This window comes from Nicotiana sylvestris, chromosome 11 (assembly GCF_000393655.2).
Source record: "Nicotiana sylvestris chromosome 11, ASM39365v2, whole genome shotgun sequence".
In the NCBI taxonomy this organism is placed as follows: Eukaryota; Viridiplantae; Streptophyta; class Magnoliopsida; order Solanales; family Solanaceae; genus Nicotiana; species Nicotiana sylvestris.
Genome location: NC_091067.1, coordinates 151,201,187 through 151,273,275, shown reverse-complemented (window position 1 = coordinate 151,273,275; position 72,089 = coordinate 151,201,187). Strand labels below are relative to the sequence as shown.

Genomic DNA, 72,089 nt, shown 5'->3' with positions numbered 1-72,089 from the left:
CCTTCCTAAACTTGGGTGTGCATTTCATGTGACCCAAATCCAAATCATAATAACGTTGAATAAAATGTGTTTCGGATTGCGGGTGCATTTCATGTGGCGCGGTCCAAAGACATGTTTTAGACGACGTTAAATCTTCTTTAAAATAAATAAAAGCGGTTTTTAAAGATAAAATGCGCATATGTTCAAAATGTTTTAAAATCAAATAATTATGCCAATATTAATAGTTGAGTGACCGTGCTAGAACTACGGAACTCGGGAATGCCTAACACCTTCTCCCGGGTAAAAAATATTTCTTACCTGAATTTCTGGTTCGCGGACTGTAAAACAGAGTCAATCTTTTCCTCGATTTGGGATTTTAACCGATGACTTGGGACACCATAAATTATCCCAAGTGGCGACTCTGTATTTTGTAATAAAATAAGTCCCGTTTCGATTGTCCTTTAATTGGAAAAACTCCCTTGCACTACCTTCGGGTGGTGTGCAAAAAAGAGGTGTGACAGCTCTGGCGACTCTGTTGGGGATCGAATCCAGAATCTCTGGTTCATGGTTTAGATTTCGAGCTTAGATGAATTTTTATAGTTGACTTTATTAATTATCTAATTTTGTGTGCTAAGTGTTGCTTTTACCGCTTTGATATTCTGTGAACTGTATATAAACTGCTACGAAACCCTTCTTCTCTCTGGGTCTTCTAAATCTTGGAGGAGTGTGCACTTCGTGTGACTTCTCTTCTGTTAGAGTCATATCCCAAATTTTAGAACGAGGTTCGGACAAGTTGCAAAGCCGGTGAAGCTTCTGTATTCCCGGTACGCTGCCCCCTCGGCTCGAGTTGTCCGCTCGGGTAAGCAAGGTCTAGAACAATAAACCCAGGTTTTAAATCTAGTATAACAAGACCTCATGCCAGATCCCTAGTAGGAACGTTTGCTTGCATCACATGCATTTGACTTTGGAGACTCAACACAGGGGTTGGGTCTGTCTAGGACAGGTGTATCAAAAATGAAAAGACCATCCTGATGCATCTTACTTGATACTTGTGCATTTATTTGATTTGGATTTGCATGCTGACCGGCTTTTGAATAATGGGAGAAAGTTGGAAAAAAGAGAATAGCAATGTGAGGGTTAAGTGAGTTAAATCACATGGTTTGGAAAAACCAATGCCCAAATGGTACTGAAACTCTGCCGAATTTTTTGTGAAAATGAAAACAAAAAGAAAGAAAAAAACGGTTTTGTTTTGAAAAATAGTTGGTTTTATTTTATTTGCCCGAACTACGACAGTTTGATTCTCACAGGATGTGAGATACGTAGGCAACCCCCATCGGGTCCAACTTCCTTTTTGCAAAAATAACCCAAAAAGAACATAATTTTAATTTTATTACAAATAAGTAAGGTGATGCCATTCTTGTCTAACATAGCCGAATGTCCCCAAAAGGGCGCCGGAAGGCCGTTTTAGCATGAATAGCCACCTTTAGTCATTTTTAAAGGTTTTGTCTGGTTAGCCGACACAGCCTTAAAATCTTCGTTTTCGAAGTGCTGAAAGGCCGTATTAGCAAAGCCGAATATTTTTGTGTGAATTTTGAAAAAGTGGTCATTTTTCTTGAGTCAAAATGAGTCATAATTTTCTTTTAATGAAAATCACCCTAATAAATGTGCAGGATGAGCACAACTCAAAATGAACCTTTCTCAGTCCGTGAAGAGATCTCTTTGGAGCTACATATGTGGTGGCATGATTTGGGGGAAGACAGCAGAAAAATTGTGACAAAAGCATTAGGCGGTCTTGTCGGGCTCTTGAAAGTTAAGCCGAGAAAGGACATAATTGAGGCCTTGATACTATTTTGGGACCCAACACATAATGTATTCCACTTTGCTGATTTCGAGCTAACTCCTACACTGGAAGAGATAGTAGGCTACGCCGATTTCGATGGGAATCATAGAAATCAATACCCAGTGGCACCTAGGGCAGTAACCCCTCACAAATTTTTGGACCTGTTAAGCATCAGTCAGGCCATCCGAGACGGAAATTTGGCCAAAGGATTCTGTACCTTATACTTTTTGTATCGACATTACGGGAATCCCCGTGGCTTCGAGACGCCAGATACCGGTCTTACTCACGCGGAAAACCAAGACAAGTGGGAAGCTCAGAGAGGATTAGCTTTTATAATGGCGTTCCTGGGTACTTTGATTTGCCCCAGAAAAGACGGGAACATAGAGTTGGGACTCGTGGGGATAGCCGACTTTATGATGAAAAAGGCAAATGGGACCATAGTGCCGATGATTTTGGCAGAAATTTACCGAGCTCTGACCCTTTGTCGAGAAGGGGGAAAGTTCTTTGAAGGGTGCAATATGCTGTTACAATTATGGATGGAGGAACACCTTTGTCACCGTCCTGGATACTTGAATTGTGGAATGACTGGCCACGAGTGCATTGAAAAACATGAGAAGTGGGTAGAGGGTTATGAGTTCCCCGATGATACAGAAGCATGGCATGCTCATTTGAGATCTTTGACTGCAAATAAGATCGAATAGACATTCAGGTGGCTCTCGGTCAGTGAGGTAGTTTATATGTCGGCTGAGGTATGCTTTATGTTGTTAATGGGTCTTCGGAGTATCCAGCCTTATGCTCCGCACTAAGTTCTATGTCAGTTAGGCCAATATCAGGCCATCCCACACAATGAGGATTTAAGTCGGCATGTTATTGAGTTGGAACCAAAAGCCGCTTTTCTAGAAGAAAGAGTGCGTCGAATTTGGCATCAGTGCAGATTCTTAGAGCCTAGAACTCAAGTACGAGATCTATCCAGAGGCGAGGTGGAGCCTGGTTACACTACGTGGTATGGTAAAAGATCCCGAGTTCATCAGGAGCCCGAAAGGCCCGCAAAGAAACCCCATGTCCAACAATTTACCGAAAGACCCAAGTCCAAGCTCAATTGACGGAAAACGCAAAAGGTCGGACACAGTTTGTGCAACAAATGAAAAGAAAGTATGAAGATACAATCACTAGCCTAAAAAGAAAAATAGTTATTCTCGAGAATGAGGCAGCCAAGCAGGCCAAGGACTTTAAAGCTGATAGGGAACACTGTTATGATTTGATGGCTCGGATGGAGGAAGAAATGCAACAGTTGCAAAATCAACATCTCCATGATACTCAGGTGTTAGAATCCCAGAATCAACAGGTCGGGCATTTGCTTCAGGAAAAGGGTAGAATCCGAGAGCGTGTTAGAGCCATTGCCAACTACATTGTTGTGAAATGCCAAGCATGCGAGGATATGACCCGCACCACTTTCTTCGCGGCAGTGATGACGTTTGTCCGACAGATAATGAGTGATTTGGTGAAGCTTCAAAGGGATCTTGCACATAGGCCCGTGGCGAGACCGAATGATGTCCCGCGGGCCCCAGGATCATTTGAGGCATTAATGTATTCATGATTTTCATTAGAGTCTGTTAGTCTATTTGCGAGTCTGTATTTTCTTTTATTGGAGTCTGTTAGTTGGTTTTCGATTTTATTGTTTTCACCTTCTGTCAGAGTCTGTTGGTCTTGTTTTGAGTCAGAGTCTGTTAATTTCCCTTTTTGAGTCTGTTAATTTCCCTTTTTGAGTCTGTTAATTTTATAATGTGGTAGAATGAGTGGTTGTAATCAAAATTGTTTTATTTTATGGAAAAAATTTGAAAATCCCAAAATGTTTTGTTATTTATATTATGCACTTATCTCCAAGAACTATGCTTGGTCCGATTCATGCGGCGTCATGATACATAGACAATCTCCATATGATTTGACCATAACCAAAAGAAAGAAAAAGAGTGATAAAAAAGGGGAAGAATAAGAGAGAGAAGGAAAACAAAAGAGAGAGAAAATAAGAAACAATGAGAAGGAAACAATGATAAGGCAAGAAAGAGTCATGAGAGAATAAAAACAAAGAGAAGACCAAGCAAGGAAAGGCAAGAATGAAAAAGAAAAAAAGAGAAAAGAGAAGTTGCAAATGGAAATAAGGAAAAGCCAGGATGACGCAAGCAACCGATCAAATGCACCATAGAAACAGTTAACTGCTTAGGTGCATTCACTCCTCAAATGTGCGGTTGCTTATCTGTTAAATCCCTAATTGCTAACAAGTTTGTTATTGATGAAATTATAGTCCAGGCATGTGGTTAGTTTGATTGGCATTCTGGCAACTCACTCCTACAACACCTGGTCCAAAAACAAGCTGAACATGGCCAACCAAGAACTTGAGGCAAGTATTGTCGATCCGTCAAAAGAGGGGGAAGAATTGGAGGTTAATTTGAAAGATGAGTTGTATAAGCTGAAGCAGCATATGATTGAAATGTACCAAGCATGGGCAAAAGGGCACCCACCGCCAGTTTACCCCGCCAACCCTGCTTTTATCCCGCCATTGCCTCAGACCCAGGAACCTCCCACTTTAAACTCATCTACGACCTTTCCCCTCTACCAACAATGCTACGACACCACTTCCCATACATCACAAGCTCCACCACCCAAACAAGTCCCGTACCCTCCCCCACCAGCCACTCCTATTTTTGTGGCACCCCCACCTACTGCATTACACTGATCCTCCAGTGAGCCTCTGTTCCAGACTCATGACAACCAATATTACCCCCCTGAGCCCACTTTCAAGGTTCTCGAACCCTATTCCTACACTCCTCATTTTGACCTCCCTGTGAAAACTGAAAAACCATCTAAAAATCCCAAATAGGAGGAGATGTTCAGGAAAGTTAAAAGCCTAGAACAATCATTCAGAGACATGCGAGGGTTGGGAGGTCAAGTAAGTGTGGCCTACAAAGACCTATGTCTGTTTCCAGATGTGCAATTACCAGCATGGTTTAAGATGCCCAAGTTCGATTTGTATAATGGGCACGGTGATCCAGTAGCACATTTGAGAGGTTTCTGTATCAAAATGAGGGGAGCTGGCAGGAAAGATGAGTTGCTAATGGCATATTTCAGTCAAAGTCTGAGTGGTTCGGCGCTGGAGTGGTACACTCGGCAGGATCATGGAAGATGGTACACATGGGATGATCTAGCCCAGGCATTTGCTTTCCATTTACAGTACAATCTCGAGATTATTCTGGATCGTCTGTCTTTGACGAAACTTGAGAAAAAACACAATGAGAGTTTCAGTGAGTATGGTTTTAGGTGGAGAGAACAGGCAGCAAGGGTCGACTCTCCAATGAAAGAAAGTGAAATGGTGGATTATTTTTTGCAGGCCTTAGAACCTACTTATTATGGTCATCTGGTATCAGCTATAGGCAAGTCCTTCAATGAAGTGGTAAAGATGGGCGGTATGGTAGAAGAAGGGCTCAAGACAAACAAAATCATGAGTTATTCGGCTATTAAGGCAACCACACAGGCCATTCAAAGTGGAACTGGGGGAGTAATTGGAAAGAAGAAGAAAAAGGATGTAACAACGATTGATTCAGGAGCTCGGTTCGGACCTAGGGGTCCATCACATTACTATAACCAGCCTTGACCTTACCACCAAACCTACCCTCATACTCCATATAGCCACCACAACACTACTACTCATCACCAGACCCTCATTTTTCTATCCACCATGCCCAACCATACAGCCAACCTCCGGCCCATGCACAATGGCGTGCACCAGTCCCACAAAATACGTACCTAGCTCCACAAAATTCCTATCCACCCCCAAGAGCCTACCAAAACCCTCCTAGATCAGGTTTCCGGCCCAACAAAGCATTTAAGAACGAGAGGTTGTAAAAGAAGAAAACCTTCACTCCATTGGGAGAATCCTATACCAGTTTGTTCCACAGGTTGCGACAATTAGGTATGTTGAGTCTGATTGAGCCAAAACTGCCAAATCCTCCCCCGAGGAATCTTGATCACTCTGTGAGTTGCGAATATTGTTCTGGTGCTCCAAGGAACGACACAGAAAAGTGCTGGCAATTGAAAACAGCTATTCAAGAGCTCATTGATACTAATCGGATTGAGGTCCAAGCTCCGGAGGCACCCAATATAAACCAGAATCCATTGTCGGCCCATCCTAAGACAAATATGATCGAGATAGTGCATAGGGGAGGGGAGCCCAAGAGGCCTTCGTAGACCGTTATGATGATTCGGTCCAGTGAAGTCAGGACGGTTGAAAACAGTGAACCATTTTCAGTAGCCAAGAAGGGGACCCCAAGTGATGTGGAAATAAAACAAGAAAGAGCAAAAGTGATTGTGCCAGGAGTGGCGAACAAGCCTATTGTAATTATGGAGGGTGCCCATATAGACCATGTCATTATCAAGCCGGTAACTCAATTACCAATAGTCAAAAGCAAGGCGGTCCCGTAGAATTATAAACGAGTGACAATGACTTACAAGGGGAAAGAGGTTAAAGAAGAAGTTTGTGAGACACATGGGTTGACTCGATCGGGGAGATGCTTTGCCCCCGAAGAGTTGAGAAAAGCTAAGAGCTCCAAAGACAACCCGGTGCTAGTGAAGAAAGTTGTGGCCGAGGAAGAAGCAGAGGAATTCTTGAGAAAGATGAAAGTGCAGGACTATTCCATTGTGGAGCAGTTGAGGAAGACACCAGCTCAGATTTCACTATTGACATTATTGATCCATTCAGACGAGCACCGTCGAGCTTTGATGAAGATCTTGAGTGAGGCCCACGTCCCTGACAAAATCTCAGTAAACCACTTTGAAAAGATAGCTAACAAGATATTTGAGGTAAACAGAGTCACTTTTTCTGATAATGAGTTGCCCGTGGAGGGTACTGAGCACAATAGAGCCCTCTATCTCACGGTGAAATGCGAAGATTCTGTGGTTACCCGGGTACTGGTCAATAATGGTTTCAGTGCGAACATTTGACCTCTCTCCACTCTGAACAAATTGAAGGTGGATGATGAAAGAATTCACAAGAACAGTATCTGCGTTCGGGGATGCGACGGTGGTGGGAAAGATTCAGTCGGGGACATAGTGCTTGAGCTTACAATAGGGCCAGTTGAATTTACCATGGAGTTCCAGGTGCTCGATGTGGCTGTTTCTTACAATCTGCTGTTAGGTCGACCCTGGATTCATGCTGCAAAAGCGGTCCCATCTACTCTGCATCAAATGGTCAAGTTTGAATGGGATATACAGGAAATTGTTGTGCACGACGAGGAAAATTTGTGTGCCCACAGTGATGCCATTGTTCCGTTCATAGAGTTTGAAGATGACAAGGGGCCATGGGTTTATCAGGTTTTTGACACGGTATCGGTAGAGAAAATTCCAGAAGGGAAGTGCGTTCCAACGCCGAGGGTAGCTGCTACATCAGTCATGGTAGCCGTTGAAATGTTGAAAAATGGTTTTGTACCAGGCAAGGGTTTGGGTGCATCTCTGCAAGGTATCGTACAACCGGTGTCTCTCCCCAAAAACTTGGATATATTTGGTTTGGGGTTCAAGCCCACAGTTGCGGACATAAAAAGAGCCAGAAAGTTGAAACAGAGGGCATGGGTCCTCCCAAAGCCCATCCCACGTCTCTCCAGATCATTTGTCAGGCCCGACACCAAGAAACGCCCAGCAACAACAGTTCCCAGTTCTGCGGTTGGTCCTGATAAGGAGTTGCTTGAAAGGTTTGAGAAATTATTCGACGAGGTGAACATGGTGGAAGCTGGAGAGGGTTCCAGCAAGGCGGATGTGCAATTTGTTGGGCCCAGTGCAAAGATTAACAATTGGGAAGCTACTCCTCTCCCCACCAGGAAGGAGTTTTGGTAGTTTGCTTTGATGTTCTTTCAGTTTATCTGGATTATTCCAGGGTTGTAATTCAGATTCTATGTTCCGTCCGTTTGGATGTATAAACCTTGTTATCTTTCAATTTCAATGAAATGCAATTTCCCTTTTTCCTCATTCCTGACAGTTTTATTTTTGTTTTCTTTTCTTTCTTGTACAATTTTTTTTATGCTGGTTTCAATAACATGACATGCATGAGGAATCTTCGGCCCAGTCTTAAAAGCCAATCTAATTCTGAAATAGTAATTCAAGAAATAGAGTGTGATGATGTATCAGAATATGATGAGGATGAGGCCTTTGAAGAGATTAGTAAAGAACTAAGCCATTTTGAAGAAAAACCCAAGCCTAACCTGAGTGATATAGAAACAATCAATTTAGGGGACCCAGATAATATTAGAGAAACTAAGATAAGTGTCCATCTTGAACCTCAACTCAGGGAGGAGATAATTAAAGCGTTACTTGAGTACAAAGACTTCTTTGCATGGTCATATGACGACATGCTGGGTCTAAGCACTGACTTGGTGGTTCACAAATTGCCCACTAACCCAGCATTCCCTCCTATCAAGCAAAAGCTGAGGAAATTTAAGACTGATATGAGTGTGAAGATCAAAGAAGAGGTTACCAAGCAGTTTGATGCAAAACTCATTCGGGTCACTCGGTATCCCACTTGGTTAGACAATGTAGTACCTGTGCTAAAGAAGGATGGCAAGACTAGGGTGTGTGTTGATTACCGTGATCTCAACAAGGCGAGCCCTAAGGACAACTTTCCACTGCCAAATATCCACATTCTGATTGACAATTGCACCAAACATGATTTTGGGTCTTTTGTGGACTGTTATGCGGGTTATCATCAGATCTTAATGGATGAGGAAGATGCGGAGAAGACAACATTCATCACACCATGGGGAACATACTGCTACAGGGTCATGCCTTTCGGTTTGAAAATTACTGGGGCAACTTACATGAGGGCAATGACAACCATATTCCATGACATGATACACAAGGAGATCGAGGTTTATGTGGATGATGTAATCATAAAGTCTAGAAAGCAGTCTGATCATGTCAAAGATTTGAGAAAGTTCTTCCAAAGGCTTCGCAGGTACAATCTTAAGCTCAATCCTGCAAAAATGCGCATTTGATGTGCCATTTGGAAAAATTTTAGGATTCATAGTTCGCCATCGAGTTATTGAATTAGACCCGTCAAAGATCTAAGCTATCCAAGAATTGCCACCCCCAAGGAACAAAACTGAGGTGATGAGTTTGTTAGGGAAGTTGAATTACATCAGCAAGTTTATTGCTCAGCTTACGACAACCTGTGAGCCTATCTTCAAACTGTTGAAGAAAGATGATGCAGTCAAGTGGACAGATGAGTGTCAAGAAGCATTTGATAAGATAAAGGGGTATTTGTCAAACCCACATGTGTTGGTGCCACCAGAACCGGGGAAACTGTTAATTCTATATTTGATGGTTTTGGATAATTCGTTTGGTTATGTGTTGGGTCAACATGACATCACTGGCAGGAAAGAGCAGGCCATCTATTATCTCAGCAAGAAGTTCACATATTACGAGTTTAAGTACACTCACCTGGAACAGATATGTTGTGCCCTAACTTGGGTGGCACAAAAGCTGAAGCATTATTTGTCATCTTACACTACTTACCTCATCTCTCGTTTGGATTCGTTAAAGTATATCTTTCAGAAGCCTATGCCTACAGGGAAGCTCGCAAAGTGGAAGATCTTGCTCACAGAATTTGACATCGTCTATATGACCAGGACCGCGATGAAAGCCCAGGTATTGGCCGATCACTTGGCTGAGAACCCAGTGGATGAAGAATATGAGCCTTTGAAGACTTACTTCCCTAATGAAGAGGTAATGCATATTGATGAGTTGGAACAAGTTGGAGAGCCAGGTTGAAAACTCTTCTTTGATGGAGCTACTAACATGAAAGGCGTTGGGATAGGAGCGGTGTTGATTTCTGAAACATGACATCACTGCCCTGTTACGGCTCAGCTTCGCTTCTACTGTACTAACAACATGGATGAGTACGAGGCATGCATTTTGGGCTTGAGGTTAGCTGCAGACATGGGTGTCTAGGAGGTTTTGGTCTTGGGGGACTCGAACCTTCTGGTACACCAGATTCAAGGGGAATGGGAAACACGAGATTTGAAACTCATACCGTACCGGCAATGTTTGCATGATCTTTGTTATATTTTCGATCAGTAGAGTTCAGGCATATTCCAAGGATCCATAACGAAGTTGCTGATGCTTTGGCTACCTTGGCGTCAATGCTACATCATCCGGATAAGGCTTATGTTGACCCGTTGCATATTCAGGTCCATGATCAACATGCTTATTGTAATGTGGTAGAAGAAGAACTTGATGGTGAGCCCTGGTTTCATGATATCAAGGAATATATCAGGATGGGGGTGTATCCGGTACAAGCCACATGTGATAAAAAGAGAGCAATTCGGCGGTTAGCGAGCGGATATTTCTTCAACATAGGGGTTTTGTACAAAAGGACTCCAGATCTTGGATTGTTGAGATGCGTAGATTCTAGACAAGCCACAACTATCATGACCGAAGTACATTCTGGAGTCTGTGGACCACACATGAGTGGGTATGTGCTGGCAAAGAAGATTCTCCGAGCAGGTTATTATTGGCTCACTATGGAGCGATATTGTATCAATTTTGTGCGCAAGTGTCATCAATGTCAGGTGCATGGAGATTTGATTCATTCTCCACCATCTGAATTGCACACAATGTCTGCACCATAGCCTTTTGTTGCATGGGGAATGGATGTCATTGGACCAATTGAGCCAGCAGCGTCCAATGGGCACAGGTTCATTCTGGTGGCCATTGATTATTTCACCAAGTAGGTCGAAGCTAAAACTTTCAAGTCCGTGACCAAGAAAGCGGTGGTCGATTTTGTGCACTCAAATATCATCTATCGGTTCGGGATCCCGAAGGTAATTATCACAGATAATGGTGCTAATCTCAATAGTCATCTGATGAAAGAGGTATGTCAGCAGTTTAAGATTACACATCGCAATTCCACCCCATACCGCCCCAAGGCGAATAGAGCAGTCGAGGCAACTAACAAGAACATAAAGAAGATACTTCGGAAAATGGTGGAGGGTTCTAGACAGTGGCATGAAAAGATTCCTTTTGCATTGATAGGTTATCGCACTACTGTTCATACTTCAGTAGGGGAAACTCCTTATTTGTTGGTATATGGCACTAAGGCGGTGATACCTGCAAAAGTTGAAATCTCATCCCTTCGGATTGTCGCTGAGGCTGAAATGGATGACAATGAATGGGTCAAAACTTGCTTGGAACAGTTGAGTTTAATTGATGAGAAGAGATTGGCAGCAATTTGTCATGGTCAGTTGTATCAACAGAGAATGGCAAGAGCATACAACAAGAAGGTGCGTCCACGGAAGTTTGAATTGGGTCAGTTAGTATTGAAGCATATCCTTCCTCATCAAGCTGAAGCAAAATGTAAGTTCGCCCCAAACTGGTAGGGGTCGTTCGTCGTGACAAGAGTGTTGTCCAATGGTGCTTTGTATTTAACAGATATAGAAGGCAAATGTGTAGAAATGGCCATCAATTCCGATGCGATCAAGAGATATTATGTATGATTTCCTTTGGTTAAATTGTGTTTGTTTGTACTTGGCATGTTTTGAAGATTAGAATGACGAAGGCATTTTGTTCTTCTATCTAAACACTTTATCCTTGGTTATCCCTTTGAGCCTTGTTTATTTCCTTTCATACCCCTCTTTTGGAATCAGTAGCAAAGATTAGAAATGCAAGCGTGAAATATAAATAAAGGAAAAGAGAGAAAGGAAAAGAATGAAAAGAGAAAGAAAAGAAGAAAAAAGAAGAAGAGAAAAACAAGAAGAAAAGAAGATAACAAAACAACAAAAGAGAAAAAGAAAGCAAAAAGAGAAAGAAAAGAAAGAGAAAATCACAACAACAAAGCAGTTTCTATGACATGAACTACGTTCGACCTGATTTCTTTTAAGGATACGTAGGCAGCCTCATGGTTCGGTCCCATCAAAATAAAATCCCAAAAGTCCCCAAGCAAAGAAACTGGGGCAGAAGTTGTGGTTGTTGCAAGAAATCTGATTCCAAAAGTTGTAATTTTGAACCCATTTGAATTGTTTTGAGCCTTTGACACCCTTTCTTTCTAACCCTATCCAAAAGCCCACATTATGGTCCAAAGAAAGACCTTCCGATCGGTCTTCGAGAGATGCCAAGTCGAGCAAGTAAAGGTAATTCATATCAGGGGCAACACTCTGGTTCAAGCAGAAAAATGAAAAATGAGAGAGCCTTATTGGTGAAAACTCTTGCGGGCACCGTAAGGCGACGAGAGCTGAGAGAAATAAAAAATGAGAGAGTCTTATTGGTGAAAACCCTCACGGCACCGTAAGGCGAAAGTGAGTTGAGAGATGAACAAATGAGAGAGGCTTGTTGGTGAAAACCCTTCAAGGCACCGCAGGCCGAACAAGGTCAAGGTTTTGGCAAAGAAGTCAGGTTATGGAAACTCCTGGGCAACAAAGTATGGCAACTGAAAGTTGATTGGTTGGACAAATTGGGCCGATTAATCCGAAATGCATGTCATGACCATTGGTACCAGTTGTTCCACTCAGATAAGTCTCTTTTCTTTTTCCCTTTCAGATAGTCTTCCAGTTTTGGATTTTTCATATCCTTATCTCTGCGAGTCATTGCATTTCATTTCATTTGGGTTTATTTCTCTAAGATGTTCCCAATGTCAGTTCTGTTTAAGCAAATAAGAAGGAATTTCAAAGCTTACTCCCAACTTCCAAAGTTGCACAAGGCACAGGGCGGCCAAGGCATTGCTAGAGATAGTATGATGTGAAATGGGGTATAAAGGTCAGAGGAAGTTTCATCGGTGAAATGATTTGGTAATTTTGTGGGAAATGCAGAATTTCAAACAGATGGGGTAGAGATGTAACACAACGGTTTGGGTATAGAACACTCAGGTCGTCCAATGTCATGGGGTTTGAAAGTCAGTCGGAAAGTCAAGCGGTTCTTGGCCAGTTCAGGAGAAGTCAGTCAAAACAAAGCACGACAGCGGGGAGGTCATTTTTAGCAAGAATGCCATAAACTAACCACCATATTTTAAACTGACAAGATTTTTCTTTGATTGAAATAGGGGCAGGAAATTTCGATTGTTTCGGAGAAACCTACCGTAAGGAAAGGCAAGCACCAGACAAGTTTGACTGTAAATTTTTAGGACCCTCCTGGAAAATGGGACCTAGTTTAAAATTCAAAACAATCATGAGTAGCAAAATCTAGCATGAATATACCCCAAGGAATATAAGATGGTTTTAAAGTTCTCATGTTGGAGATAGGATTCAATTAGGAGTTGTCAGGACCCTTCTAAGTAATGGGACCTAGCTTTAAGATTTCCATTAGATAACAAGATTTAGGGTAAGATCTGTTATAGGGAAGTATAATTCAGCCGTAAAAGTTGTCACTCTTAAGATAAGACTTGAGTTTTGATTTTCAGGACCCTCATGGATAATGGGATGTAATTATAAGACCTTCTTAGATAATAAGATTTAGCGGAAGTCATACCTTTGGAAAACATAATTCAACTTTTTAAAAACTGTCATTTAATTAGGAGTTTTCAGGACCCTCCTGGATAATGGGATGTAGTTTTAAAACTTGTTTGGATAACAAGACTTAGCATAAGACATACCTTCAGAAGACATAATTTAGCTTTAAAATTGTCATTTAAATAGGAGTTGTTAGGACCCTCTTGGATAATGAGATCTAGCTTTCAAATTTTTAGTAATATTTGGTAACATCATTCAGTTTAACACTCATAGATGTGCCCAGCTACCAAACCGGAGCAGAAAATTTTCTTTGTTTTGTCTATTTTTGTTGAAATAAGGTACCCACTTGGAGAACAGGGAGAATACAATTCAAATTCAGCAGTCAGGCGCCCACCTGGAGAGCACGGGAATACAATTCAAGTTCAGCAGTCAGGCGTCCACCTGGAGAGTACAGGAATACAATTCAAGTTTAGCAATCAGGCGCCCACCTGTAGAGCACGGGAATAAATTCAAGTTCAGCAGTCAGGCGCCCACCTGGAGAGCACGGGAATATAATTCAAGTTCAGCAGTCAGGCTCCCACCTGGAGAACATGGGAATACAAGTCAAGTTCAGAAGTCAGGCACCCACCTGGAGAGCACGGGAATACAATTCAAGTTCAGCAGTCAGGCGCCCACCTGGAGAGCACGGGAATACAATTCAAGTTCAGCAGTCAGGTGCCCACCTGGAGAGTACGAGAATACAAATCAATTTCAGCAGTCAGGAGCCCACCTGGACAGCACGGGAATACAATTCAAGTTCAGCAGTCAGGCACCCACCTGGAGAGCACGTGAATACAATTCAAGTTCAGCAGTCAGGCGCCCACCTGGAGAGCATGGGAATACAATTCAAGTTCAGCAGTCGGGCGCCCACCTAGAGAGCTTGGGAATATAATTCAAGTTCAGCAGTCAGGCGCCCACCTGGAGAACATGGGAATACAGTTCAAGTTCAACAATCAGGCGTACACCTAAAGAAAGGGAAAACATCTCAGATTACAATTCAAGCCGGCAACAAATCAACATGGCAACAAGAGTTGCAAGATCAAGTTTGAAGATTAGATAGGATTTCTTGTAATTCATAGATCATAGTTTAGTCTAGCATCTTTTATTTTGATATGGTGTAATAAGGAGTTCAGTAAGCAGTAGTAGTAGCAACAACAATAGTGGAATCACATCTTCATGGTAGTCCCAGCTATCAAAACTTCCCGAACTACACTAACCTAATTCCTTTATAGCCAGAGATATGTAGGTAACCTTAGAAGTAGGGTGCGGTCAAATCTTTCAAAAATTGTTTCACACAGAGTATTCAAACGGGCAAAAATCGCTCGTATTCGCTCACTTTATATTTGCACGAAAACTCTTCGTGTTTCCGAGCAAATAGGGGCAGCTATGAGCACGTTATTTTTTCCCTATATGAACTACTCCCACAAATTCAAAACAAAATAATTTTCCCATTATTTACAAATTCGTAGATTTTTTGTAGCATTTTTGATGAATTATTTGCAATTTGTCTGTGCGTGTTCATTTTATTTAATTAATGAACAATACAAAATATGTGCATTTGCATTTAGGATTTAATTTAATATTTTAGGATTAATTAATTAATTAGTTGTTTTATAAAAATGAAAAAATATCACAAAAATAGTTTAGTTTGCATTTTTTTTAATTTTAATTTTGATTTTTGGTAGTCTTTCCTTTAATTTGGTTTTTTAATTAATTGTGGTAATTATTAGTTGGAGTCAATTAATTCAATGTGGCAGGATTAACTTGATTTAGGATTTAGTTTAGGTTTTATTTTAATTTTGAGAAAAAGAAAAAGAATTTTGAAATAATTAGAAAGGGAAAGGAAGTGGAAAATTCAGATTTTGGGCCTTCTTAATTATAAATACCATAATCCCAATTCAATTCTCCAATACCCGTCCAAAACCAGCCCATTCCGACCCAGACCCAGTCTGATTTCCCCCTATTTATCCAAATGACCCCGTTTTAATGACCCTGCGATCTTGGCCGTTGATTGCATTTGATCTAACGGTCCATAAGTGTGTTCTGATTAGTATAATGTTGTCTGAATCCTTCCCCCATCTCATTTCCCAGACCTTATCGACCCCAACCGAAACCCTAGCGACGCCGCCCTAATTTCCACCGTTTGTCGCTGGTGGTGCTGTTTCAACCCGCCCCAAACTAACACCCTACAACCCCCATGATCCCCTCATACCAAATCCACAACTACTTTCCTTCAAATCTGCCCGGAGCTCCGCAAATCTTGAATCCGAGTTCAACCCCCAAAAAGTTCAAAGTCATTTTTCATCGAGTCTGGTAGCATGCACGTTCGAGGAGCACTATTCTTTCAAACTCTGAGGTTTGGACTCGGCGAAACTGATGTCATTCAATTGTTCTTGGCAAAGAACAAGGGATCGACATAAGTTTGGCTAAGTTCTTTGTCCCCGTCCGGTTTTGAGGTTCGATTTGGTGAGTCCCTTTCCCTCTCCGGTTTCCTTTCTATCATCCTCATCTTTCCCTTTCTTAAAACTAGTTTTCTTATAATAATTTGGTTGAAAATTCAATTCATCTTCTGAGTCCAAGTTTGTTCTTCCGTTCGTTATTTTTCTCTTTTCTCTCTTTTTCTTCGTAAATTTCGTTTTTGTGACATTTTTAGTTTGTTAAACAAGTTAAGTTTCTGGTTCATTAAATTACTTAATTAGGTCTTAATTTAGTCGATTTTCTGTTAATTAGCTCATTCATCTTTGTCTTTGCTTGATTGCATTTTAAAGAAGGGGTTCCGGGTTTTCTTGTAGGGAAATTTTGGTCAGACTTTCGAGTTGGGAAGCCCTGATGGATTTTAATTGGACTCCGAAAATCAGAAAGCCCAAGTGGAGATTTAATTTGGGTTTGTAGACCCCTATCAATTTGAGTCGGGTCAGTGTGACCTATACTTGGGTTGGAGGGGTAGTTTTCAGAGGTTTAAAGGGTATTTTGGGGAATCTTATGCAAATAACTGCCTAAGGAAGCTTCTAGGAAGCTGGGGTAGGGATTAATCTGAAATTTTGAATTTTACACTAAGGAGGTCTAAGCAAAAAAGAGGATTTCAAAAGGGGTAAGGTGCAAAAACTGAATACTTTAGGTTGCCCTAATGCCTTGCCTTTAAAGGCACCTCTAACTTGGCATTCAAGGCAGATGGGAGAGAGAAAAAAGGTCCTGAAAACAAAACAGTTGGTTTTTAGAAATCTGAAATAATCTCAAATCTTCTTCAATTTCTTTGGAAAACTATGGAAATTCTGCTTGATTTTGTTCCTCTAATCCTCAAATTTTAGTTCAAAACAACTGAAATTTTACAGTTTATATTCTGGTTAGAAAATGGATTGAATGGTGAATGCTTAAAAATCTGGGTTTAGATTTTGCTGGGGAAACATTGTTCCATTGCTGGTTTCTTTCAACTGACTCTGCTGTTGCTCCCTTTTGATTGAGCTAGCTGCTGATCTATACTGCTCCCTCACTTCTTTTTCCTTTCAATTTCCAGGTACCTGCTCGAGAAACTTGTATAATGTGATGCTTGATTTGAAGAGTGAAATGGGAAGTGGAATTTTGAAGTTCATCATTAATTTGTCGTTCATAGTTTAGCTCAATTTTCTTCTCCTTTTTCTCTGAATCCTTTGATTTTTCTGAAAATCTTCTATTGTTTCTGCTATCAATCAAATATCTAGTGCCAAAGTTTGTATTACATTTTCTTTGATAACCATGTATTGTGAAAGTCGAAGCCGAATTCCTGAAAGTTGGACATCATGCTAGATTTGGGTGGTAGAGAAAGTCATGCAGCAATTATATGTTTATCTTCAGTTTTCCCTTCCTGTTTTCATTTGTTGAAGGAATTAATCCATGTGGTTGAGAGTTTGAATGTGGTTTTGAAGTCTTAGTAATGTGTATGCCAGTTTTTTTATTCTGGAAATGTTGAGAATAACTTGATTAAGTTTAAGACTGTAAAGTAGTAGCTAGTGTGAAGTTCATGTAAAAAAAAGAATGGTCAGTATTGTTTCTAAGCATGAAGGCAGGTTGATGATTTAACATTGGTTATGCATGAATATGACATTTAACTTGCAGAATGGTCAGTTAGTTAATATGTGCTTGAATGATTAAAATTCAGAAGTGAAGATGTTAATTCGATGGCATGTTTCGTTTGGATCTGCATTTGCGCTAATACTAACAATAGATTTCTGAAATCTGGGCTTAAGTTGGCCCAGCCAGAACGACCCTCTTCGGACTCGTGTTGTGCGTCTTGAGTCCTTGATTTTGTTCTTTGAGGATTGGGCTCACCTTGGGCCCAAGTTGGAAAAGACTTGTAAGAACTGGTTATGTGTGGGTTTGTTTTGCTCTGTCGGCCCAGGCTCCTTCATCTGATTAGCTGTTGAGGAAGTAACATTTCTTTAGATAATTGCTCGTTAAATAAAACACATAGGGGTAACTAATTAAGTTGAGCTTTAGCATAAAGGCATTTCGAGTTCTTTTAGGTTTTTCTCTAAGCAACTAGTTTCCTTAAAATTGGAATCGAGGTGCGCCGCGCCAAATAAAATCTCAAATGCGTGGCCCTCATTTAATTATTTCTTTTAAATCCTTAGAACTCGAGGTGTGCCATTTAGCAAATTCTCCATGGCCCTCGCAAAGTTAAAAACACGTAGTTGCTTTAGGCGCGTTATTTTAATAATATTACCTTCCTAAACTTGGGTATGTATTTTATGTGACCCAAATCTAAATCTTAATAATGTTGAATAAAATGTGTTTCGGATTGCGGGTGCATTTCATGTGGCGCGGTTCAAAGACATGTTTTAGACGATGTTAAATCTTCTTTAAAATAAATAAAAGTGGTTTTTAAAGATAAAATGCGCATAGGTTCAAAATATTTTAAAATCAGATAATTATGCCAATAATAACAGTTGAGCGACCATGCTAGAACCACAGAACTCAGGAATGCCTAACACCTTCTCCCGAGTTAACCGAATACCCGAATTTCTGATTCGCGGACTGTAAAACAGAGTCAATCTTTTCCTCGATTCGGGATTTGAAACGGTGACTTGAGACACCATAAATTATCCCAAGTGGCGACTCTGAAATTTGTAATAAAATAAGTCCCGTTTCGATTGTCCTTTAATTAGAAAAACTCTCTTGCACTACCTTCGGGTGGTGTGCGAAAAGGAGGTGTGACAGCATACCATAGTCCATTTGATGAATTTGGAAGGAAAGTTCAATGCATATAACATTTCTTCCACAAATCCCCACTCCACAGAGTTATATGCTTTTTTTAGATCAATTTTAATCAAATAGTTGCTTGTTGATTTCTTCCTGTTATACACTTTCACCAGGTCTTGACATAACAGGATATTTAGAACTATACTTCTGCCTTTCACAAATGCATTTTGATTCTCTGTTATTATTGAAGGCAATACACCTTTTATCCTGTTATACAACACCTTTGATATTATCTTATAGACAGTATTGCAACATGCAATAGGTCTATAGTCCCCTGCTTCAGCTGCATGGTTGTTTGTTGGGATAAGAGTTAGAGTAGTTCTATTAATAATCCTGAGCATTTTTGTAGTGTCAAAGAACTCCATTACACTTCCAATGACATCTTGCCTTACCATTGGCCAACAATCCTTTAATAATCGAGATCTATAGCCATCAGGTCCTGGGGATTTGTCTCCTGCAATTGACCACAAAGCTGCCTTGATTTCATTTTCTGTAACTGGAGCTTCCAGTTGTTCTCTTTGCCCCTGTTGAACCACTTGCCCTTTCCTTACTAGATTGCTGCACACATGTTGCCTGTCTCCTTTTCTTTCCCCAACAACTTCTTGTAGAATTTTATAAATGCATTTGTTATCCCTTCAACATCTGTTGACTCCTTCCCTTCAGCATCTTTTATAGAGAAAATCCTGTTAGCATTCCTTCTAGTTTTTAACACACTATGGAAGTATTTTGTGTTTTGACCCCCCTGCCTCACCCATAGTATCTTACTTTTTTGTCTCAGAAATTGCTCTTTAGCAGCCTTCCATTTGATGCTTTCTTTCATCAATCTGATTTTCTCTTCAATTAACTCAGCATTTCTAGGATCTTTTTGGATCTTTTCTTGGCATTCTGTCAAGTTTACCATTGCTGTTTCAGCCTTTTTTTCTAAAATCTGAAAATCTTTCCTTGTTCAATCTTTTTAGTACACTTTTGGTTATGTTCATCTTTCCTACCAGTTTGTACATCTATGTGCCTTGTATCTTCTTCTCCCATACTTTTTGTACTCTTGTTTGAAATTCTGTTATCACACTCCACATATTGAAGTATCTGAACTGCATTTTTCCCCTGCATTCCCTCCTTCCCAGTTTATGATTGCTGGGTAGTGATCATAGATGCCCTCATTCATGAAGTGCACCTATGATGCAGGTAATTCAGTCATCCTTTCAGTATTAACCAGCACTCGATCAATCCTGCTGTACACTCGACTGTCTCTTCCTTGTTTATTGTTCCATGTGAAGAAAGATCCTGAGGATCTAAGCTCCTTCAGACCACACACTTCAATATATTGTCTAAAATATCTTGTTTCAGCCATAGTTACTTTGCTTCCAATTCTTTCCTCCCTATTAAGAACACAGTTAAAGTCTCACATCACAGCCCATGGTCCATCCATTTTGACCCATATCTGATTGATGTCATCCCATAGTTTCTTCATAGCTTCTTGTTCATTAAAGCCATATACAAGAGTAACATTAAGACTCAGACTATTCCCCCTGTGCTTTACTGCGCTATGAATTATTTGTCCAGTAACTTCCTTTATATCAACCTCATATAATTGAGGTTTTCACAATATCCATATCCTACCTCCTAGATGTTTGTCTAGATTTGTTATAAACGACCAACCATAACAAAGATAAAAAGAAGCTTTCTGTGCCTTAGCTCTTTTTATATTTGTTTCAGAAACCCAAACAAACCAACTCTCAAGTTGTGGATAAACAGGTTCATTTCTTTCTGTTTATCTGGCTTGTTTAGACCTCTGGTATTCCAAAAACCAATGCTATCCATTAGGGTTGGGGTTTCCCCTACCCTTCCCATGTCTAGAGCCCTCCTCAGCTTCACCTCCTCCAGGGCAGGAAGGTTTAGCTATTCCTTCATTTCTGTTGTTCTGTTCACCTAAAGCTGCAAATGAATTTTCAGTATTAATTTGTGGTTCTCTAATCACTATCTCTCTCCTTGCAGTACCTCTCCTATAGTAGAAGTTATCCTGTCTTTGTCTCACCATCACGTGTTTCCCTACCCTTCGTTGGAGCTTCTCTTCTATGCCTGCTTCCTTGTCTACTTCTTTACTGGTTTCTGTTTGTTCACCTTTGCTAGTGTTCTCTTTCCCTTGTTGTACTACTTCCTTCCTTTCTTGTGCTTTACTATTTATCTCTTCCATAATATACTTCCTGCATTCCTTCAACTCATGCCCATAATTTTTGCATTTAGTACATAATATTGGCTTCCATTCAAAATCCACCTCTTGTTCCACAGTGTCCATGCTCATTTTCAAACATTACAGTGTCTGGGAATACCTTATTGATTGGTACTTCCACCAACACTCTAGCATATGTCATTCTCTCCTTCATAGTAGTGGCTTTGTCTGCTTTCAAAGGATTCCCTACCAGCCCTGCTATTTTTGCTAACGCCTGCTTTCCCCAATACTTCACATTCAGTCCTGGTAGTCTAATCCACACTGGTATATTATCTATTATCTCATTCTTCATTTTTATATCTGGCTGCCATGATTTGACTATTACTGGCTTTCTATCAAACATCTGGACTCCTTCTTCTACTACTTTAGTTCTGCTTTCAGCTGTATGGAATCTGACTAGGAACACACCTCTTTGAACTTGTGCTACTATATCAATACCCAACTTTCCCCAAATTCTATTAAAATACCCTTCCATGACATTTTGTGGTGGATTAGATCCCAACACATAGCATACAACTCCAATTTTCCAATATTCTACCTCCTCATGAATGTCTTCTAGTGTTATTTTCACATTACTGTTAATAGGTGATTCTCGTTTCAAGTCCTCACCTTCCTCCAATGGAACAATAGCTACAATTTTACTCCACGATGTTCTTGATCCTTGAACTTGTGTCTGGCTTTGTGAATTGAGTGCAATTGCTTCCTCCTCCACTTTATCAGCCCATGTTCGTCTACATGCATTACTCCCCTGCACATTTTCAGACTGTGTCCTCACTGGTGTTGCAATTGGTGTTGACATAGCTGATACTCGCTCCATATCTAATGGTACTATTCTAGTAATTGCATTAAAATTCCTTACTTTATTCGAATCTTCTGTCCTCGAAAAAACTTTTCCTCCATGATTTTGATTTGGATTTGTCATTGATTGTTTTGCCCTCTCGCTCCAGCCTTCGATTTCCTTCCCATAATCAGCATTAGCTGAGAGGAAATTTTATTCTAGAGAGAGAAAAAGATGGCAGTACATAGTTTCAGAATCAAACTTTAATCAATTTTAAAGGTAAATTTCCTTATTTTACTTAGATTTCACATAAAAGCTTTCCAGAAATGCCCGGACTGTGCCCGCAAATTGTGATGAAATAAAAAGAGGTTTTTAAGGCCTCGGAACAGATAATTTACTTTCAAAACGAGTAGGTCATCACATTCTCCACCTCTAAAACAATCATTCATCCTCGAACGGACATAAGAAAAGTACCTGAGTCGGAGAAAAGATGGGGATATCGGCTCCGCATATCGGACTCGGACTCCCAGGTCACTGCCTTAACATGCTGACCTCTCTATTGGACACGAACTAAAGGGAAATTCTTCGATCTCAACTGACGAACCTGTCGGTTTAGAATAGCTACCGGCTCCTCCTCATAAGTCAAGTCCTTGTCCAACTGGACAATGCTGAAGTCTAACACGTGGGATGGATCGTCGTGATACTTTCGAAACATGGACACATGAAACACTAGGTGCACAACTGATAAACTCGGCAGCAACGCAAGTCTGTAAGCCACCTCTCTCACTTGATCAAGAATCTCAAAAGGACCAATGAATCTAGGGCTTAGCTTGCCCTTCTTCCCAAATCTCATCACGCCCTTCATGGGCGATACCCAAAGCAATACCCGCTCTACGACCATGAATGCCACATCATGAACCTTACGGTCGGCATAACTCTTTTGCCTGGACTGAGCTATACGAAACCTATACTGAATGATCTTAACCTTGTCCAAGGCATCCTGTACTAGATCTGTACCCAACAACCGAGCCTCTCCAGACTCAAACCATCCAACTGGCGACCGACATTGCCTACCATATAAAGCCTCATAGGGAGCCATCTGGATGCTTGACTGGTAACTATTGTTGTAGGCAAACTCTACTAATGGCAAGAACTGATCCCGCGAACTTGCAAAGTCAATAAGACATGCTCGGAGCATATACTCCAAAATCTGAATGGTATGCTCAGCCTTTTCATCTGTTTGAGGATGAAATGTTGTGCTCAACTCGACCCGTATGCCCAACTCATGCTGAATTGCTCTCCAGAAATGCAAGGTAAACTTTGTACCTCGGTAAGAAATGATAGATATGGGCACACCATGAAGACGAATGATCTCCCGGACATAAATTTCTGCCAACCGCTCAGAAGAATAGGAAACTGCCACAGGAATGAAATGCGTTGACTTAGTCAGCCTATTAACAATAACCTACACTGCGTCGAACTTCCGCCGAGTTAGTAGGAGTCCAACAACGAAGTCTATAGTGATACACTCCCACTTCCACTTAGGAATACCAATCTTCTGGAACAAACCACCAGGTCTCTAATGCTCGTACTTTACCTGCTGACAATTCAAACACCGAGCTACATAGGCAACTATGTCCTTCTTCATTATCCTCCACCAATAATGTTGCCGCAAGTCCTGATACATCTTAGCGACGCCCAGATGAATAGAATATCGGGAACTATGTGCCTCCTCTAGAATCAACTCACGAAGTCCATACATATTAGGCACACAAACTCGACCCTGCATCCTCAAAACTCCATCATCTCTGACTATAACCTGCTTGGAACCTCTGTGCCGTATTGTGTCCCTAAGGATAAGCAAATAAGGATCATCATACTGCTGATCTCGGATATTCTCAAATAATGAAGAATGAGCGACTGTGCAAGTTACCACATGGCTGGGCTCAGAAACATCCAACCTCACAAACAAATTGGCTAAAGCCTGAACATCCAAAGCAAGAGATCTCTCACCGACCGGAATATATGCAAAACTGCCCATACTGGCTGACTTCCTACTCAAAGCATCGACCACCATATTAGATTTTTCCAGATGATACAAGATGGTGATATCATAGTCCTTCAATAGCTCCAACCACCTCCTCTAGCTCAAATTTAGCTCCTTCTGCTTAAACAAGTATTGCAAACTCTTGTGATCTGTGAACACCTCACACGACACGCCATATAAATAATGCCTCCAAATTATCAGCGTGTGAACAATGACTACTAGCTCCAAATCATGAACTAGATAATTCTTCTCGTGGATCTTCAACTGTCGTGAAGCATATGCAATAACTTTGCCATTCTGTATCAACACCACACCAAGTCCAATATAAGATGCATCACAATACACTGTATATGGCCCTAAACCTGTAGGCAATACCAAAACCGGCACCGTAGTCAAAACTGTCTTGAGCTTATGAAAGCTCGCCTCACACTCGTCCGACCTTCTAAATTGGGTACCCTTCTAGGTCAACCTGGTCATCGGGGTTGCAATAGCTGAAAACCCCTCCACAAACTGACGGTAATAGCCTGCCAAACCCAAGAAACTCTGGATCTCTGTAGTTGATGCGGGTCTAGGCCAGTCCTTGACTGCCATAATCTTCTTAGGATCCACCTGAATACCCTCTACTGATACAACATGACCCAGGAATGCAACTGAATTCAACCAAAACTCACATTTCGAAAACTTAGCATATAACTAACTGTCCCTCAAAGTCTGGGGAACGACTCGAAGATGCTGCTCATGCTCCTCCCGGCTGTGGTAATAGATCAAAATATAATCAATGAAGACTATCATGAAGGAATCCAAGTAAGGCTTGAACACTTGGTTCATCAAGTCCATGAAAGCTGTTGGGGCATTTGTCAACCCGAATGACATCACTAAGAACTCATAATGCCCGTACCGAGTGCAAAAAGCTATCTTAGGGACATCAGATGCCCTAATCTTTAACTGATGGTAGCCAGATCTCAAATCAATCTTAGAAAACACTTGGGCACCCTGAAGCTGGTCAAACAAATCATCAATCCTTGGCAATGGATACTTATTCTTGATTGTGACCTTGTTCAACTACCGATAATCTATACACAACCTCATTGATCTGTCCCTCTTCTTAACGAACAACACCGGCGCACCCCAAGGTGAGACACTAGGTCTAATATAGCCTTTATCAAGTAGGTCTTGCAACTGTTCTTTCAATTCTTTCAACTCTGGCGGGGCCACACGATATGGCGAGATAGAAATGGGCTGGGTGCCCGTAGCCAAATCAATGCAAAAGTCAATATCTCTGTCGGGTGGCATCCCCGGTAGGTCTGAAGGGAATACCTCTGGAAACTCACGAACAACAGGCACATAATCCATAGAAGGAACCTCGGCACTAAAATCACGAACATACGCCAAATAGGCCAAACATCCCTTCTCAACCATACGCCGAGCCTTCATATATGAGATAACCCTATGGGTGGAATAACCAGGAGTCCCTCTCCACTCTAAACGAGGTAAACCCGGCAAGGCTAAGATCACAGTCTTGGCATGACAGTCCAAGCTAGCGTGGTAAGGTGATAACCAGTCCGTCCCCAATATGACATCAAAATCAACCATATCCAAAAGTAACAGATCTACTTGGGTCTCAAGACCCCCAATCACAACTATACATGAATGATGGACATGATCCACCACAATAGAATCACCCACCGATATAGACACATATACATGAGCACTCAAAGAATCACTAGGCATGACCAAATAGAGGTCAAAATAAGATGACATATAGGAGTATGTAGACCTTGGATCTAATAAAAATGAAGCATCTCTACTACAAACCAGAACAGTACTTGTGATAACTGCATCGGAGGCCTCAGCCTCGAGCCTGGCTGGAATAGCATAACATCAAGGCTGGGCCCCACCACTCTGAACTACATCCCTTGTATGACCTCTTGCTGGCTAGCCTCCACCTCTAGTGGCCTGACCTCCACCTCTAATACCTTTACCTCCACCTCTAGAACCTCTACCTCCACCTCTAGTTGGCTGAGTGGGTGGTAGAACACCCGGTGCCTGAACTATGGCACGGGAACCCTGATGCTACGACTGAACACCCACTAATCTTGGACAAGCCCTCCGGATATGACCATACTCACCGCACTCAAAGCATCTACTTGAGTGTTGCAGCTAAGAAAACTGATACTAACCCTGATGGACCGGCTGACCATGAGAATAGCTCTGAAGAGGAGGTGCTCTGATAGGAGCTGGCTATCCTAAAGGAGGTACATAAGAACCACGCCCCCCTAAAGCTCCATGAGATGCCTGTAGTGCTGAATGAAATGACCTAGAAGGATGGCCCCTACCAAAAGAATCCCTGCCTCCAAACGAGGCACCACTGAAACTGCTAGAATGACAGGGCCTCTTGTCAAACCCCTGACCACTCCCCTGTGATAAAACCATCTCAACTCTCCTAGCTATATTGGTCGCATCCTGAAAAGAAATCTCGCTTCCCATCTCCTTAGCCATCTATAATCGAATATGTTGAACGAGTCCCTCAATGAACCTCCTCACTCTCTCTCTCTTGGTGGGAAGTATAAGAAGAGCATGACAGGCCAAGTCAATAAATCTGGTCTCATACTGAGTGACGGTCATAAAACCTTGCTGGAGACGCTCAAACTGCCTCCGATAGTTCTCCCTCTGAGTGACACGAAGAAACTTCTCAAGAAAGAGCTAAGAGAGCTGATCCCAAGTCAAAGCCAGTGACCCAGCTAGTATAGCCAAACAAAAATCTCTCCACCAAGTCTTGGCGGAACCTGACAGACAAAAAGCAGCAAAGTCGACCTCATTGGTCTCCACTATCCCTATGTTCCGTAGAACCTCATGACATCTGTCCAAATAATCCTGGGGATCCTCAGAAGATGTACCGCCAAAAGTGGTAGTAAAAAGCTTGGTGAACCTGTCCAACCTCCACAAGGCATCAGCGGACATATCTGGCCCCTCATCGATCAGTGCCACAACACCCGACTGAACTACTCCAACTGGCTGAGCTGCTGGAGTCTGATACTGGGGAGTCATCTGATCCGGAGTGCGAGTAGCAGGAGTCTGGGCTCCTCTTCCATCATGAGAGATAGTTGGTTCTACAAGAAATATGCCTGCCTGAGTGACGCTCTCCATAAGGCCCACTAGACAGACCAAAGCATCCTGAAGTACCGGGTTGGCGATGAACCCCTCTGGGACCTGAGCTGGCCATGCTGGAACGGTCTGGGATGGAGCCTCCTCCTCAAACTCTATCTAAGGCTCCGCTGCTGGTGATGCTGATCTAGGCTGAGCCCTGCCCCTACCTAGGCCTCTAGCACGGCCTCGGCCTCATCCTCTGCCTCTCGTAGGAACTGCCACTAGGGGCTTGGGCTGCTGATCAGCGGATGAAGTAGCACGTGTTCTCGCCATCTACAAAAGAACAGAGTAGAAGTTCAATTAGCATTAAGAAATCAAGTCGCACAATAGAGAAGAATATATGTGAAGTTTTCCTAAAATTTGTAAGCCTCTAGGGGATAAACATATAAGTCTCCGTACCGATCCCTCAGACTCTACTAAGCTTGTTCGTGAATTGTGAGACCTAAGCAACCTAGAGCTCTGATACCAACTTGTCACGACCCGGATTTCCCACCCTCGGGAGTCGTGATGGCGCCTACTATTGAAAGTTAGGCAAGCCGACAATTACAAATTTTATTACCCTTTTTTCCCTTATATTTTAACAATATCACAAGTTAACATATGATCAACAGAAGACGAAATTCAACAATTTAACTAAATACTGGTATGAAATCCAAAATACAACTCCACCCAAAACTGGTGTCACAATATCACGGACTATCTAAAAATACTACAAATAGGGTCTGAATAAAGAAAATTACATGTATGTCTCTGAAATAAGTAAGAACATAAGGAAATATGATAGAAGGGGACGTCAAGGCCTGCAGACGTCTGCAAGACTACCTCGGGTCTCCGCTGGACTGAAGGTAACAACCTCACTGTGGTCCAAATGCTTCAGCACTAGGATCTACACACAGTGCAGAGTGTAGTATCAGCACAACCGACCCCATGTGCTGGTAAGTGTCGAGCCTAACCTCAGCGAAGTAGTGACGAGGCTAGGACAAGACTACCAAATAAACCTGTGCAGTTAAATCATATACGACAAATAATGATAACAGAAACTAGCAGTTAAAGATGGGAAGGGGAAACATGTTGCGGGGAATAGCAAGTACTAACAGAATTTCAGTAGAGAAGCATAACGGACACCATAATTTCATATCAGCAAGAATAAGGAAACAGTAACAAGTGCACGGCATCACCCTTCGTGATTTTACTCTCGTTCTCACCATAAGAATCAATATTCACTTTTATTTTTTCTTGTTGCGGCGTGCAACCCGATCCCAATAATATAATACTATTGCGGTGTGCAACCCAATCCCAATCATATAATAATGTTGCGGCGTGCAACCCGATCCCAATCATATAATAATGTTGCGACGTGCAACTCGACCCTGCATGTCCACCCTTATTACTACTTGTTGCGGCGTGCAACCCGATCCTATATAATATTGTTGCGGCATGCAACCCGATCCCAATATACAAATCAACACCAACCACAAAGAATCCCAGTAAGGGAACAATAGTATAACAACAATATCCCGGCAAGGAAAACAATATCATAAGCAATAACATCCCGGCAAGGGAAATAATATCATAAACGATAACATCCCGACAAGGGAAACAATATCGTAACAATAACATCCGGGCAAAGGAATCAACAATATATCTCATCTCGTTTCCACCATCCCTTCACAACATAAGTCTCAACTTGAGCCAATGCTCAAGTTACCAAGAATTCTTGGTCAATTACCAAGAATACTTTCATAAGTCTTGTTCAACATTTATAATCATCATATTAAGCATGGACAATACATAACAGAGTCACAACAATCATAGTATAAGACTTACGAGCATGCTTGACATCAACGTATAGATACTCGTCACCACACCTATACGTCGTACTCAACCCTTAACACATAGCAAATAAGACTACAACTCATATTCCCCCAAGCTAAGGTTAGGCCAAATACTTACCTCGATTATACGAACAAATTAAGCCTTAACTACTGCTTTACCCCTCGGTTCTACTTCCAATTCGCTTGAATCTAGTCACAATGTACTTAATAACATTAACATATGCTAAATAAATCAATTCTAATGCATGAAAATAGGTTTCCCATTGTTTCCCCAAAAAAGTCAAAAATCGACCCCGGGCCTGCTTGGTCAAAATCCGAAGTTCAAACCAAAAACTCGATCACCCATTCACTCACGAACTCAAATATGTAATTAGTTTTAAAATCGGACCTCAAATCGAGGTCCAAATCCCCAAAATTTAAAAATCCTAATTTTTCCCAAAAAACACCCAATTTCCCATGAAAACCCCTCGATTTTGAAATGAAATCATGTAAAAAAATGTTTTAGACTGAAGAAAACAAGTTAAAAATTACTTACTAATGATTTGGAGAAGAATCTTTCTTTGAAAAATTGCCCAAGAGAGTTTAGGGTTTGAAAGAGTTTGAAAAATGGATGAAATCCCATCAAAAATCACATTTAGCAAGTCTCAGATGTCGCAATTGCGACCAGGGTTCGTAATTGCGAACCCCTTTTGAATCCTGTCATCTCTGGAATTGTGAAGGAAAACATCGCATTTGCGATGGGCATGCTTTGCAATTCCCACCCAATGCTCGCATTTGCGAAGAGGGCCTGCCCAGGCTTGGTTCGCATTTGCGACGCCTGGGTCGCATTTCCCAAGCCTGAGAACTTCGCATTTGCGAAGTCTGAGAACTTCGCATTTGCGAAGCCTGAGAACTTCGCATTTGCGAAGCCTGATCTCGCAATTGCGAGACCAGAGGCCCAGGCAAAAATACCAGATACGAGCTAAAATTTCCTAAGTCCCATTCACCGGTAGCCTATCCAAAACTCATCCGAGCCCTCGAGGATCCAAACCAAACATGCACGCAAGTCTAAAAATATCATACGGACTTTCTCGTGCAATTAAATCATTAAAATAACATCAACAACTACGAATTAAACCTTAGATTCATGTAATTCCTTAAGAACATCAAAATTTCCATATTTCTCAAATAAAAGTCCGATTTATACCAAACGAACTCTGATTCTTACCAAACTTCACAGATTTTCGACTAAATTATTATTTTAAACTTGTATTAGGCTCAGAAACCAAAATATGGGTCCGATACCATCAAGAAAATGCATTATTTCATTTCTAAACGCCTTTATATTTTCCAGCAAATAATTTTCTTTAAAAAATTCTTTTAGCGTGCTTGGGACCTTGGAATTCAATTCCGGGCATATGCCCAAGTCCCATATTTTACTATGGACCCTAGGGGATCGTCCGATTACGGGTCCGGATCCGTTTACCAAGAATGTTGACCAAAGTCCACTTTAATCAATATTAAAATCCAATTTCCTTATTTTACTTAGATTTCACATAAAAGCTTTCCGGAAATGTGCCCGGACTGCGCACGCAAATCTTGGTAAGACAAAAAGAGGCTTTTAAGGCCTCGGAACACATAATTTACTTTCAAAATGAGTGCACATGATAGCTTAACTTCGGCCGCAGCAGAGATCTCTTTTGCCCGAGTGTTAGCTGCTTCAGTGTCAGCTCGGTACAAAGATATAAACGCCTCTGCTTCATATTTAGCCTTGGCAAGCTCAATAGCGGATTTAGCCTAGAGCTCTTCAATTTTGCGGTTTCGAGCCAGGCTTTCCTCCTTTACGCTTTGAAGCTGGCGTTCGATTGAAGCCAGCTGCTCCCAAAGAGTATCTTTCTCTGAGGCGAGACAGTCCATACCTTGTCTCCACCCAAGGGTTTCGGCCTCCTTCATATGAGGCGAAATTAAAGTATTAGTCATCAAAAAAAGCAAGTGCATAGCAGACCCTCAAAGGCTATATTACCTTTTCAATGAGCTCGGTCTGTTCTTGACAAGCCTTCGTCAATTCAACTCGGGGATTGCTGATCTCCCCCTCTTTTTTGACATAGAGGATCTTAAGGATGTCCCTCTCATCTACGAGCTTCTTTAGTTCGGCTTCGCATCGGGAAAGCTCAGTCCGAGATTTGGCAAATGCTCGTCGGTGAAGTGACACGGCATTCTCACAAGGAAAAGAAATCAGACTTAGAAAGATGAAGATTAAACTTGAAGTAACGAAAGACAAAACTTACTTGTTTGAGAAGCTTTTCGGCCTCCTAAAAAATAAATGAGGCATCAGGATCAGGACCTTGTTCGATCCCCGCAAGACACTCTCAAAAATATCATTCCTTTCATGGGTCGTTCCCACAATGGAGTCCCCATGGCATGGGCATCTCGAAATTTCCCTTCGGAGAAGACCGGGCCCTGCGGCGAGTCGTCTATGTTGATTACCCCAAGTGGTTCTGTTGGGATATTATCTTGTCTTTGAAGAGCCTCGAAGTTAGGCTCTTCGAGCTCATCCACCATGCCCCCCCCCCGAGGCAAGGCATGCCTTTTCCACTTAATGACTCGGGGACTTTGCTCGAGCTCCCCTCTAAAATTTCTTCGGTTCGAACCGCCTCTGTCGCCATCGGTTCAGCGGCCTTCGAAGCATCAGATCCTCAACAGGCAGTCGTCATCTTCTCCCTCTTCTTCCTGATCCTGAAGACGTTGGGCCGTATCCGGAGATAAGGCCACGGTGTCAGCCTTGGGCTTTCGAGCTTTGCTTTTCTTTGGCTTTGGGGAATTTGCAGGCGAACTCCTCTTTCTTTTCTTTTCCTTGGGAGGCTTTGGCGTCTCTTCTTCACCAGGTGGGGGAGGTCGCATGTCAATGACGTCTCTGAGGCCTGCATAAAGATGAAGTCACACCAGTTGTGCTCCGCGTACAAAGAAGTAGAGGCCAATTTTCGGACCCAACCTTCGAGATCTAGGACCGCACTAGGAAACCAAGCAACAACTACACTAGCGGAAAGGGGTCAGACCGAGAAAAAGATAAGGTCGAGGAAGAGAAGGGAAAATTGGGTATAAAAGTCACTATCAATAAACATGTACGTACACTTCATGTTCCATTCCTCGGGGAATGGCATCCTCTCAGCAGGAATCAGGTTAGAGGTCCTGACTCAGACAAACTGGCTCATCCATCCTCGGTCTTTGTCCTCATCGATACTGGAGAAGAAAGATTTTGAGGATCGGTGTTGCAGCTTTATCAGGCCACCTCGAGAAAGGCGAGGGCTATACAGCCTGATCAGATGGTCGAGCGTAAAAGGCATCCCCTCGACCTGGCTCAATAAGTATCGAATCAGATTGACGATTCGCCAGAATGAGGGGTAGATTTGGGCAAGCGTCACTTGGTATTGCTAGCCAAAATCAAGGATAACTAGATCTATGGGACCCAAAGTTAGGTCAGCAGGATCCAGCGTGAATGATTAAGTATACACGCTTAAGTACCCCACTTTGTGAGTAGTGATGTCCTCTTCCGGGGAAGGGATGACCACATCCTTGTTCTCCCAGTTGCAGTCCTTTTTCACTTGCTCGAGCTCATCTTTGGTTATCAAACAGATGTATCGAGACATGGGCTCGCACCGTCCTGGTATCGACACAGGTTTATCAATCTTGAAATCGGATGTTATTTCTCACGGTGGGGGAATGCACTCCTCGATGCGAGGTGGCATCACCGGTTTACTTCTGGACGGCCGCGATGACGAAGAGACTTTTTCTTGTTGGGGAACAGTCTTAGATGTTTTAACCATTATGGTGTAGAAATTCAAAGAGAAAGGGTTGATGATGAAAGCAAAGGCAAACTAAAGAGAATGATGGAGCTAATGAGATTTTGAAAATGATTAAAGAAGTAAAGTTTGTAAAATGGTGAAGCTGGTCTATTTATAAGGGCCACTTAAGCGTGTTAGAGAAGTCGAATAGTCGACCTTCAGTCGCCTCCAATTAATGGCCATGGAAAACTGTGCAGACGCGACCCTTCAGTCACTTCAGCTGCTGACGTCACGAGATGGACATCATGATCGCGACGTTGAAGGATCGAGAATCAAGTCGTTTCTTCTCATTTTTATTCTAAGAAATGCGGGGACTATCTGTATACGATCGAAATCAGGTATGCCCGATTTCCCAGGCTCGGGGGGTTGCTTTAAGCAAGGTTTCAGGTAAGGTCGAGTTCGAGCTCGATGGGCAAGACTCCAGCTCGAAGACAGAATGCAATGCCCTAGGATCGAAGTACACGAGAAATATCAGGGCCAATCATGTCCGACTCCGAGATAGTGCCATTGTAAGTTTGTTACAGAAGGACAAGATTCTCGCCATGTCCCCAAGATCATGGCGCAAATCCCGGAATACGATTGTACTATTCCGTACTAGGCAGTTAGACAGTAGTACCAGTGATATTCCTTACTATAAAAAAATGTACCTTATTTAGGGATCCCATATTATATAAAGGGGACCCCATATTTGTAACATCATCTAATCATTGACAAAAGAATATACTCTCTACTTTTTGCTCTTAGCTCATCTGAATTGTCCCTTTTATCTTTCCCGTTCTTGCTTTATTGTTCTTGGTTCACCTCGAGGTCACTACTGCCTACTAGTTTATCTACTGGTTTGGTCTTGCTTACTTTCCTTCATCTATACCTTATATTTCTTGATTATTAATTGGTATTGAACTAAATCATGTATCTTTAAAATCACAAATTAAATTTAATTGTTACTCGTATTTTTTAGGTAAAGAAGCATCTCACTATAGTAGCCAAAAAATATCGGAACAAATAAATCTGTTGTAGAGAGGTTGGACTATATTAAGTTTATAAGGAAGTTTTTTTACTCATAAAAAAAATTGACTTGAAGTTGAAGCCTTTTAAAGTTCTTGCAGCTAGCGACGGCCTTTTTAAGTTGAGGTTTCGGTCTGACTTTGCTTAAGTCAGAAATACGTGTTGGACCAAAATTAAATTAGTTCACATAGGTCAAGCTAGAATTACATTTTTTATATCATTTTCTTCGATACTAGAGTAGTTGTTTAGTTCAAGCTAGGGTAGTTGTTTTGTCAAATTAAATTAGTATCGAAACATTTTGACGTGTTACAAAAATAAAAAGTCATTTATTATTATTTTTGAAATCTATGATTTGTTGTCCTAACTAGCGCAATTTCATTAAGTGAAACATGCAAGGAGAAACACAAATGGTTAGATAAATAGCACGGTCTAGTCATTTTTCGGACTGATAATCAAAAAATATCCAGCGTTTGCAAAGTCATTGAAAAATAGCCACTATTTTGCCGAAACACGGAAAGTTCCAGCATAATATGCCGGATTATGAAGCTCATACGTATAAACTTCCAGCATATTATGTTGGAACTCCAGCACAAGGAAAGTTCCAGTATAATTTACTACTCCCTCCTGTCCAAAATAAGTGATTTTTTGGCCTTTTTTTGCGGTCCAAAATAAGTGATTTTTTCAGATTTCAAGAATGAATTAATTATTTTTTTCCTACATTCCCCTTGGAGTTAATAGTGTTGGAGTATGTGCTAGGAGTGTTTATGTGAAGAGATAGTAAAGGTTAATATGGTCAATTTTATTGCTAATTAATGTTAAAAGGTGAATTTCTTAATCTGTGTGAAAACAGCTAAAAAAGCACTTATTTTGGACCGAAGGGAGTAGATTATGGAGCTCCTGCTTTTAAACTTCCAGCATATTATGCTGGAACTCCAATACATTTTTTTGGAATCTCATATGTAAAAAATTCGAATTCCAGCATATTATGCTGGAATATTTCTGGATTTTAAGAGTGTTTTTGTTCATATTTTATCTTTACATGAAAAACTGGCTAAATTTTGATTACTTTTAAAACTGTGGCTATTTTTCAATTACCAGTTGTAAATCTGGATATTTTTAATAAAGCCCAGATAAATACTTTTATGATGAAGATTGTTAAATTTCTTTCTTAAAAAACATGCAAGGAGAAATACAAATTGGTTAGATAAATACTTTTATGATTAAGATTGTTAAATTTCTTTTGAAAAAACACGCAAAAACCTTAAGAAGTAAGTAATAAAAATATAAGAGGAAGCATCATTTTCTCTTCCTTTTCTTTTTTTCTTTTCTGATTCTACTTATAATAATGAAGGTTAATAAGGGTACACATATTAATCATTAAAGAAATATCAACAAAATGTATTGTATTATAACATGAAAAAGGTATTTCTAGATCCACCGAAATGACACGTGCCATCTTTTTCATCAGTCATTGGCAGCATTTATATTTCATTTAAAATTGTAGTTGCAAGCACACATCACGGAAAATAATGGACCAATAAATGGACAAGTAATAAAACAATCTCAAAAATCATAGACTCAAAAGAAAACTAAATAATACTCTAAATAGTACTCCTCAAATTATCTGTCGTGATTTTTAAAAATAGTTATCTCAAATTATTTGTTATTTTAAAAGTTCAAAACAAACTTAATTAGTTTTTCTCATTTTACTCTTAGTACTTAGTAGTAATTGTTCCTTAAAGATGAAATGACACGTAAATAGAATAAATATTCAATAAAGATAGATTATATCCAGGGGCGTATCCAGTGCATTAGTTACGGATTTTCGTGAACCCAATAACTTTTGTTTAGATCCGGTAATTGTATAGAAAAATTCATTAAATATATAAGAATATTTAGCTTGGAACCCCGTCCGTTAATTCAATTATTATTGTATATTAACTTAAGATTTATATAGGAACTCATAAACTTAAAATTCTGAATTTACCTCTGATTATTATATTTTAAGAAATAAATAAATAAGGATAAAATAGTCAAAAGTTCCTTCTAATTAATATTTCTTAAATGTCGTGTAAAAGAGAAATATAACACATAATTTAAGACGGAGGAAGTAATGATAAAGTCATAGCCTAGGCGGCAACAATATCTTTATTGCAACCGTAACCTGCATGCATTGTAGTAGTAGTAGTAGTAAATTGGACCCCATCACATTTAATTCCCTTACCTCCCACCTATCTTTTTGACATAAACCTTTGCAATAATGTCCATTATCTAACTCCAAAAATATATTCAAAATCATATATACACAGAGATGCAAAAATATTAGAGTTGCACTTTTTTGGAAAGTTTAACTGAAAAAAAAATATGTACTGATTAGAGTCATCATTTCATAGCAAAGCAATCTTGTCCATATATAGTCCAAAGGGTACTGTTTTTTTTTTTTTTTTTTGTTGTTGTTTTTTACAGATGGATGGGATGGAGATAGAAGTGACAAATGGACGTGGAGATATTGAGAAAGGAGTAATGCATAAACAAGGAGTTGCATATTTAGTATGGGAAGATTTAACAGTAATGTTACCAAATTTTGGACATGGACCAACAAAGAAGTTGCTACATGGTTTAAGTGGTTATGCTGAACCTGGTAGAATTATGGCTATTATGGGTCCTTCTGGTTCTGGAAAATCTACACTTCTTGATACTTTAGCAGGTTTTTACTCTACTTCTTAAACTTTTTATAATAATGATGGTGTCCGATCCAGAAGGGGGCCTTGGCAAACTGGTAAAGTTGTTGCCATGTGACCAGGAGATCATGGCAGAAATATAGAGTAAGGCTGCGTACGATAAATTCTTGTTGTCCGGTCCTTCTTCAGAACTTAGTGCGCCGGACTATCTTTTGATGGTGTCCGATCCAATCGATTATTTTACTTGATACTTGTTGTTTTTCACTAATATATATTTAGGCAACTCCGCCTACCAAGACTTGAGGAGGGAGGACGAAATCTGTTTTTTAGGCCACAGACTTGAGTTCCTCCACTTTTCTTGAACATGTTTGGTATTTTTTGTTTTTGTTTGCATTTTTTTAATTTTTAATTTTCCTATTTTGTTTTCTATTTTCTTGCTTACTTGACTGTCCATGTCTTGTTCAAGAAAAGGGCAGGGCAGCCCGGTGGACAAGGCATCCCGTATTCAAGGGCGAAAGGGGGTTCACTCGAACCTTCTTCGCTTAAAAATTACACTGTGTATATAAGGCAAAATCTGTTTTTTAACTCTATATATTAAGTTTTGGACCCCTTTAACACAACCTAAAAGTGTGGATTAGTGCTTAAGGGGGTTCAAAACCTTTCTAAGGTCATAGGTTCAATTCCCAAGAGCTACAATTTTTTTTTGAACCCCCTTCGTGGAGATTCTGCCTCTGCCACTGCCCGTATTTATGTAAGGTCCGGGGAAGATCCCAACCTCAAGAAATGTGATGTAGACATCCTATCTTAATGCAAGCATTAGTGACTGCTTTCACAGCTCGAACCCGTGATCTATAGGACTCACGAACGCAATTTTATCCTTGTTCGAGAATGTGAAAAATTTGGAATAAACCTATCTATTATTGGGTTATTATGGCAGATATGTATGTAAATAATGTATTGACTAAAGTAAATGATAGCTTTAATTAAGGCCCCGTTTGGCCGTGAGTTTTGTCAAAATAAATTTGGAATTTATTTTTAAAACTCATGTTTGGCCATAGAGTTTTCCCAATTGGCAAAATCCCAAATCCCAAACCCCAAATTCCAAAATCACCCCAATTGCTGATTTTGGGTCAAAATCCCAAAACTCGGGAATTATATACATGTTTTTCCAAAATAAAGTTGGAAAATATATTTTGAAAACGTATGTCCAAACATATTTTCATCTTCAAATCAAACTTAACCCAAATCAAATTTTTCAAAACAAATTTAAAATCTATTGCCAAACGCTAGCTAAATGTCGGCAAGGGTAGTTAGATAGAGAGGGACAGTTCATTAAACTTTGTCTCTCGCTAGCCCATACCTATAACTCTGTTTTATACTTAAAAATTGACAAAATTCTAAATAAATGGGTCTAATATTCATATTATCTGGAAAATAAGAACAATGGAAACCTGTATTTTTCACATTTAATGATGTTGTTTGTGTTAGGTTTAGTCATGTTAGATAAAAATGGATCCATTGCTGGAAAACTGTTAGTCTGTTCATTCTCAAAATAAGCCTTGGCCGAACTCATACCCAAAAGTTAGCTCGAAAGTACGAGGATTGCCCAAGGCTTATACGGGCATTCTCTGTCGGGGTTCCACTGTCCGGTCTGGAACGTGCAAAATCATGGACCGGGAGTATTTCCACCCCCCCCCCCCAACCCCAACAATTGGTCCGGGGGCATTCCGCCTCCTCTTTGGCGGAACATACCGACCCCGGGCCTGACTATGATATCATGTCAAAATAAGCCTTGGGCATAATTCAATCCCAAAAAGCTAGCTCTAACGGAGTAGGATTGCCCAAGCCTTATAAGGAGACGAGGATCTCATCCCGGTCCGATGTAAGATTCATTCCATTCATCATTGTGAGTTACATTTAACAAAATAGAACTTTGAATTGCGAGGTTTTCAATCGGCTTGGTGGTCCAGTGAAAATAAAGTATTGATTATGTTTATCAATTAAAACCTGAAGTTGGTTGGAATTTGACAATCTCAACAAGTAATCTATGACCTTTGCTGAAATACGGAGGATACAATTAGTACTGGTGTGAATTTAGATGGTTTTGATGATAGAAAGGTAAAACCAGAGTACGAACATAAACTTAGCATGAACTTATAAATATTGGTGTTCATGGTCTAGACAACTAATGTTTGCAAAAGTTCTTGTCTTGAGAATGCTTTCTGTAAACCTGTTCCTATAACAGGCGAATTCGAGCATTGGTTTTGGTTGCTTATTCAAGCCTTTAAGGTCAAGGGATCAAATCCCACTTAAATGCTTTCCTGAGCCGAGGGTTTATTGGAAACAACCTCTCTATCTCCACAAGGTAGGGGTAAGGTCTGCCTATACACTACCCTCCCCAGACCCCACATGTAAGATTATACAGCACATGTTGTTGTTGTTCCTATAACGGCTTGAAATAATCTCAAAATAATAGACTATGTATTTTTTGAGGGACGCGCATTGCTAGTTCTGTGTCAAAAGGCTACTGCAGCTAAGTTAACCTCCTTGGTTCTGAATAATAGGTATAGTTGCTTTTGGTCATGTCTTGATATCTATACTCTTAGCCTTATATACCTTTTGGACGTTCATCTCCGTTTTCACTAATTCCTTCTTCGACTTCTACTTTTCATTGTCATACCAATGTGATTCAAGATAGTTACAAATTAAAGATGTTTCTCGTAGAATTGTTTTGCATGCTAGTCAGGTAGTCATGTGCTGCGTAAATTGTCAACCAAATCTTAATTTGATATCATCGCCAACGCATATACTTAGTTTAGTGCTGAGTGTAAAAAGAGGGGGGAAATTGAGAATGAAAATTCACTTCTTGTGATTATAACATCTGCACTTTGCTAAATCATGCTTGGTTTGGACTGCAGGTAGACTATCGACAAATGTGGTGATGACTGGAAATATCCTTCTCAATGGAAAGAAGAGGAGGTTGGACTATGGTGTTGTTGTAAGTTACTCTGACTGAGCCTTTAATTTGTCCACACCACATTTTAGGCACTAACATTTGCGCGTTTGAACTTCGCCAGAGTTCCTTTTTCACTTAAGCAGGACATATAGAAGTTTGTGCTATTTCCTATATATGCACTTACTTCCTTTTGCTCCAAAATAGATGGAAACTTCTTACCATCCAAAACAGATGTCAAAGCTAGCATGTCGTTTTCTCAAGATTCTCAGAGATTTGTTATTCTATGGCATTTTCTAGAAAAGAAAAACATAATTCTTTCTATCAGTTTGTCTCGAGTGAGACTTAATAAACATGTCAATGTTACAGAAATCTCCAAAATGCTCAACAAACATAAGAATATTACATAAACCTTCGGATTGTTTCTTTCTAAAACCACATTTTCGTTATCAGAACCATTTTCTAGATAACGGATTTGAATGTGATAAGAACACCATCGTCTGAGAAAACAATGTTTACATAGTTGAATGCAGAAGTTATACTTATTTATTTTCTTTTGATGAGCTGCCTGAATATTACAGGCTTATGTTACTCAAGAGGATACACTGTTGGGAACTCTATCTCCTAGAGAAACAATTACGTATTCAGCCCATCTGCGCCTTCCAACTAGCATGACGAAAGAAGAGGTAAACGACATTGTAGAGGGAACAATAATGGAAATGGGGTTAGGGGATTGTGCTGATCGGCTGGTAGGAAATTGGCAGTTAAGAGGAATAAGTGGCGGAGAGAAAAAGAGACTAAGCATTGCACTTGAAATCCTTGTACGACCTCGTATACTTTTTCTTGATGAGCCTACTACTGGTCTCGACAGTGCCTCAGCATTCTTTGTTGTTCAAGCTCTTAAAAATATTTCCCGTGATGGAAGAACGGTTATTTCGTCTATACATCAGCCTAGTAGTGAAGTTTTCGCATTGTTTGATGACCTCTTTCTGTTGTCTGGTGGAGAGGCTGTATATTTTGGTGAAGCAAAATCTGCAGTACAGGTATGGAGTGATAAAATTTGTATAACTACAAGATGTTTTACAAAGTCTTTTGTTTTCTATCTAATGAGATTGAATTTAATCTATACATATTGATATTTCAGTTCTTTGCTGAATCGGGGTTTCCGTGTCCAAGTAGGAGAAATCCATCCGATCATTTCTTACGCTGTGTTAATTCGGACTTTGACGTCGTGACAGCCACACTGAAAGGCTCACAACGACTCCGGGTATGATACTACTATAGCTATGCTTTCTCCTTTTGAAATCACTCTTATTAATCCTTTTCCTGTGTCTGATGGATGTTATTTGTATGTCAATTTTTACTTCAAATAAGAAAATGGCTGTTTCTGTTAGGTATCAGGATTTAGATTTTGTAACCGTAGTCTTGTACTAGCTCAATCCACTAGTGATACTGTCCGCTTGTAGCCTAGACCCGCATGACTTTAAAACGCATCTCTAGAGTCTAAGACATGTTTACTTATATACCCAGCATCTCTCCCGTGTTTTGTCGATGTGAGATTTGCCTAGGGTGTCACATACACTCCCCTTAGGGACTCACCGTCCTCGCTGAGGTTTGCACCACCATCGTTCAAGGTTACATGCGGAGTGGCTCTAATACCATAGGTAACAGCCCAGACCACTAGTGATATTGTTCGCTTTGGGCCTAGGCTCGCACGGCTTTAGAACGCGTCACTAGGGCCTAAGGATCGTTGAATATATACCCTGCATCTCTCCTGTGTTTTGTCGATGTGAGATTCGCCTAGGATGTCACAAGTTTTCTGATGAACTGAAGCACTGGCACATAAAGCCTTCACCTTGTGTTTTCCACATCATCAAACTAGTTCATTGTCATATAACTGGAAAATTTTAAGTTAAAACTTCTGGTATTGTAATTTCAGAACTTTGACAGTACTGTCCATGTTTTGGATCATATAGATTGTGTATACTTTTCTCAACAGCTTATACTCCAGATAATCTTTGTTTCTGATGCAGGAAACACATAAGAGTGACTATTTAATGAATATGGCAACAGCAGAAATTAAAGAACTGCTTGCGAGCAAATATAAGCACTCAGCATATGCTACAAGGGCCAGGTCACGGATGCGAGAACTCTTGGCCACGGTTAGTTCCTCGACCCACTCTTCATCTGTATTTTTTTCCCCTTAGTTTAACTGCTGTTTTTAACTGAAATTTAGGCTACACTATCAGGAAAGTGAGATAAAGTGCTGTATTTTGATTTGATTTCCTTATAAACCAATTTTATTTGTTCACCTCATTGAATAATGTGCTGTAGGATTCTATCAACAAGTATGTATAGTTTTTGATTGTAAAAATTTACATGCTTCTAAATGATTGCCATTCTAATATAGGCTACTAAACTTGCAAAGCGACATCAAAAGCTGAATTTGGATTTATATTTGCCTAGAATTTCCATATCAGTCCTATTTTGTTGACAGACTACAAAAAATCATTAAAAATGCCCTGTAGAATGCTTTCATCAGGGATGCCTATTCTATCGTTCTAACAGCATTGACATATTTGTAGACAATGACCGTTCTATTAATGATGATAAACATCAATTTAAAGAGCTCCTGCTGTTCAGAGATGCAAGTATAGGTAAACCAGTAGGATGCAAATCATCGTGCATAACATGCTGGTCGTTGGTGGCGGGTCAAGGTCAGGGATGGGGGGAGGGGGGGGGGTCAGCGTCTACAGGGTGGGGTGGCTGGGTCAGGTTCGTTGTCGGGGGTTGGTGGGTTCGTGATAAAGGGTTGAGGTTCAGGTAGCGTTACGGTCTGGAGAGGGGGTGGGGTGGGGTTGGGGTTGAGGTCTAGGGGGTGGCCTGGCCGCGTCACGGTCAGGGGTCTGGTGTCAAGTGGGGGTGCGGTCAGGGTTGGGGGTGGGGGTCGAACTGCCTTAGACTTGTCTGATCAGTGTTTTTTGTGTGCAAAAACCTCTCTGCTCTAAATGTAATTTGCTTTTCATGTTGACTACTTTTCTCTTCTAAACTACTGAAATCTTGGCTACTCAACTTGCAAGGTGACAGTGAGTGTTGCATTTCGACTTACACTTGCCCATAAATGGCGAAGAAAATCTATTTGTTGACAAGCTGCAAGATCTAATAGAAATATGTGATGGACCAGTTTCCATAATGTATAGGTTGTTGTTCTTGAAACATTAACATTTTGTGCTGTCTAAACTATGAACATTTTACTAATGTTGATGAGTATCAAATAGAAGAGTTCGAGTTAGAAGTACAAAAACTTTATATTAGTAGCTCCATGCTTTAAAACTGTTCCATTTTAAAGCCACTCTAATTCATCCTTTGCTCGCAGCAAGGAGTTGAGATTGAAACAGTAAAAGGAAGTCAAGCTGGTTGGGGAAAGCAACTTTCAACATTGACGCGGAGATCATTTGTAAACATGTCAAGAGACAAGGGATATTATTGGTCTCGCATAGTAATTTACATCATTGTATCTATTGCTGTTGGTACCCTCTTCTATGATGTCGGCACCAGTTACACAGCAATCTTGGCTCGAGGAGCTTGTGGTGGTTTTGTCACCGGCTACATGACTTTCATGTCCATTGGAGGCTTTCCGTCCTTCATAGAAGAATTGAAGGTAAACAATCATTTACTACTATCTTAAGTCTTAACCCCTTAACATGAAGGAGAGCCTTGGCGTAACTGGTAAAGTTGCTGCCATGTGAGCACGAGGTCACGAGTTCGAACCGTGGAAACAACCTCTTGCAGAAATGCAAGGTAAGACTGCGTACAATAGACCTTTGTGGTCTGGTTCTTCCTTGGACCACACGCATAGCAGGAGTTTAGTGCAGCGACTGCCCTTTAACTACTTAACATCCTATTTGATTACCAAGTAAAAAATAGGTCAGCTATTTCGTGCCTGCAGGGCAATTAGTTTTTTTTGGGACTGTGTTAAGAATTTTGAAATAATTTAGGACTGAATTATGTCTCATTTTGCAGGTTTTTACCAAAGAAAGGCTTAACGGGCACTATGGTGTTGGAGCTTTCATAATAGCAAACTTCCTCTCTTCATTTCCATTCTTAGTTGCAGTTTCACTCATCACCGGGACCATAACCTATTACATGGTGTTTCGGGCTAGATTCTTTCGTTATGTGTTTTTCGTCCTAAATCTTTTTGGTTGTATCGCTGTTGTTGAGAGCTGCATGATGATTGTAGCTTCACTTGTTCCAAACTTCTTAATGGGAATCATAACAGGAGCCGGCGTGCTTGTATGTACAAACTGCTTAATACTACTTCTCATCTTATTTTATCATACTATAGCTGTCGAGTAATTACACTCATCACCATATTTCTGTATACAGGGAATCATGATGATGACTGCTGGATTTTTCCGTTTGCTGCCAGATCTTCCCAAGCCAATTTGGCGCTATCCGATTTCATTTCTTGGTTACGGGGCATGGGGTTTACAGGTAACAAATAAAGATGCATTTGTTACTGCTCTTTTCTCATTTTTCCTCGTGTTGAGGGTTTACTGGAAACAGTCTCTCTACATTCACTGTAGGGGTAAGGTCCGCGTACTATCTACCCTCCCCAGACCCCACTTGTGGGACTATACTGGATTTGTTGTTGTAGTAGTACTATAGAGGTTTTGATCAATTATATCGCTATGTCCATATTGGAGACTAGTAGCATATTCTACGCGTATTAAAGAATATTTTTGACAAGTACATTGATGATGATATATTGATACAATTGCAGGGAGCATATAAGAATGACATGATTGGACTTGTATTTGATCCACTAATCCCTGGTGGAGAGAAACTAAAAGGGGAAGATGTTATCACAAATATGTTCAAATTGTCATTGGATCATTCCAAGTGGTGGGATTTACTCGCATTATACGCCCTCATTCTGATGTATCGGCTTCTATTCTTTATTATTCTCAAGTTAAAGGAGCGAGCAACGCCATTTTTCCGATCAATGTACGCCAAGAGAACTATGCATCAACTCAAAAAGCGGCCGTCATTCAAGAGGAAACCATCTTTATCTTATTCAAGAAGACAACATACTCTCAGGTCATTGTCTTCTCAAGAGGGTCTTAGCTCTCCAATCCCATAGGAACGATAAATCTCAAATTCTGGCACCAGAGGCGAGTTCAGGATTTAGAGTCAATGGGTTCAGAATCGATGTAATGTCTTTTATGTAAGAATTAGTGACTCAAGCTGAAAGTTGTGGGTTCAATTGAACCTGCTTTAGATCCACCTCGATCTTGCCGTTACCCGATTCTCAACATATAATACTGTTAATATCTCATAAGATCATAGAATTCTGGTCAATTACATTGTCATTGAGTTTTCATTTGTTGAACAATGCAATAAATTTGCTTCTATTAAAGAGCCAGACAAATTGCTGTATTATCAAATATATATACAAAAGAAGTGTCCTTTCTTTTGCTGTTAACTAAATTGAAGTGACTACTGCTTAACTAAGCATGTTTTGTTGTCTTGATGTATTTTGATATATAGGAGTATAGTGGCATGATTGAAATTCTTAATGGGTTTATCCTACGTATATTTAAATTAGTTAGACCACTAGGATTTGGATAGCAAACGGGTTGGTCTCGGGGGTGTACGCAGGAATTTTCGTAAGCGGTGTCGAAATTTATAGAAGAACTGGAATATAATTTTGATTATCATACTTTTAGACAAGAAATAGCATTAATTAGTCTATTGGTTTAATATTTGCAAAAGAAAAATGTGTCACTTAAGGTTAGAACCTTTGACTTCTTAGAGCAAAATTAAGCACATAACCAACACACTAAGACCTAATTTATGTCAAGTGATGTTATTTTTTCCTACTTATGCGTTTTCATACAGTATAAATACATATATTTAGTAAAATTTTCCGACGAAGGGTATCGCGTAACACTGCTTCGGTAAGCGTGCATCTGCCCCTGATTGGTCTAACCCAGAAATCGGCCCGAACTTGCCCATTAAACGGGACCGGCCTTAATTCCTGGTTAGTGGTTAACATGCTGGGTTTTGCCCAGCCCGAGGATATCGGAACCTTGTCCTTCCATAGCTTAATTTTAAGGGAACAAATGCTACTATCAGTGGCGAAGCCAGAAATTTTTCCAAGGGTGTTCAAACTTGAAAGAAAAAAAAAAAATTCCGACAAAGGGTGTTCAATATATGTTATATGTCTTTAATAAAATTTAATATTTTACCTATATATACAATATAACTTTTTGACAAATGATGGTCAATTGACCACCCTTAGAAGAGCATAGTTTCGCCCCTTGCTGCTATCCTCCCATTTAGAATTTCGCTATATGTGTTTAACAATTTTTAAGATTTAGTATATATGTCGAGAAAATAATATTAGATCTATATGCACATTATAATTTTCATAATGTCAATTGACTAGTTTTGAGCTTATGTAGCCCCGAGACTGCTTAAAGTGCAAAACTATAAACCCCGTCAATTTTTTTTCCTTATTATTTACAAAACAAACTCAACATTCTCTTCGTCAAGAAAAGATGTTTCTAAAATAGAATGAAGAAAAGCCAACTCCTTTTACCTTATCTCTGGTTGAAAGGGTCTCGACTGAAGTGATAGAGACTTATGTGTTGTTTAGAATGGAAAAAATTGAACGGGAATAAAACGCTGAGCTTTTACTCCAACAAAAAAAGGGAGCAGCATTATTTGTCTCCTTATAGCTTTATTCCCCCTTTACTCTCAAATGATCCTTTCAACCATACGTAGCTAAACAGAAAATAAAAGAGAGGGGCATAGCCCCCGAGGCGTAGCCAATGAAAAAGTTACGGGTTCATCTGAACCCAGCAACTTTGGCTTAGGCCTTGCATATGTGTTGAAAATCCAGCTAAAAAAGTACAAAAATATATTGTGAACCCAAGCGATGTGATAGAATTACGAACTTTCATATTCACACAGGATCCGGGGAAGGATTGCACTTTACAGGTTATGTTGTAGATAGCTTACCCTAATGCAAACATTCACGCTCGAACCCATGATTTATAGGTCACACGAAAATAACTTTACCGTTGCTTGAGAGCTCCTCTTCACATGCAAGCAAGAAAGACAGCCAAAAAAAATTTAAAAACCCAAATTGTTTGAAACAATCAGGTTATCCAAATCTCAGTACTTCTCAACTCCCTCATAGCAACTGCATTAAAAGCTAGTTTGGTGATAACTTTTTAAACCACCCAAAACTCAGAATATGTCTTCAATTATAGAGCTCTGGTTAAAGTTTTTCTTTTTAAGGGTAGTGTATATTATTTACTAACATTATAAGTATTAAGTAAAGAGGACAATTATATGTTAGCATTCATGTACATATCAAATTTATAATGTGATAGCAGGCTAAGTTACTATTTTTGTCAGGTTACTAGTAGCTACACTTATCGCAGAGATTTACGTGTAACCTATGTTGCTCGGATTCTCTAAAACAGCTACCGCATCCATGTCGGATCCTCCAAAAATACACTACTTTTGGAGAATCCAGCACGCACTCATCGATATTTTTGGAGAGTCCGAGCAACATAGCCTGTAACTACATCATAATTGATCTGATTATGTAAAAAGAATTTGCACTGACATTTTACACCGTCAGTGCATAAAATGTAGACGGTAATTTAATTTAAATGCATTCGATCGTGACTATTCATCAAGCTGGTTTTTATCATCCACAGTATGTACGTCCCTATCAACTGTACATATCTTCTGCTATATATACAACAATGAATTACCATCTTCTTGAATAAGATATTTCAGAAATACTGTCTTGATCTGACTTCTGCCACACAAAACTCTATTAGGACAATATTCTCTTTTCCTTATAAAGAGTTTTAACAAAGAATATGGAGATAGAGGTAGCAAGTGGTGGAAATTGTCTTGATCTTGAAAAGGGGGTGGCATTATCAGAAAATACTGTATTATCTGGAATTCAAAATGCAGCATATTTAGTTTGGGAAGATGTAACAGTAATGTTGCCAAAATTTGGGAATGGACCAACAAAAAGATTACTAAACGGGATTACTGGTTATGCTGAACCAAGTAGAATCATGGCTATTATGGGTCCTTCTGGTTCTGGCAAATCCACTCTTCTTGATTCTTTAGCAGGTCATCTCTCTCTCATCTCTCTCTTTTACTAGTTGAGTTTACTACATTGCTATGTTGTGTGAACTCTCCAAAAACTCCAAAATGATGCCGTATTTGTATCGGGTCCTCTAAAAATACACTATTTTGGAGGATTCGACATACACCGAGCGACATTTTCGGAAAGTCCGAGCAACACAACTAAATTATCAATTAAAAGAAAATTTTACACTATTAAATCACCTAAAATATAATTATATGTAATAATCTATAAAAAGTAAGATTAGTATGCTGAAAAATAAGGTATATTACCTATTACAACTGGTTACACTATATAATGATATTATATATAAAAAAAAGGCGCTTTAATGTATGTAGGTTAAATTCTTAACAGTACACCCATTTCTAGGGTAGAGCTAGACGAATTTCGTAACTTCAGTCCAAATTTTATATTTATATTAAAAGGTTTACTAAATATTTACAAAAGTTAAATTCATAATCCAATTACTGAGACCTGATAACATTATCTTAGAATTTAATTAGAAGTCATAAAGTTCAAATCGCACATTTCATTTGCATGAGAAAGGAGAAATGATTGTTTTGATGGTCACTAGAGATAAACAGCAATATCTATAGTTACTAAGTACTGATTTATAAGGAAATAAAGCAAGGTATGGTGTTTCAAGCATAACATCATCATTACCTAGGAAATAAAGCAAGGTTATGGTGTTTGAAGCATAACATAAGTTTGCCTCAATTGTTTCAGCATGCATAATGTCAATGATTATGAATCTGTGTGTACTATTTTCTTCTTCTTCACAAACACTTCCTTTTGTTAGAGAAGACCTGTCCAGAAGGTTGATCTAGGATTTCTAGAAGACGGGTGCACCATTGAAAAAGTAGGAAAAAAGTATCTTGAATAAATAACTTAGCATTCAACCAGGTGTACCATTCAACCTTTTTGGAGCATGTGCGCCAACATATTATATTGGTCAATTTTACGAAATATATATATATAATATCTAATTTGGCAAAAAACTATGTGTTCACGTGCCCCCTAGAAACGGCCTGAATCGCCCCCTAGTCAGTGTTGGCTCTAATGCACAAGCCACTAAGGCAAGTGCTTTAGGCCCCCAATTTTGGGGAGCCTCATTTTTCAATAATAGTTACTAATTGAAGGACTTCTTCGAGCCGATATATATCGACATATTTCGAGCCGATACACATCCAGAGATTTAAGTAATATACACCGTTAATGTAAAATTTTAACATTATTAGTGCGATTTAACTGAACAATATTATTTACTAAAAAGCAGTAGACCAGTTCTATATAGACTAGACCTACTAATAGAGCAAGTCCGACTTCTGGAAACACGTCTTCCTATATATTCCATCTTTTCTCAAAAGCAATCCCTATTTCGCATAGCCCTTTATTGAACCTTTTTTCTCGACTAATGAAAAAAAAATCCTTCTTTTTACCCTGCCTGGGGCCATATCTCCAAATAGTAAACGCGGCTAAGCTCTTCATGTGAAATTGTCTCTGTCCTTCGCTTTCCCTTCCTTTCTTAAGGTAACTTTCAATCCTCCAATCCACTCTCGTGCTAACATGCTAACAACGGTTTAGGTAACCAGGAGCTCCTTGTTTGGGAAAGAAGAAAATACCGAATTAAGTAGGCAATTATACTTTTTAGGTTATTCTCATCTCTTTATGAATAGTTTACGATAATTTAACTTAATGGTGTAACAAATTGCACACTGTCAGTGTAGAAATCAAAATCCATATAGTAACTCTTGTCGTTGGAAATTTAATGAATTAGCACAATGTGTATATGTCACTTTCTTTTAGTACAATTCATTGTACACTTTGAAAGTCAAAAATGGGAGATTGAAAAGTAAGTGTAAGCAGTGCATTAATATGTGTAGCAGTGAGTTTTATTGTTTCCTCTGACTAGTAATAATATTATAGGACAAGAGGTAGATAGAAAGAGATAAATAAGGCGTGGGTGCAGTTGGTCACCTAATTAATATTATAAATGCCTAATAGTCTAGCTATTATTCAATCCTGTGCGTATTTATAATCCCTCTAGGTATAATAGTAATTTTTGTTGTTTCTCGGTCGATGTTCGGTACTCGCATTAAGATACGACTAAATCCAGATTCGTGCTAGAAAATCTTACTTTGGAGGTAAAGAGCTTCCTAACAAAGGCGACTTTATATCCGGGACTCGAATTCAGGGGCGAAGCTATACTTTGGTTAGGGTGGTCAATTGAATACCCTTGGTTGGAAAATTACGCTCCGTATATTAGTAAAATATCATGTTTTTAGAGCGTATTGAACACAGGATTTTTTTTACTTCTTTCAAGTTTGAAACCCTTGAGAAATTCTTGGTTTCGCCACTGCTCAAATCCGAGACCTCTAATTAAGGATGAAGTAATACACTTACCACTGCACCACAATCCTCGTCGGTAAAGTAATACAATATTAAATTGATAGTATTTCCACTTGTCTAGTTATCTACAGCTATAGTACGTAGAGTAAATTACACAGTTTTTCTATTTGGAATCATGTTATGAAAGCTCTTTTTTTTTTTTTGGTGTTTGTATGTTATTCATATTATATATAGAGTTATGCAAAATTCTAATAGCCATTTTGCCAAGGGTTTTCTAGGATGGCTAAGTAATAGGACGAGTAATTAATTGTGTAATATTGAATTGAATTTTTGAAAATAAGATGGAGAAATATTTACTGAGCTTGGTTTTACTTAGCAGGTAGACTCTCAACAAATCTTGTAATGAATGGAAATATTCTTCTCAATGGAAAGAAGAAAAGGCTTGACCATGGTGTTGTCGTAAGTGCTATATCCAAATCAACTTAATATTATGAAAATTTGGTAAAAGTTATTCTACTACCTACTTTGAATTATTTAATTAAGCAATTATGTATTTGCACCATAAAATATTTCTATCCATAAATACGTTTTAAAGCAAATTTTGGTACTTTCTTAAGTGGCGCAGATCAAATGGTGATATTTTAATGTTAATAAGGGTGTGTTTGGTATGAATGAAAATATTTTTCATGGAAAATATTATCTTGGAATCACTTATTTGGTGTATGAAAAAAAAAATTCCACGAAATATTTTCTAATATTTAGTTAGAGAGTAGAAATTATTTTCCTTCATAACAAACACATCCTAAATCGCAATACAATTTGATCTAAGCCAGTACATTTGCTCGAACCTTATATATATTTGTATGTTTGTGAAAAATAAATGAAAATTTATAAATAAAATAGTTTCAAAACCCAACATCGTCTAAGTTTTGAATCTGTCACTGATTACTTCATGTTATTGTGGCTGCTATGTTGCACGGACTCTCCAAAATGTCGCCGCACCCGTGTCAGTCCTCCAAATATACAATTTTTGGAGAATCCGATACGCATCCGGTGACATTTTCGGAAAGCTCGAGCAACATAGATCATGTGATAATTTTATCAGGCTTATGTGACACAAGAAGATATACTAATGGGAACTCTAACAGTGAAAGAAACAATCCAATACTCAGCTCAATTGAGGCTCTCAAGCAACATGACCAAACAAGAACTAAACAAGATTGTGGACAACGTAATATCAGAGATGGGGTTAGAAGATTGTGCAGAAAATTTAATTGGAAATTGGCATTTGAGAGGAATAAGTGGTGGTGAAAAAAAGAGATTAAGTATTGCACTTGAAATTATCACAAAACCTCAATTATTGTTTCTTGATGAGCCAACAAGTGGACTTGACAGTGCTTCAGCTTATTTTGTTGTTCAAGTTCTTAAAAATATTGCATTATGTGGTGGAAGGACAATAATATGCTCAATTCATCAGCCAAGTAGTGAAGTTTTTGCACTATTTGATGATCTTTCCTTGCTATCTTCTGGGGAAATGATATATTTTGGAGAAGCTAAAATGGCAGTTGAGGTACGACAAGCTGGCTTTACTCTTATATGTTTTTTTCATTACTGTACTTCTTTTCAATGATGTTGTGGCTATGCGTTTACTGAGCCGAGGATCTATCGGAGAAAAAATCAAAATTATTGGAAACAATCTTTCTACTTTCACGAGGGAGAAATAAGGTCTGCATACACACTACCACTGCCAAAAAAAAACCTAGGAATTTCTTTGCTAATCTGCCGTTAAATTGCTCGTAACTAACACAATTTCTTGATATTCTATCGCTAATTTGTCGCTAAATTGATTTAGCGGCGAATTTTTTTGTTTAGCTACAGAATTTGTTCGTTGTTAATTTCTTTTTTTAGCAGCGTACCCTTCCAAACCTCACTTGTATGATTACACTAAGTTTGTTGTTGTTGTTAATTATACACCGTCATTATACTTTAACTGATTGTAGCAAGTTGCTTACCGTTTTTCTACACAATTTTTTATAGCTAGGGTTTATATATAGTTGTCCTTTAAGTGACATGATTTGTAATACGTATATTTTAAGCGGTCAATGTATAGAACTTAAAACGCGTTAAAATTAGACACGATCAATATTTTATAACGTAAATGCAAATAAATTTCTCTAAAATTGCACTGACGATTGAAAGAATCTTTGATGCATATAACTTAAATCTGAAAAGTAAATGTGGTGAGCAACATAGAAGAAGAGTAAGATCAAGAATAAACTGTATATAGGTGAAAGTTGTAATGTTTGTTTGATTTTATATGTGCAGTTCTATGCTGATTCAGGATTTCCATGTCCAACAAGAAGAAATCCAGCTGACCATTTTCTTCGATGCATTAATTCGGACTTTGACGATGTTACCGCCACTTTAATTGGGTCACAGAGAATAAATGTACGTATGGAGTCAAACCTTAAAATGCGTAAAACCTTCAATATAATTAAATACAATGAAAAAGCTTCTAGGACAATCATTTTGGTATCGTGTATAATTACTGTATAATATATGCATATTGGCTAGAAAAGTACTCCCCGGTTCACAATAAGTGATCAATTTGCTTTTTTATTTTGGTCCAAAATAAGTGTCCATTTATATAATCAAAAAAAAATTCAATTTGTTTTTACAAAATTACCCTTATGTATATATCCCTAAAAAGTTTTCTTACTCCTCACATTAAATATTTAATTAAGGGTAGTTTAGTCATACTAGGTATTTTTGTATAGAATTTAGTATTTTCTTAATGGGCGTGTCAAAAACAAATTGATTCTTATTGTGGACCGGAGGGAGTAAACAATATTTTAACTGGCTAGATCATATATATATATACACACACACTTTCAGTAAGTTTCTGTATATTACATCCAGTAGAAACTTGAGTACGTTTTGGTTTTTGCCTTCCAATGTAGTAATTTCCTACACTGAAATAACTTTTTAGCATGATTTTAATATTCTACGACGTAATTTATTTTTCAAAGAATATGTCATCTTAAAATATAGGTCAAAACCTTAAAGCAAAAAATGATAATTGTGGAAATTAAATATGTTATTCTTTCTATTCAGGATATCAAAGAGTCCTCAGGTTCACTGGTTTATCTTCCAACAGCAGAGTGTAGAGTAAGGCTTATTCAAAAATACAAATGTTCTAAGCATAGGTTGAGGGCAAAAGCTAGAGTTCTCGAACTCACAAATATTGTAAGTTTTCACAAGCTTCTCTTTCTTTTCTTTAATATTAGTATACAAAATAGTATTCAGACTCAAAAAATAAATTTAAAAGGGAAGCCGGTGCACTAAGGTGCCGCTATGCGCGGGGTCCGGGGAAGGGGCGGACCACAAGGGTCTATCAGGATGACTCCTTATACTTGGATAGCTTCACGATGACTCCTTAAATATATTCTTGAGCAGTTTTAATCACCTTAAATATGTCAAAAGTGAGCTTTTTGGTCTTCATCAAATATTTAACAAATTCTGATTGTTAAATTTAATGTGCACCGTAAAAAAAAGTAGAATTTAACACGTCGTATTTGGTAGGTGCAATTTTAGGTCACGAGTTCGAGCCGTGGAAACAACCTCTTGCAGAAATGCAGGATGAGGTTGTGTAAAATAGACCCTTGCGGTTCGGTCCGGCGTGTTCCTGTACCCACGCATAGCGGAAGCTTAGTGCACCGAACTGCCCTACTATTTTTAGTCTGTTTCTGGAGTCTGATGCAGCTATTTTCTCACTTTTGACGGACCAAAACTGCTCGGGAATATAGTTAAGGGACCATCTTGAACCTTCCCCCAAACTTAAGGGACCATTTTCGTTATTTTCTCAACAAATTATATTAATCTTTAAGCCTCAAGTTGTAGAATATAGCATTAATCCTTAACTAGTGAATTTCTATTTTGGGCAGAAGGATGTTGTGATTAAAGAAAGTGGAGGAAGCCAAGCAACATGGTTAAAGCAACTATGGACATTGATAAAGAGATCATTGAAAAACATGAGTAGAGATTTTGGGTATTATTGGTTGAGGATTATAGTGTATATAATACTATCTTTTTGTGTTGGTACTGTGTTTTATGATGTTGGAACTGGCCATAATGCAATATTGGCAAGGGGAGCTTGTGCTGGTTTCATTTCTGGCTTTATGACTTTCATGTCTATTGGAGGCTTCCCATCTTTCATTGAAGAAATGAAGGTAATTAAATACATTTCCTTGTTACGATATTGTTGCTCGATCGGAGGTTTTCTTATTATTTTGTTGTTTTAGCTTTTGGTTTCATGGCTTCTTTGCTACCATATTCCTTTATAAACTACTGTGGTTATGATTACCTTGAGTCGAGGGTCTATCGGAAACAGTCTCCCTATCTGCAAGATAGGGGTAAGGTCTTCGTATCCTTTACCCTTCCCAAATACCACTTGTAGGACAACATCGGGTCTGTTGTTAATGTTGTTGCTCGAACTTACCAAAAATGTTATAGCACCTGTGTCAGATCCTCCAAAATGTACTACATTTGAAGAATCCAACACGTTCTTAACAACATTTTTGAAAAGTTCGAGCAACGTAGCCGTAGATTATAATCTGATTTAGAACAGTAATTAGTAAGCTAGACATTGGCCTTGCAATATTTGACTTTTTTCCTTCTGTACTTAAGTACAACTATGTTGTGATTTAGCTCTTTTCTTCCTTTTTATGCATGAAACTAAAGTTTTGTATCAGATACACTGCTAAAAAGGACAAATACTACTAAGCACTAACCATTACTAGTAGGATTTTAACTTTTATATACTGGCATTGTAAAAGAACTATCATGTCCTAAAAGATAACTACAAGCAACTGTTAATAAAAAATAAAATTAGTAACCTGAAAAATAAGACAAATTACTAATTACTCCCTCACGTTTACTATTCCACTATACTAACATATATTTTCACTTTTACTTGTCCATTGCATTAAATCAAGAGAAAGATAACTTTTTTTTCCTGTTTTACCCTTATCATTAATTACTCATTTCCCAAGACTTTTGGAAATGACATCATTATTATGAATAAAATTATAAAATACATATTTTATTATTTTTTCTTAAAGGGAGTGCAAAGTCAAAAATGAACAACTAAAATTGAACGGAGGGAGTATAACAGATTAAGATATACACATAGTATAAAATTTCTTACTGTTAGTGCTTAAGAATGCCTTGTTGGATTATATATATGAGGAACTTTCTATATACTTAAATATGGAAAAATAAAATTTTCATTTTTTGGCATGCTTTGAAGTATATGTATTATTTGAATATTAACAATTTATTGTTTTTGCAGATATTTTGCAAAGAAAGGAAGAGTGGACACTATGGAGTTGGAGTTTTCATTCTTTCAAATTTCATTTCTTCATTCCCATTTTTAGTTATTATGTCTTTGTGCTCAGCAGCCATCACATACAACATGGTGAAGTTTCACCCTGGCTTCTTCCACTTTTTGTATGCTACCATTGATCTCTTGAGCTCCATTGCTGTTGTTGAAAGTTGCATGATGCTTGTGGCTTGCTTTGTTCCAAATTTCACTATGGGACTTGTTATTGGTGCTGGACTTCTTGTAAGTATCAAGTATCCTATCTTGCTTTTTTTTTTTCCATTCGGTCTTCGGTATTTTGGGACTTAATTAATCCGGATATGCATCAGGAAGTCTCACCTTGGGGTAAAACGTTCCCTACCAACACTGATTCCATAGGCTCGAACCATAGACCAATAGATGGAGGCAATGGCGGAGCCAGAATTTTCACTAAGGATGTCAAATATAAAAAATCAAACACATGAACGGCAAGGGCATTTGATATATATATATATATATATATATATATATATATATATATATATGCAAAAATAATTTAATTTACCTAGCAACATAGTGTAATTTTCCGGTGAAGGAATGTTACCCCTTAATTAAACTTAGCTTCGCCATTGGATGGATGAGTACTTACCACTTTACTACATCCTTTACTAATAGTAAACTATATTATTTGATGAATAATGTAAGAATTCTTTGTTGTCATCTTTTCTTAAAAGCATAAAGCGTTTAAGTTCTATTCACTAACAGTTTATAAGTTCTTTACACCATTACACAGAATTGACCTACAATAATAGTTAACTCTTCAAATTCTTTGTTCCATTCCTTTCATGAAAGATTTAAGTTCTATTACTGAGAGCGCATAGGTTTTTTTATACCATTTTGGCAAAGTTGACATATAATAATGTAGCTAACTCTTCATATCAAGTCGGATATGGTATCCTAGAAACTAGAACGAAAACCTGTTATAAGCATTTAAATTGCACTAATAGGAAAAAATTCTTTAAATTATTAGTGTGTATAACTTAAATCCTTTGTATATATACCAAAGGTTATGGTTTGATTTTTCTTATTTTGGTATAATTATTTGTTATACGCAGGGAACTATGATGGCATCAGCTGGCTTTTTCAGACTAATCCCTGATCTTCCAAAAGTCTTTTGGAAATATCCTGTTTCATATGTTAATTACATGTCATGGGCCTTACAGGTAAAATTTCTAAGTCATAAAGTTATACAACAACTTGTTAAGATTACACATTAGCTGGTTGTCCAATATAATCTCCTAAATATCTAAGTCGTGATTTAAAAGGCAATTGCAGGTAACTGCTAATAATAAATGAAATACGTAACCTGAAAATAAATCAAGTAATCTTCTATGACCAGTTAAACTATAAATTCATAAACTTTGACTATGGATATAAGTTGAAGGGGAACCTTAATTGAAACAACGATAAAGTTGTCTCAGTGTGACTTATAGGCCATGTGTTTGAGCCATGGAAGTAGCCACTAATGCTTGCATTAAGTTGCGCTTCTACATCACACCCTTGGGATGCGCAACCCTTCTCGGACCCAGGGGTGTATTTAGGGGGGCAGGAGGGGGTTCACCCGAACTCCCGTCGCCGAAAAATACTGTTTTGAAAATCCCCTTGACATAGCCCAGAATCATAGTTGAGTGGTCAAGGGGGTTCAAAACCTTTGTAAGGTCATTGGTTCAACTCCCACTAGCTATAATCTATTTTAACTTTTTTTCTTTTTTGAAACCCTCTTAGCGGAAATCCTGCATCCGCCGTTGCTCGAACCCTGTGTGAATGCGAGCTGTTTCATGCACTGGACTGCCCTTTTTGACTGTGGATATAAGTTATAGATTCTTTCTATATATAACAATTTTTCTCTTGTTGTTTTAATGCTAGGGAGCATACAAGAATGATTTAATAGGACTAGAGTTTGAGGGTATAATCCCAGGTGATCAAACTATGAAGCTGAAGGGTGAAGTAATCATAAGTTCAGTGCTTGGATTTTCAGTTAAGCATTCAAAATGGTGGGATTTAGGTGTTGTAATTTCAATTCTCATATCATTCAGATTGCTTTTCTACACAGTTCTCAAACTAAAGGAGAGAGCTTTACCAGTTTTGCACACATTTTACACGAAGAAAACTCTTCAACATCTTAGTAAAAGGCCTTCATTTAGGAAAACTCCACCATCTTTTCCATCAAAAAGACACTATAATGTTCCCTCATTGTCTTCTCAAGAAGGCCTTAATTCTCCTCTCCACTGAGAATATTATTAGAGTTTAACAGCTTGTTTGGATGGTTGTTATCTATTGTATTGTATCGTATTGTTGTTTTAAATATAATGTTTGTTTTGATTGTTACTTAAATTTTATTGTATCGTATTGTTAAATCCATTGTTACATAATGACATTTTTACCTTGCTTTTTTCTCTCATCTTGCCCTTTCTTATTATTAAATAATCATATCTTATCCTTTACCCTATTTTTTTATATGATAATTCTACTTTGTATCCTATTTTTTCTTAGTAATATTGCAAGTTCATTCTTCATATTGTTGGTGCGTGACACCATGAAACAATAGCAAAAATACAATCTATCCATATGTTGTATTCATCAAACAATACAATACGATACGATACATTATGAAACGACATGTAATAACAATCCAAACAAGTTGCAAGATAAGTACCGTTTATTTCTTTTTGTACCTCGAAAGGGAGTTCTTGCTATGATGCTACGGAAGACTGTCTGAAGTGCAAGGGATAAACTCGGGCTCGGGATATCACTGTACTATTAGTGTTTTGAGAAGGAAAAATGGGAGATTTGCTCCGTAAAATCCTTCCCTTTCCCTCACCCCTATTCTTAAAAGAACTTTAGTGGTTAATGTAATACCATTTTTTCTTTTTTGTTTCCCTTTGTCCTTTTTGGGAGTTTTATGTATGGCTATGTAGAAAATTGTTCCAATATAACATACTATGTTTTATAGGGAAGTTTTGATATTTTTCCTTTGTTTCAACTCTAGGATAAATTTACAAGGCATCTATAATACACATTGATGTAATATATATTGAAGTCTTTTTCCCCGTTTTCACACTAGAAATTGCATACTCCTTATGCCAGATCTTGCATTCAATTTTATAAGTTCTAATGTTCTATGCACTATGGATATAACAAAAATTTTAAGAAAGTGAATGTAATATAATTTGTTCTAAATCAAGTAAACCATGATTTTCCTTCTTCCCCACCAAGAGAACCATCTAATAAGGCACCATTATGAGGGCTAGAAGTTAAAATTGCAACAGAACTTAGTATCCTCCCCCGACAGAACCGAATCCACGATGTAGATTCAGTGGATTTTGCTTTTAAATATGTGCTTAACTTTTTTCCAGACACACTCGCATATACATATATATCATCCGAGGTAGACGAAATGCGTAAACAATTGTGCATAAGATAACTTTTTAAGAATGTCCACCACCGTTATTATTGTTTCAAATAGTTGAGATAGCACAAGTACTTGACATGAAATTGCAAAGATTTAAGTTTTGATACAAAGGAAGATAGCATCTGAACATAAGAGAAGACGAGGATGAAATCAAAATAATTCAAATATGAAGGATGACTACTAGTTACTTAATACCAAACAAAGTCAAAGACGTCTATAATGGTTTTCAGGTAAAACTCAATATGAAAAGATCCAGATGTCAACTATTCGGGAAAATCACACAAAGAGCTTCAACTATCAATGAAGGACCAGAACGGAAATTCAAAAATTTTCTATATTTGATACTCTCTTTTCGGATTAATGAAAGTAAAAGTATATACACTGCAAGTTAGGGGACAAGTTTTACCCCTTAAGAAAAATAAAGTTGTAACAAGATTAAATAATACTGCAATGTCTAAAGCAGACAATTCATATATGTAGACTAGATTAAAAATGATCACATCCAACATACATGTGACACCATGGAGATTGAAAGCGTTGTGAGGGAGTAACGACATAAAATTATATTGAAGGATGTTGAAGATATAAGTGATTAAATAAAAACTATACACTCTCTAATTGAGATAACTTGACATTCCACTCCCCCGATGTCCAAGACTAGACATTTGCAGCTGGACAACATAATATTGTGACCTAATATTGGATAAACCAAGAATAACAATTGGTCTTGCTCTGATACCATGACAAGAAGCGGACGTCTAACTCAACTCCAAAATTCAGTTCACGAGTCCAAGAACATATAAAGAGACAATAAATGTATTAAAAATAGAAGAAAGATTAGACTAAAATTACCCCTTGCCCAACACTGACCATCATCTCCAATCATTGGTGCCATCCAAGCACTACCAAACTCTAAATGCCAATCATCCCTCAGCCCTTGTGCTTCTACAAGTGAAAAGCTAAGAAGCGACAAGATTGATGAAGCTTGAAGCGAAAGCGAGGCACACATTTCTTTGAAGTAAAGCACATAATTTTACACAATTTAAAAGTACAATACATGCATGATGTAGTACTATAATAATAAAATTTGAATTAAAATAACTGATTTAGTCTTTGATATACAATAATGCCGATATTAATAGTACTCCTTAAGTTGAGATTCAAAGAATCGACCCTCATTGCTGGATCACTTTCCGCACCATTGTTTGAAGCGCACTTATGGAAAAGCGCACGACTTCGTCCATAAAGCAATGACCTCTCGTTTTGCATCGTTGCATTGCTTTAACCGACAAAGTGATGGCTTTTAATGTCAATGCTTAGCCCTAATGGTGGCAAAATGGATTTAAAAAACAATTATCCATCCATATTATCTACTAAAAATGAGTTGGATAATGAACTTATTAAAAACGGATCAAATATGGTAAGAACTATATTATCCACTTAGAAAATGAATAACCAATGGATAACTAATGGGTTTAACTTTTATATTTGTAAAGACTCAAATTGGGAGTATCTCAAGTTTGGGAGACTAGGAATTCTCCCAAAAGTGATCATATTCAAGAAGCCAAGGATAATATAGATACTCATATTATCCGCCAGTTTACACATTTTCTATCCATATTAAATATGGATCGGGTAGGATAATTTATCTGTTTTTGCATTACCTGTTTTCGCCCCATCCATATCTGACCCGAGCCACCCGTTTGCCACTCTACTTAGCCCTTACCCCTCATCATCTTTTTTCTTCTTATATATAATGTTGGTGATAGGCCAACTTGTACACACCTCAACATATCTACCAAGTACCTGCTATCTCCGCCAACACTCTTATATATAGTGGTGGTGCTAGGCCGACTTATACACACCTCAACTAATCTACCATACTATGACATCCTAGGTGAATCCCACATCGACAAAACACGTGAGAGATATTAAGTATATAAGTAGACATGTCTTAGACTCTAGTGACGCGTTTTAAAACCGTGCAGGCGTAAGCCCAAACCGGACAATATCACTAGTGGACTGGGCTGTTATATATGATATCCGAGTCCCTCCCTGTGTAACTTTGAACGATGGTGGGGCAAACCTTACTGAGACCACTGAGTCCCTATGAGGGGGTGTATGTGATACCCAAGGCGAATCCCACATCGACAAAGCATGGAAAAGATGTTGGGTATATAAGTAGACAGGGTTTAGACTCTAGTGACGCGTTTTAAAATCGTGCTGACCTAGACCCAAAACGAACCACTTCGCGTGCAACCTTGAATGGTGGTGGGGCAAACCTTACTAAGGACGTTGAGTCCCTATGAGGGGGTGTATGTGACACCATAGGCGAATCTCACATCGACAAAGCACCGGAGAGATGCTGGGTATACAAGTAGACAGGCCTTAGACTCTAATGACGCGTTTTAAAATCGTGTTGGCCTAGGCCCAAAATGAACAGTATCACTAAGGAGTTGGGCGGTTACATATGGTATCAGAGCTACTCTACGTGCAGCCTTGAACGGTGGTGGGACAAACCTCAGCAAGGACGCTAAGTCCTAAGGGGGATGCAGGTAACATCCTAGGCAAATTCACATCAACAAAATACGGAAGAGATGTTGGGTATATAAGTAGACAAGCCTTAAGACTATATTGACGCGTTTTAAAACCGTGCAGGTCTAGGCCCAAAGCGGACAATATCACTAATGGACTGGTTGTTACACTTACAATCTCCACCAACACAAACACAAGTATCAAGTAAATCTGCCAGCAATATTTAGGTAGATTGGAAAAATCAGTTAGTATTTTTGTCTTTAGTGAGATTCGAACCCTGATTTTCCATTATTTTCATCCCACTTTATTAACCACTGAATCACACCCTTGAAAATCCTCCTTTCATTATCCTCGTGATCATGCAATCACAACCACTTTGCTGCATTGCCTCATCTTTCCACCTAAAACCAACTTCTTTTCTTATCCCATCCTCCGGTAACCCTATCATGTGTCACTTGCCCTGTTGTGTCGTCTATAACTTGCCCTTTCCACTATGCCCCTTCTACAACTCCTTCCTCTCGAACCTCTCCCGCCCTGACCTTCAGCCATTCCAAAACCTTGCTTTATTTTCTCAAGAAGTCAAAACCTTGAATTCAAGCTCCATAAATCACAAATTAAAAATACATGCAAAAACCCATTCTATTTCAATTTATGAATAAACATCACAAACAATGAACAACACCAAATTTAATGTAGCATATAAATTTGAATGACAACTACATTTAAAAATTGCATAAGTTGGAATATTGAAGTCAATCAACATTATAACTATATGGAACACCCCTTGGATCTTTAATTTCTAAGACTTATTTTGTTAGGACTCTTAAGTACACCATACCTTTCTTTGGTACTTTTTCTTTTTAATTTCTTTACGTGGCCTCAAAAGTATTCCATACTGTGTTCCTTTAAATGCTACAACTATCCAAAGAGTGGCATCTTCCATACAATAACGACAATAACAACAACAAATATACTCGTGATCATATCCATCTATGTCCGTGCTTCCTAACTCAAAACATAAAAAGCACAATTAAATACGAGAAAACGGAGATGAGGGTCAAGCAACAATCTCACGGACTAACCGCTAAGTTCATCAACCAGAAATTTCTTCCATCAGACAGCACATTTCTCTAACAGAAAGAGCTAATAAAGACTAGAAACAGGGTCTCAACCAACTACAAGAAGACAACAACACAATAGAAACTGTACAGCAGGCTACCCAAATGAAATTGATCACCCATTCTCCAGCACTCAACAGTCTACCACTTACATAAGTTGGAACAACAAGGAGACCACGCCAAGTAGCATTCTACATTCTATTTACAAAAGCTGAAACATAACCAACCTGAGTGCACTGCTCAAGCTTAGCTGACCATTTCAGCAGCTTCACCAATTTTATTTACGTGTTCTTTTACCACTTTGAGCATAGGGCACATCCTAGTTGAATGCCATGAATCACCTGTAATCAGAAAGTTTAAATCATGTTCAATCTGCCAAGATAGCTTAGATGAAATGGAGTTAGGCAGATGCAACTGCTACTTAAGGTGGTTGTTTTCTCTTCCCAAACTATTTTTGGTATAAAATAGTAGGATGGACTAAAACTTGCGAGCCGAAAAGGAAAAAAGAAGTATGAGTCTGATTTTAGTACTATCTGGCACAACATTATCTTGCTTGAGAATAGAAGTGACAGATTCAGCTGCAATGAGGAATAGTTGAAGTTCATAGCTGTAAAACTAATCATGACGTGTCAAAATTGAATAAATAAATTCAACGATTCCAATTTTTAGAAAGAATCTTTTACAAGGTTTGACTGTCGCGTAGTAGTCTAAATCAGTAAGATCAGAAAAATTACAGTGAAAATCAGAAGTCAAACAAGCAGTATTCTATGTATTGGTCAACATGGTAAAAGACATAGAGCTAATTCTTTTGTTCATTGGACACACCATTCTCGACTCTTCCATCAAAGCCATGATAAGGAACTTCAACCATCGGTCTCGGAACAGCGCGCCCAGCAAAATCTTCAGGAAAGCATTCAAAGTCAGGACCAAAATTGAACTTCACAACGCAATTAGGTTGGTCGGGAAGCGTATACATTGAAGCAGCAGGGTAGTAACGACCACCATAAAGATCCTTGAAAGCAACACCTTGACACACTCCATTTTTGAAGAAAGATATCTCACTCCCTGTTCAGACAAAATACAATATTTTGTACACAGCTTAATGAACACGACAATTTGACAACACAAGAAAATGAATTTGCCAAACACATAAGGAGGAAACAGGGGTTACTGGAATTTCTCAAACTTGATTTCCCCAGGGATACCTTTACAAACATAATTGTAAGTACATCATGTTTTTCAGCATTTTGGTATGGGGACTACAGAGTGAAATAGAGTTTGAATATTACACCAAAGGAGATCCTACTCAACTCATTGAGATGGTCAGCACACGCATATATAGACGAGCGCACCAATACATGTAATGTAAATTGCTAAATCAAATCCACGATAAGGACTAGAACTTCACATTTTGATTGAAAAGTGTGAGAAAAGAACATCATTCTTGCTCATAATACTTCACTAATGCAGCAACTAAGCAACCCATCCGACCTAAACAGTTGAACTAGAACATTCACATTTGTCATTGCGATATGCCAATACCACCATCACCATAAAAAACACCAAAGCTTTGCTCTTTGATGCTGGCAGGAAGGAGATGAGAGTAATGAGATCCACTCCATCACTACTGTGAGATAGAAGTGCGCTTCTTCATGAATTCTGAATAAGTTAATAGCTTTACTAGAGTCTTTGCAAAATTTTATTAACCTTTAACACTAGCAAATTTGGACGACGAACATGGGTGATTCATCTTCACTCTCAAAAAGTTAATCCCTTGACCAGAATCCTTCAGAAACCCCATTAACCTATGAAACTAGTAGATACATGAAGAAGACAATCAATTAAAAGAAAACTTGTGGGTGATTTGACTGAGACACAAGGTAATAAGACTTTTTGATATCCTAACTTATCAGAAGAGGTTTGCAACAATTTATATTTGAATAGTTTCCGCACATTCTTCCCAAGTTTATTTACCTTAAAGCATCAACGCCTCTTATACACATATCTTACCTTAATGTAATTCTTTATTAGTTCTTTCGAGTTTAATGCATAAGTTCTGGCATCTACCTGCATAAAAATCAAAACTTTACCAAACCCCATCAATTTTTTCTTAATCATTTGTGAACAGCTGGTGAAACAACAGCAATCTAAAAGTACCACAGCTTCAGCTCCTCATTTATATACCTAAATTGTCCAAATTAACTTTTAATTTACCCTTCGACTGTCCCTGCCCATTCTAACGGGGCATTCTATTCCTTCAAGTCCCACAGCTCTAAATGTGCCTATTCCTTCGACACCTTTCCATGGAAACAGGGGGAAAATGGCTTATTCCGCATCAACCTAAGCCCGCTTATTCCGACTAAGTGATCCATGGGCGAAAAGAGGGCCTTCCTCCTTCTTGCTGGAAGGTCTGTCAAAGAAGCATTCTATTCCGAAAAGGCTTAGGGCTAGGCTAAACCTCCCTCAAAAGTTTGAATCGACAATTGAAGCAGCAGACAGCATAAAATTGAACCTATATCAAAACAGCAGCAACAAACAACAACAACAAAGAAAACCTATTTTTTACTCAAAAAAATAACAGCTACGCCTCAATCCCAAGTAAGTTGGATCGTCTATATAATAATCCTCACTGACAGCATTCAAGCAGATTCCGCATAAAAATTGAACTTCTATTAAAGTAATAGCAACAAATAACAACTACTAGTCTACCAGTATTCTGAGTCCCAAACAAGTTAGGGTTGGTTATATGAATCCTCATGGACAGCATTCAAGCAGGCACTCAACATAAAATTGAACTTTTATTAAAAAAACAGCAACAAACAGCAGGAACAACAACTACACCTCAGTTCCAAACAAGTTGAAGTCTGCTATATGAATCTTTAAGCATCATTTTGAGCAGCATTAAGCATAAGAATTGAACATTTATCAAAATAACAGCAACGAACAACAACTACTACACCTCAGCCCCAAACAAGTTGGGGTCAGATATATGAATCCTCATTGACAGCATTCGGCATAAAAATTGAGCCTTTATCAAAAACAACACCAATAAATGTTCAAATAAAATCTAGCACTTGGGCTGGGTGTCAGTGAAATACCTGGAATTGTTTTGGGAGGATCTTCCTTAGGATCAGAAGCACACATATATCTCTGTCCCTTATACCAAACAAGTCTCGGTGGTTTCGGAGCATACTGACTACCTTCAGGCAAATTAATATAAAAACCAATAATATCACCTTCACCATACCCTTGTTCCCCATATTTCTCCCTTAAAGCTTTATGAATCTTGCTACCATCAATATCTCTATATCCAAAACTATTCCCATCATATCCAACAGGTGCTTGTAAATCTCCTTTATCAGTTGACCAACCAAGTCTTGTATGCCCACTTTCACCTAATTTCATTACCTTAATCTCAAAATACCATGCTCCTTCTAATACTCCTCTTGTTGCTCTCACCATTCTGTAACCTTTAATACTCCCTGCTGTTAATCTATCTTCACTTATGTCCACTTTTTCTGCTTTGTAAACTTTTGAAAGGCAGATTTTCATATCTGGGCTGTCGTCATTTTTGTCAGGGAATCTTGGGATTGGTGTAATGTAAACTTTGTCTTCAGCTTCTTGTGCTGAAACGGCGCCGTTTTTGTTGGTTTTTGTGTTGCTGTTGTTGTTGTTGTTGTTGTTGTTGTTTTGCTTCTTTTTTTTGCCTTTACGTGAACTGGGTTTTGTCCAGAGGTTGTTGTTGTTGTTTTTCTTCTTGTATTTTGCTTTCTTGCTGCTTGTGGAGGTCGGAGTTTCCTTTGCTGCTGCTGTAATTATGGGTGTTGACAAGGGCAATTTGGTCAGTTCGCCATTTTGTTGTTCCTCTTCTTCTACTTTTGGTGGTGTTAGGGTTAAAGTGGAAAGTGGCTTTTGCTTCTTTGGTGGTGGCTCTTCTTCTTCATCTTCATCCACGTCATCATCGTCGTCGTCGTCTTCTTCTTCTTTCAAGGGAATTTTCGGGTCGGTGGTGGGCAATTCGGGTTCGGCTTCTGGAGTATTCGCACTGCCATTTTCGGCAACTGGTTGTGGAACTTCGGCGGAAGATGGTGAAGCTTCGGCGGGAACTAGTGGAGGTTCAGCGGCGGATGATGCAGCTTCGACGGCAGGGGTGTTTTCTTCTTCGTCGTCGTCTTGGTAAGTGGCCATGAGATTCTCCATTGTTAGGATTTGAGATGGAGAAGGCAGAATCTGGATGGTGTTTAAATAGATTGGATAATTTTGCAGGCCCAATTTCCTATGGGCCTTATTATATAGCCCAAACGCGACGAGACATTTAACTAGAAGAATTAAGAATTAACCCAAATAGAAAATTAAGGAAAATTACTAGTTACCTCCATTGATAAGTAGCTTATTACAAAAATTGATCAATTCATAAAATGTTATTAATATTAGTCAAAAATTATTAATATTAGCCAATTTCTTTCTTTTGAGTGGATATTATTAGAATAGATTGTGTACGTCTTAGGAGCTTGAATCTCAATTTTAGAATGATTTAGTGGAGTTTGAGGTGGTATGAGTGTGTAATTCGAAGTAGAAGATGAACATGAAAAAAATAATATGTGTATCGTATATGTATCATATTTGTATCAAATGTATATCTATGTATACATGTGTGTGAGATACATGCGTGATACATGTTTGATACATGTGTCACAAAAGAATTTTTTTTAACATGATTTTAACTACAAATTTTGATACAAAATCAGTTTAAATCACCTCAAATATTCCTCAAAATTTGTATATTGATTCATTTATATGTTTTCAATGAATTTCAATCATACCCATTAAAAAATGTCCTTTTTGCTTAGATTTTTGAAAATATATATATATATATATATATATATATATATATATATATATATATCATGAAATTTTCTTTCCATCTTGCATCTAATTCTTGCACCTAATGTTCATAATTACGCTTAAAAATATGGAAGGAGATCTTTGCGTGTGATTCTTGGAGAGAAATAACCTTATTTATTTGAGTTTTCAATTTTTATATGTGTTTGGCTAGTTTTGGTAAGTCTATGATTAATGGCTTAAGGTTGATAAGCTGGGACTTATTTGGGATATTTATATAAGATTTCCTAGAATTAACCCAAATAACCATCCACCTAATCTATTAAACTAAAATAGCCCGCGGATGTATAATTAATACATATAATTTACGTACAATATATGTTTAATTATGTATAATTATGTATAATCAATATATAATATATATGTATACCGGCTAGAAAAAAATAGTGAAGTTGGCCGACTATTCATATAACAACTCCTTTAACTAAAACATGAAGAGAAATAAATTGGTATCTTTACATAAATAGCCGATCAGATATTCTGTTTACTCCTTTTACTCGGTATATATAGATTATACATTGATCATATCGTTATCCATACATATATTCACCGCTAATTTTTAATTTAAGCGATTGAATAAACAACTATTTAGATTAATTCTTCAAATAATTTCAGCCTAGATGAGCTTCTTGAGGTTCGTCCAGCCTGGCCCTTTTTCTATTTTTTTTGAAGGTAAAACAGCTAAAGAAACTTATGAAATTGGACCAGTTACAAATATACAAGAAAGATATGAAATTCTTTAATGATCAAACTAGTATTAGTACTCGCGCGATGCGCAGACACAAATCATGTCGGGTTGTGATTTGGAATATTTGAATTATGTATAAATAACTTTAAAATATAAACCTTCCAGATAAAATTTATTGATAATCATTAGATATTAATTAAAAAGTAAGACATGAAACCATTTCGCAAATCTCATAATTGATAACCTGTTTTCTTTTCCTATATTTATATAATCTAATAGGTTAATTTTTGTAACGACCCGACCGGTCGTTTTGAGCTTTTGCACTTCGCTCTCCAGTTCTTGGGCATTACTTTCCTCGTGTGGTGTATTATGACTTATGTAAATCATTGGTATTGGGTTTCAGGTTAATCAGAATGAATTTGGAAGAACAGTTCTCAGTTGAAGCTTGAAATTTGAAAGGTTTGACTAAAATTTGGCTTACGTGTATTTGATCTCGGATTGGAATTTTTATGATTTGGTTAGCTCCGTTAGGTGATTTGTGACTTAAGAGTGTGATCGGAATTGGTTTTGGAGGTCCGGTGTAGAATTAGGCTTGAATTGGATAAGTTAGTATTTTTGCGAATTCCGGTTGATAGGCGAGATTTTGATGTAGTGGTCATAATGGAATTACGAGAGTTGATATAGCTTCATTATGTCATTTGTGATGTGTGTGCGAAATTTCAGTTTATTCGGACATCGTTTGGTCGGGTTTTTGATTGAAAGAGTATTTCGGAAGTTTTTGGAAACTTAGGCTTGAATTCGATGAGTTTTGGGTAATTTGATGTTGTTTGAGGAATTTTTATGATTGAAACAGGTTAAAATGATGTTATGAATTATGTTGGCATTTTTGGTCGGGGTCCCATGAGGCTCGGATAAGTTTTGGAAGAGTTTTTGGAAGATTTTGCTGTTTTGAGCATAAGCACAATGATCCAAAGGTCCATTTTTAGTTCTAGAGATCGAAATTTGATTTCGAGACTTCCAGAATTTTGATAATGAATTATAGAAGTGATCTGGAAATATTGGTCTAATTTCATCAAGTCGTGATTTGGTTTTTCACGCGAATCATATGTTAATTATTTAACGAGCGAAATGGGTATCGCACTAAGCAAACGAGCTCCGAATTGAGTTTCGATTGAAGGACTATGTTCATATCATTATTTTTGACTCATAGGAACAAGAATTATCAAATTACGAGGTCCCAAACCCGAGAAATGAATTTTTGAGTAAAATTATTTTCTAAAAATATTTAAGGAAAATGGAAATGAAATTTGATTAGAAAGTGATGATATCGGGCCCGTATTTTAGTTCCGGCGCACGGTACAAGTCTTATATAGGGTTTAAGCACTTTCTGTAAAGTTTGGTTGAAAACGGACGTCGTTTGACGTGTTTCGGACTCAAAATGGAAAATTTGATGTTTTATGAAATTTGAAAGAATTCTTGGATTTTAAAGCTTAATTCATGGTATATGACGTTATTTTGGCGATTTGATCGCACGATTAAGTTCGTAGGATGTTGTTGAGTTAGTGTATATGTTTGGTTAGGAGCCCCGAGGGCTCGGGAGTGTTTCAGAGGTGTCTCGGAGTGATTTCGGACTTAGGGAAAATTGCAGAAACAGTACCGTGTACAGTACCCCATGAACAGTACCGTGAACAATACCCTGTGAACAATATCATGTACAGTACCCCCGTGAACAGTACCGCACGCGTGAACAGTGCCCATGATATTTTCTGGACAGATTCAAGCTCTGAAAATAGGACTCGTCCCATTTTCCATTTTTAGCAAATCGGAGCTCGGGGAGAGGCGATTTTCGGGATATTTTCAGAGAAAACAATGGGGTAAGTGTTCTTAACTCAATTTTGGTTAGATTACCCAAATCTATTACTAGTTTTGGCATTTAATTGATGATTTTAGTTGGAAAAATCTTGAAAACCCTCTTGGTTTAATTTGAAGATTTGAGGGTCGAGTTGATGTCGAATTTTAGTAAAATTGGTATGGTTGGACTCGTGGTTGGATGAGGTTTTATATTCCGTAAATTTTGTCGGGTTCCGAGATGTGGGCCCCACGTGCGAAATTTGAGTGCAATTTCAGATTTTTAATGGAAAATGTAGAATTTCATATGGAATTAATTCGTATAATTTTTATTAACTGAATCGAATTATTGTGTCTAGATTTGAGGCATTCGGAGGTCGATTTGAGAGACAAAGGCATCGCGAGCTAGAGGATTAGCCGGTTCGAGGTGAGTAATGATTGTAAATGATGTCCTGAGGGTTTGAAACCCCGAATTTGCACATCGTAGTGCTATATTGAGGTGAGACACGCGCTGGATTATGGGCGCGAGGTCTTTTACTACCGGGGATTGTGACTTGGTCCATCCCGATTGATGATTTTACCGCATATTTGATTGAAACTTATTTGTTATCATCATGATTTGAGCTGATTGCTATACTTGGGCTTCGTGCCAATTATTTGAATCCTTTGGGAATTTTTATCACTATTTCCTCACTGTTTTGACTTATATTTAAACTCAGTCCTGTTGATAATTATTGTTTTACAAACTGAGCCGCTTTTATGCAGATTTGAAAACTCAAATGATATTTCTAAATGGTATTTTGGGCTGATAACTATTGTTTTACAAATGCCCGAGGGGCTTATGATGATTTCCGGACTAAGTGAGGCCGAGGGCCATATGTGAGGATATGCTGAGTGATATGAGGCTGAGGGCCTAAGATACTATTTATGCCACGAGGTGGCTTGAGTGATGTGAGGACGAGTGATATGAGGCCGAGGGCCTGAGATACTTTATATGCCACGCGGTGGCTTGAGTGATGTGAGGATATGCTGAGTGATGATGCCACGATGTGGCTTGATATAGTGCTTGGGCCGTAAAAGGCCCCTCCGGAGTCTGCACACCCATAGTGAGCACAGGTACCTATTGTTCTGAGTGATTGATACTATGTCCGAGGGGCTGATATGAGTGATTGTGAGGTAGCCCGAGGGGCTGATACTATTATAAGAGTGAGCCCGAAGGGCTGTTACTGTTCTGATATTGAGCCCGAGGGGCTGTTACTGTTCTGATATTGAGCCCGAGGGGTTGGCACTGTTCTGATATTGAGCCCGAGGGGCTGGTTCTGTTGATATTATGCCCGAGGAGCGGTTTGTTGTACATGTTTTGCCCGAGGGGCTGTTTACATTTCTATCATTTTGTTATTCACTTGTAAACTACTTGTTCTACTTGTTGGAAAAATGGATTTTCACTTGATTTCTCACTGCTTTACTGTTTAAAGTGATTTTACTACTTCAGTATGAAATGCCTTGTGTTTTTATGTGATTTCTTGCCTTCAGTCTTTATTTATTATTATTACTCATTGAGTCGGAGTAATGGTCGGAGTACTCACATTACTCCCTGCACCTTGTGTGCAGATTCAGGTATGTTTTTGCTGATCGGAGGCAGAGTCATCAGGGTTTAGCAAGGTAGCTGCCGGCGTTCGTAGTACTGCTTTTCTCTCTCCTCATTTCATTAGTCTGTATTTGTACACTCCAGACTTTTAGTTGTATTTATACCCTAGTAGATGCTCGTGACTTGTGATACCCCGGTTAGGGCTGTGTCGGGTTGTGCTTCCGTTAATTATATCATTAAATCATATATAAACTATTTATTAATGTTTAACTATTTTTGAAAAGGCGATATGGGTTTGTTGGCTGGCCTTGTCTTCACGAGAGGCGCCATCACGACCGGAGCGAGGTTTGGGTCGTGACAATTTTAGTACTTGAATTTCGTTTCGTTATCAATATTGAAAATTACTAACTATGTCATGTGGTGATTTGTCCCCTTTGAACATATTAAATTATATTATTTTAATAAAATTTTCAGTATTAGTTTATTTTTTATCTCAAGCTTAAATAAGTCTTATTCTTTTAAATTTTACACAATCTTTTTAATTCTTTGTTTATAATTATTATATTATTTATTATTTACTATTATTATACTTTCATGTGATTTTTTTCGGCTTACTAATTGACTTAATATTTTGCCTATTATCCTTTTAATAATTATAATATTATTTTTTATTCTTGAAATTTAATATATTTTACGCTTTTATCTTCTTACTCAAAACTATTTTACTATTTAAATCTATCAATAATATTTTTGAATATAATTCAATTATTTACTTTATTTTATTTTAAATTAATTTAAAGTATAAATATTCTCACATTATATCTATTTTTTCCTTTATACAATCTCTTCCCTCCTAAGAAATTTTTAATTAATATTTTACCCGTATAGTTTTCTTATATTTATTTTTGTATTACATGCAATAAAAAAAATTCTCTTTTAGTTTCAAGATACAAAATTTGACTTTTAATTTTAGTTAGTAAAATT

General features: G+C 38.4%; 3 protein-coding genes across 7 annotated transcripts; 2 read left to right on the top strand and 1 right to left on the bottom strand.

The window, feature by feature from the left end:
• Nucleotides 1-35,760: 35,760 nt before the first annotated feature.
• LOC104249071 (ABC transporter G family member 15-like) lies at nucleotides 35,761-44,554 on the top strand. Of its 2 annotated transcripts, none has more exons than XM_009805444.2 (9): nucleotides 35,761-36,137; nucleotides 39,030-39,109; nucleotides 39,646-40,107; nucleotides 40,209-40,331; nucleotides 41,098-41,226; nucleotides 42,441-42,725; nucleotides 43,088-43,357; nucleotides 43,451-43,558; nucleotides 43,848-44,554. In XM_009805444.2, exons 1-9 carry the CDS (start codon nucleotides 35,897-35,899, stop codon nucleotides 44,205-44,207), a joined length of 2,058 nt encoding a protein of 685 aa, XP_009803746.1. In that variant the 5' UTR covers nucleotides 35,761-35,896; the 3' UTR covers nucleotides 44,208-44,554. The 2 variants fall into 2 exon arrangements, with proteins under 2 accessions (XP_009803746.1, XP_009803748.1); XM_009805446.2 differs by lacking the exon at nucleotides 35,761-36,137 and adding an exon at nucleotides 37,922-37,993.
• A 2,298-nt stretch (nucleotides 44,555-46,852) lies between these two features.
• On the top strand, nucleotides 46,853-57,412 carry LOC104249072 (ABC transporter G family member 12-like). Of its 2 annotated transcripts, none has more exons than XM_009805448.2 (9): nucleotides 46,853-47,230; nucleotides 49,975-50,054; nucleotides 50,701-51,165; nucleotides 51,921-52,043; nucleotides 52,710-52,841; nucleotides 53,543-53,824; nucleotides 54,946-55,218; nucleotides 56,070-56,177; nucleotides 56,881-57,412. In XM_009805448.2, exons 1-9 carry the CDS (start codon nucleotides 46,969-46,971, stop codon nucleotides 57,244-57,246), a joined length of 2,091 nt encoding a protein of 696 aa, XP_009803750.1. In that variant the 5' UTR covers nucleotides 46,853-46,968; the 3' UTR covers nucleotides 57,247-57,412. The 2 variants fall into 2 exon arrangements, with proteins under 2 accessions (XP_009803750.1, XP_009803749.1); XM_009805447.2 differs by having other exon boundaries at nucleotides 53,540-53,824.
• A 1,566-nt stretch (nucleotides 57,413-58,978) lies between these two features.
• On the bottom strand, nucleotides 58,979-66,291 carry LOC104249073 (protein TRAUCO). 3 transcript variants are annotated; one of them, XM_070162284.1, is made up of 4 exons: nucleotides 65,178-66,291; nucleotides 62,905-63,144; nucleotides 62,307-62,420; nucleotides 58,979-59,385 (listed from the first exon to the last, which is right to left on the bottom strand). In XM_070162284.1, the coding sequence occupies exons 1-3, from the start codon at nucleotides 66,277-66,279 to the stop codon at nucleotides 62,326-62,328; spliced, it is 1,437 nt and encodes a 478-aa protein (XP_070018385.1). In that variant the 5' UTR covers nucleotides 66,280-66,291; the 3' UTR covers nucleotides 58,979-59,385; nucleotides 62,307-62,325. The 3 variants fall into 3 exon arrangements, with proteins under 3 accessions (XP_070018385.1, XP_009803752.1, XP_009803751.1); XM_009805450.2 differs by lacking the exon at nucleotides 58,979-59,385 and adding an exon at nucleotides 59,544-59,748; XM_009805449.2 differs by lacking the exon at nucleotides 58,979-59,385 and having other exon boundaries at nucleotides 62,013-62,420.
• Between the last annotated feature and the right edge of the window lie 5,798 nt (nucleotides 66,292-72,089).

Excerpts from the sequence above, each read along its gene's own strand:
- LOC104249073 (XM_070162284.1), bottom strand. The coding sequence starts at position 66,279 with ATGGAGAATCTCATGGCCACTTACCAAGACGACGACGAAGAAGAAAAC. Across the intron at positions 63,145-65,177 it reads TCCTCCCAAAACAATTCCAG|GGAGTGAGATATCTTTCTTC; the intron begins GTATTTCACTGA and ends TTGTCTGAACAG. Across the intron at positions 62,421-62,904 it reads TGATGGAAGAGTCGAGAATG|GTGATTCATGGCATTCAACT; the intron begins GTGTGTCCAATG and ends TTCTGATTACAG.
- LOC104249071 (XM_009805444.2), top strand. The coding sequence starts at position 35,897 with ATGGATGGGATGGAGATAGAAGTGACAAATGGACGTGGAGATATTGAG. Across the intron at positions 36,138-39,029 it reads ACTTCTTGATACTTTAGCAG|GTAGACTATCGACAAATGTG; the intron begins GTTTTTACTCTA and ends TTTGGACTGCAG. Across the intron at positions 39,110-39,645 it reads GGTTGGACTATGGTGTTGTT|GCTTATGTTACTCAAGAGGA; the intron begins GTAAGTTACTCT and ends TGAATATTACAG.
- LOC104249072 (XM_009805447.2), top strand. The coding sequence starts at position 46,969 with ATGGAGATAGAGGTAGCAAGTGGTGGAAATTGTCTTGATCTTGAAAAG. Across the intron at positions 51,166-51,920 it reads AAGCTAAAATGGCAGTTGAG|TTCTATGCTGATTCAGGATT; the intron begins GTACGACAAGCT and ends TTATATGTGCAG. Across the intron at positions 55,219-56,069 it reads TTATTGGTGCTGGACTTCTT|GGAACTATGATGGCATCAGC; the intron begins GTAAGTATCAAG and ends TGTTATACGCAG.